This window comes from Chamaea fasciata, unplaced genomic scaffold (genome assembly GCF_029207755.1).
Source record: "Chamaea fasciata isolate MVZ Bird 193981 ecotype frontalis unplaced genomic scaffold, bChaFas1.0.hap1 SCAF_3, whole genome shotgun sequence".
Lineage (NCBI taxonomy): Eukaryota > Metazoa > Chordata > Aves > Passeriformes > Sylviidae > Chamaea > Chamaea fasciata.
This window is the reverse complement of record NW_027094088.1, coordinates 90,044,305-90,116,393: the sequence shown is the minus strand read 5'-3', so window position 1 is coordinate 90,116,393 and position 72,089 is coordinate 90,044,305. Positions and strand designations below refer to the sequence as shown.

General features: G+C 38.2%; 1 protein-coding gene across 2 annotated transcripts; it reads left to right on the top strand.

Moving 5' to 3' along the window:
* The first annotated feature begins 25,547 nt into the window (after positions 1 to 25,547).
* Positions 25,548 to 70,518, top strand: FAM83B (family with sequence similarity 83 member B). Of its 2 annotated transcripts, XM_066179766.1 has the most exons (4): positions 25,548 to 25,991; positions 53,170 to 53,334; positions 62,392 to 62,516; positions 64,596 to 70,518. In XM_066179766.1, the coding sequence occupies exons 1-4, from the start codon at positions 25,548 to 25,550 to the stop codon at positions 66,940 to 66,942; spliced, it is 3,081 nt and encodes a 1,026-aa protein (XP_066035863.1). In that variant the 3' UTR covers positions 66,943 to 70,518. The 2 variants fall into 2 exon arrangements, with proteins under 2 accessions (XP_066035863.1, XP_066035864.1); XM_066179767.1 differs by lacking the exons at positions 25,548 to 25,991; positions 53,170 to 53,334 and adding an exon at positions 56,993 to 57,479.
* Positions 70,519 to 72,089: the final 1,571 nt, after the last annotated feature.

Below are 72,089 nucleotides of genomic sequence, written 5' to 3'. Positions count from 1 at the left end.
GCCCATGGAGAGAGGAGCTCACACTGGAGCAGCCTGTCCTTGGGGGACTGCACCCTGTGGGAGTGACTCATGCTGAAGGAGTTTGAGAGGGACCATGGCACGTGGCATGGACTCAGGTTGGAGAGTCTATCACCTGTGGGAGGGACCCCACACTCGAGTGGGGGAAGGACTCCGCTCCGTGAGCAGGAGCAGACACCTGTGATGGACTGACCATAACTCCCATCCCCTGTATCTCTGTGCTCTGGTGGAGGAGGCAGAGCTGGGAAGAAGGAAGAGGTGGGGGAAGGTGTTTTTCAGGTCTTATTTTAATTCTCATTATCCTGTTCTGATTTTGTTAGTAATAAATTCATTTATTATCTCTAATTTGAGCCTGTTTTGCCCACAAATAGTATTTGGTGAGTGATGTCTCCTTATCTCAAATCATAAGCCCGCAATTACATTTTCTTTCCCCTGTCCAGTTGCACAGGGGAGTGACAGAGAGGCTTTGGTGTCCAGCCAGGGTCAACCCATACATTTCCTCATGAGGGGAAACAGAAGGGCAGGCACTGAGCTCTTCTCTCTAGTGACCAGTGACAGGACCCAGTTTTGGGCAAAGTCAGCTGTTAGAAGAAGCAGCCTTCAGCATGAATTCACAATTCTGGCTGCATGGACGTGCAGTAAAATCTGAAAAGGGACTTTAAAGGTTATATAAATAAGTGTGGTGAATGTTAACAAAAGCACACGTTCATGTAGGTGTACAGTCATCTAAGCAGAGAGACATACATGTAGATATAATGGTTGAAAGGCGGAGTGATAGCTACAAATTAGCACCTACACATTTTAATCCTAGAAGCATTTAATCAGATGCTTACAGCTCTAAGACCTCCATTTGTACCAACAGTGCATGTATTGTTTGCAGCAGGGTGATCTCACATTGCAAAAATTTTTCCTGATCTACTGTGTCCGTGCAATCTAACAAAGAATGAGATCACACGGAAAGGTAATATCTCTCCCAAAAGATTCCTGCCTCATTTAAAATACCTCTTTTGTGGCTCCCAGAATAAGGAAAATAAAGTGTTAATAGAGATAGCTTCTCACACTTTGACATATTTCATGGGTCTTGATCAACATGTACAGTGTATAATTAATCTAATAAATCTTGTCACACTTGACCTGGACTTGCACTTCTCTCCAAGACATACACATAAAGCAGTATCTTCAATGCCACTGTCCTGCTGACTCACTATCAAATAAAATTATCCTGCTGGATGAGTCTGCACAGGTGAGGTAAGGGTAGATGGTTAGTTGTTGCCTTATGGACCTTTGGCTCATTTCCAGACTTTTTGCCACAGGGAGGGCTTAAAATGTGGTCAGTCTAGTTTGTGTCTTTCATGCACTGAAAAAAAAGCACATTAAAGGTGTCAGTGCTCCAAACTGTTGCTCTGTCTTCCCCAGCTCTAGAACTTTTCTAGCAATGGTATGGGGGTGTCTATCACACTGATTAAAAGCACAATCAAGCTGCTACTTCTCTTCATTATGTACATCCACTCAGTTACTACAACACCAGTGGCAAGGGAGATAACATGACGTCCTTGTTCTCTCTCCTATCCCAGGTTTTTACAAGCAGCCTGGAAGGGTTGGAAGTGATGGTGACTAAGTTCTGTTTAACTGGCCTGAATAAGAATTGTGGCAATAGGCATAGGGAGGCACTACTCCAGGAGGAAAAGAGCTCTCATATAACCAGTGTCATACACTGGTTCCATTGGACAGCCTCACTGCTTGTTTGGAAGGTTTGATTATGACCATAATATTTATTTGGAGATCAAGAAAAACTACGTGGCAGTAAACTCCACCTCCAAGCAAGTAGAAGATGCAGAACCATGAGGTGTCTGTTCCAGAAACTGCAAAATTGGTCTAATGACTGACCACTGCGAAGAGTTTTGTTCTAGAAGGTGTAAAGGGAGTGATTTCATTCTAACATTTCTAAAACTTGCCTTAATAAAAGTTCAGAAGTGTGTTAGGACAATTTCAAATTCAGACAGTTGCTCCTCTTTGAGGAAATAATTTCTTGAAGGCTTTGTGATGCCTTTTTAGTGAGTGGTTACAGTACTAAAAATGACAAATACATCTAAAAACCATTGGCACTGCAGCCTGCTCTGTCAGCCTGCATATTCAACAGTTTTCATGTACATGCCTGAGAACAGAGATTTATAGGTTTCTTTTAAGTAATGTTTTACCATCTCTCATTACCTATCTCTTCTCTATGCTCTGTCAGAAGATTTGACTAGCATTGCATCATCTTGCTCAAGTAGTATCATGTCATTGGGTTAGTATCTGGAACAACATGTGGATTAAAAGCTGCATAAAAGGCTAATAAATAAAATTATGCTGTCCGTAGTGAAACAATATTCACTTTAACATGCTGTTAAAATGTTCTTGTTTATGGGCCAACATCCTAAGATCTGTGATTTCAGTAGAAGTCACATACTGTTGGAACTCAGTATTTTTGACTTTTTTTATACCCTTGTTTTTGAACCAAAATTCAATTAGGCTTATTGGCATCACAGAATTTAGGTATTTTAGCTATGGTACAGTTCTGCAATTCTCAAGTTTATTTTTAGTTAAACTTAATGGCTTTTAGATTTTAAGGACAATTATGTGTATATTAAGGAGGCCTATATAATTCAATTGGAAGGGGAAGATTGTGAATACAAGGGATTTAAAATAAAAGAACCTGATAGATAACATTCGTTTACCTGGCATTTGCAATTTCTATTTAGCCCAGGTTCTATTTTAATAACATATGAGAATGTCATTTTTTCTCTTTCAAATACAGAACTGTTGTCATAAATGTAGATATTTGCCAATTTACTTTTAAAAAAACTACTAAAATAGGTGAAATTATATCTCTGTCAAAAGACTATAATTTCAATTCCATAATTTTCAGCTTATATCTATTATCAGTGTGTTTAACTTTGCTGCAAAATTTTGGTACTTTTTAAGATGAAGAATTCTGTGTTTTTGGATGCAGCAAGGTCTTCAACACATCAGTGAAAACATTTCAAATCTTTGTTACTATGTTTGACTATAAGGCTGCTCTAAAATGTTCTGTTTCTATGTAAGTCTAATTTCTTTTCCTGAGTGGAGTGACTTATACAATGTCTCATAAAAAGTGTAATACATCCTGGAAGCCCTTGTTCACAATTATGAAATTGTTAGTATTCAATTGATGTTACTAAAGTTAAAGCTCCTGTTGTTTGTCTATGAATTATTACCCTGTTGTCTACCTGGCATTAATGACTGCAGGATAGAATTTAGGTTAGGAATATATTTACACTGCTGGTTTTTCTGTGACTGCATATGGTGCAGACATACCTGAGCAAGGCTGTAAAATCCACCAGGAAAGCTGAACAAATAATTTAGAAGTCAACAAACACACTGCTTCACGCTGCTGCCCTGCACTGTGAGGAGCTGAGAGCCAATACCCATCTCATCCATTTAAAACTGGCTTAGCTAGGGCTTTTGAGTCTGCAGCCAGCCTTCAGAGGGTGCATGTCATGTCTACCCTTGGAGGAAGTACAAATGATTCAGGAACTAACTTGGCCATGAGCTTGGCAAAATGACAAATGATCCCAGTGCAACAGCGTCAGGTGCTCCTGAGACTTCTGCAGCTTCTCAAACAGCAGTTAAGCTTCACCAAAAAGAAGAAGCAGAGGAAGCATTGGGCCATTTCACAGGTGTTAGACTGAAATTGCAAATCCCTGCATACTGAAAACCAAACCAAACGGGTCATCTATATTATATGACCTAACTGCAGTGAGATTGATCTGACACTGATGCTCAGTTTAACAGTGCTCAATAGACCCCAGCTAGTATTTCAAATAATTTATTACCTTAGTTTCATCAGTGGATTAAATTACATAATTCCAAATAAGCATATTCCAGTTTACATTGCCAGTTCTTTGTAATCGTAGTTTTTAGAGACCTTATTACAGTCAGCTGTCTATCTCTGCGACTTTGATGAGCATCTACCTTCCTCCTTAATATTAAAAATTATGGATTTGTGGGGAATTATATTCTTTGTCTAAAAATATTTAATAGAGATTTTTCTTCTGACTTATTTCATACTACTGGAAGCACAAAACTTAGAAAGCATGGATGGTCATATCAGAGAACAAGGAAAATGGTAGCTAGTTGTTTTCTGATTTCAGAGAAAAACTATGCCAAGTGTTGTCTGTGCCAACTTTACATAATTCCATCAAACAGCAATGTCAACTGGGACACATTGCCTGCCAGAAGTATTCTTTCCCTGTTCTTTGCTTCGTGCAAATTTCACTTGCAAATTAAACCTATTTCTTAATGAATTAGCAACATCTAAACACAACTTCAGCCTAATACAAGCAGTGAAGGCCAAGGGCGTTACTGACAATTTAAAACTGAAACAGAAAGTCTTTTAGCTTCACACTTTCATTGAAGCATTCACTGATTTACCTTTGTAAATATATGAAATCTCACTCATTTATTACATCTAAAACAATATGTCTTTTCACATCCCATCAAAGTGTCAGCAAAGAGGGCTTCTTATCACTTTTATCACCATTTAAAAAAATGGTTCTAAACTCCCAAAGACATCTAACAGCCTTTGGACAATTTGTCCTTCAAATACTTTATGCTTTGATTAATATCCTTGAGTTTAAACAGGCTGCCAATTTAGAGATGTTTCTACCATCTTAAATTGAGGTTGGTTCTTGGTTCGCAATATTGGGCAAAATGGAATTTAAGGCTGCTCAGTATTTACACAAGAGAACACAAGCCAGGGAACAAGTGAGGCTTTGATTTCACCATTCCTACTACCAGCCATGCAGGACCACATCCCTGAACAAGACCGACTCGTCTTGGGTCACACAGGGGCGCACAGTCACACTGCAGAGGATGAATGGGCAAGCAGCCACAAGACATGGTGCACCGATTCGATGCCAGCTACAGGGAGACAGATGATAACTTAGGGTGAATTCAATTCCATACATCATGGGATTTGTTTATCAAACACTAGTGTCTTTGCATTTCTATGTCATCGTGGTCAACTAAAGCAAAGCTTCATAAATCTTCATAATCTTCATAATCTGCATTGACTTAATTTGAAGTTAATGAGAATGTTCACCTTGCTTAGGCAGATAATGTCTTTATATCTTTGTGACCTTGTAAGAACTGAGAAAACAAAAAAAAAATCTCAATTTTTTTTCTTTTCAAAATAACAAATAGCAGCACTAGAGCACTGCAAAATCATCACAAACAAATCTTTAAATAAATGTAAAACATATATGTAACATTTGAAGTTCCTTTTATTTGTGGCCCTCTTTCAGCTTTTACCAGTAATGGTGTAAATCAAAGTATCTGCCTTAAGTGGGATAAAATAGGAGTTTCTTTTTAATGCGCACAGATTTTGAAGCATTTTCCAAAACTCCTGAATTTCCAAAGCATTAATTTCACAATAGGGAAAGGCTACATGGATAATGGGTTGATTATAGCGTCATCTGGTTATCTGCTGACACTTACATACAGGATCAGAGTTTATCCATTGGTGGAGATTGTCAATTGCTCTTAATGAATTAAGTTATTAGAGGCAGCCAAGAAGAAATCTTGATACTGGTGCTGAACAACCAAACCTGCTGGCAATACAAAATGCTTCAACAAGCCTGTGCTTGGCAGTTGGTGAACTAAGCTTTCTGTCAACACATTAAGAATGTAATGGTATTGTACAGCTTTAGATCTGTACAGTCTTATTTTAACTACAAAATCCTGTGCCACAGTACATCTCAGAAACCAGACACGAGTGAAGAAATTAAAGCAGCTGACAAAGAAAGAGAAGCATTCACACCGAAATTAAATCTTTATCATTTTACTAGAGCCTTGTCAAAAGGCTTGGATTGTGATAACCAGCCCAGATCTCCAGGACTGAGAACAATCCACTGCACAGCAGTAGCTCCCGTGGCTCTAAGTATTTTTCCAAGTTCTATCTTGTTTACAAATTACTTTTCTTTGGCAAAATGACTAAGAATAGATCAATGTTAAGTTCCAACAGCCTAATATTCCAGAAATGAACTCCAAATTCCAGCATGTCCTATATGTCAAAAACCTGGACACAATTAGTGTTTCTGACCATGACAAGGCATCAAGGTAGCTCTGATGGCTGCAAAAGATTCAGCAGGGAACAGTCACCAAACACACCAAATTATTCTGGTATTTTAAACAAGATAAAGAAATAGATGTGATATTATGTGTCTAATATGTAGTATGACATTGCCTTTTATTAAGAAGACCACCCTTGAAAGAAGGCAGCAAAGTGCTTCATCCTGCTTTTCCTGAGGTGGTATGCTTCAATACAGCCCCTGTCCTGGTAAGATGTCAAAAGCACCATGTAGTCAAGGGTAATTGGAGAAGGAACAAACAAAAAACCCTAGGATTATTTTATGTAGGAACACAATGCTATGTCACAAAGATAGAAAGAAAAAAATATTGTAAGAAAGGTTTTAGTCATTGGTAGACATGCCACATATCTACAAAATTTAATGGAAAGTGTGAATGAAATAAAAATATGTAAAAAGGTCACAAAACACATGTTTATTCATCTGAAAGATCTTCAAAGATGTAAAATAAACATATGGAATGGCAAGATGTAAGAATGACAGACACAGATTTAATATGGCTACTAGTACAGAATTCTAAGAAAAAGAAAGGTAAGGGAATAAAGGAAAGTGAAACTGGTAATGCCTGAAAGTGAACCATTTTTTAAAGTACCACAGTAAGAAGATGCAGGGTTTCTTCCTGCTTATCTTGAAAGGAAATAAGGAAGCTAATAACTGAATAAAAATACTTTAACTTAAGCTTGCATTCAATTCCTGAATTCATGAGATAATTTCTTCTTGGTGTTTTCAGTTGCAAGAATATGTTGCTATCACTTTTCCTAGTAATAAAATAATTTATGTGAACCGATCTGCCATAGGGAAGACTGCTTCCAGGCGAATTGTAAAAGTTGCAAAAAGGTATCAGTGTCTTCTATAGCAGAAGGTGTTTACATCTGAAAATAATTGAGTCTGTTCATGTGCTAACATAATTAAGGATGTCTGTCTCAAGTTTAGACTAGTTGGACAATCGTTAACAACAGACCATCTTTTTTCAGATCAGTTATTTTGGTTTCCATTATAGGTCCCAAAACATTAAAAAATAGGCATAGTAATTGATTCAGAAAGGATTCTCCATTTACCTGCACATTTCCTTAGCAGGAATTTTCCAATATTCTGCTTCAATTAAAAAAAAAAAAAAAAGTTGGCTTTTCCCCCTTTCCATGAGTATCTTTCCCATTCTGTAGTGTGACTACACTTTACTACTGAGCACTTAAAACCTGCCAGCAAGCATCTACCTACAAATCCTAGATTTTGGGCAGACCTTAAGAAAGGAGATGAGATTATTAGATGAGATGGAGCCATACATAAGACATATATAAGGAGCTTGACCTGGGACGCATATTCACTAAAAAAATAAGAGTTGCAAGAAAATTGCTCTTCAAGAGTCAGTCATAAGGAATAAGAGGCCTTGTTTCTGATTCCTAGAAATAAATGGATTTTTAAATATCAGAAAATTACTTTGCAGAATGCCTGAGACCTTTTTTTGTCTATCCTATGCACAGGTTCTGGTCTCCGTACTCAACACCAAAAATAAAGGACCCAAGTCCTACAGAGAGAAGATAACCTTGACAGGACTCCGAGCAGCTGTAATGGTAGAAAGGGGCATGATCTCTGGGACTGATGGAAAACTGGGAGGCAGGAATACAGATTCTCTGTTGTGACAAAACAGGGGTAAACAGAGTGGCATCAGTCATGATTAGGGTAGAAGGCACATTTATTTCTGTGGGCAGCCTACCCTGTTTGCAGAGTGAGACAAGTGAGCTGGCTCCCAAACAAGGTAACTATTGCCATGAAGTTACCATGTGAGCTAATTCATCCCTCTGAAAATTGGGGCTTGTTAGTAGAGGTGTGTCACCATGCTGATATAAAGACACCACTTACCTGATAGCACAGGAACTGTGCTTGCATTTCCTAATATGTATAGCATCATGTGGACATGTATAGCTCAAGTGGTCCTCCTTTAGTATCTCTAAAATCCACTATACACAAATGTGTGCCCTAAAGTATCAGAGCACGATCCCTTCCAAAGCCGAGAACAGATGTGAAGCACCATTTTCCTCTTCTGGCAAGGCCTATTTGCAACACTCAGTGCACCCCACCTCTCACATACAGAGCTAATAAATCCATTTTCTAAACACCCAATCACAGTCTGTCCAGGCAGAGACACAGCAACAATACTGTTCTTGAAGTTGATCAACTTCAAGTTGATTAATGCTGTGCTTCAAAGACAAAAAGCATGATAAAAATACTTTCTGCTTTGAAAATGAAGCATGAAAAATCTCATGTTAAGCATCCAAAATTAGAGAATGTTTTTGACAATTCTGACCTTAATCTTTACGTGTCTCAATTTTTCACTTTTAAAATGAGGATAATAGTGGTGCTTAATTTTGTAGGGAACCATAGATTAAGTAATTTTATGAAGCACTTACATGCTATGGCAAGAGCACAGCACAATCATCCCTGAAGATATTAGATAATTTTGAATTTGATGAAAGATCTGCCTGCTGGATGTTGAGTAAGATCTGATATCAAATACTGGAGGAAGAAGAAATAAGGAATAACTACCCCTTTACTGAATAAAGCAGGATTTCCGAATATGAAGAAACAATACTGATACAATCATGCAATGAAAAGCTATCTGATAATGTGTATACATAAAAAGGGCAGATTGAAATTTGCACAGGAAGCCTTTTTTTAAACATCCCTCACATTAAAAGCACCTCACTTTCCAATCACTGTTTTGGTATGGTTTATCCCTATAGGCAAGTTTATTTTAATTATATGAAGAGTTTATTGCATAAAAGAGTTTAAAAGATTGAAAGTTCTGTTTTTCACATGATGTCAATAAAATTATTTTGATTATTCTTTTTATTTTCCATGTGTATTTCTGATTTCTTTGTAAGCATTTTTCTATCATTATAAAATAATTTATTACTTTCATTACTGCTGCTGAAATCTTATCAGGAAGTTTAGCAGTTCATTACATAAGGCATGAAGAAGGTAGAATCAATTAAACTGAAGGAAAAATAGAATTCTGACATTAGTGAAAGAACACCTTTCATTCAAAAAAGATCCAACTGGCATCAAAAAGTTGTAAATGTGATTCATTGTTCAATACAATGCTCTTACGAATTTAAGTGTACAACAGTTCAACTTTTTGGCTAAATAAAGTGAGTCTCCAAGAGAAAGATTTTTTTTGTAGGTCACTCCAGGAAGTGTAAAATTATTTTTGACAGAAAATAATAACCATTGCGTGTTTAGCAATTTGCATTTCAGATGCAATGCATGTCTCTTCAGTCTTAAATTTTCCTGTTAAGACATACCAGGTATTTGTTTGTTAGCTTTGTTTGCTTGTTTTTTAAATCTTCAACTCTTCCTACAGAATCCTACAAAAACAAGCAGTATAAAGTGTAAACAACTTTCCTTCTGGAGAAAAAGGAACTGTACCTGCTGTTTCATGAACCATTGGCAAGGCTTACCCTAAACTTTGTGGGGTGATGGAGGAAATGATGAAGAGTAAGATATTAGATCTGAATTGATTGGAACGTGCTTTTTATTTAAGAATGTTACATGCAGACTGTAGTACATATGAATTCAGACTTAAGTAAGTTTACCAGCACTAGAAGTCATTTAGCGTCAGACATTCAGACACAATCAGGGTACAATATCTGAAATATAAAGTTGTTCAATGTAATACACAATAAATGTCCAAATAAAGAAAAATACTGACCTTAATTAATGACAATCTTTCCTGCATTGTCTCTATTTCTAATCTTAACTTGAAGAAGAGCTATATTCCAAGTATGAGCACCAGCATATTCTGGACAAATGTATTTAGGTCTAGGCATAAATTACTTACTTTTTCTTATTAAATAAATCATCAGTTCCATCTAATTTTCCTTTTAATCCTTCATTTTCAATAAATACGCTACACACCTCATTTTTGTGTTACATTTGCTGTCTGGATACTTTAAGCTCCGTATGGAGTATTTGTATTTTCATCTGTATTTCCATTTTCTGTGATGCCAGAAATTTGTTGGACCAATCTGCTCAGTTCCACTGTGACAGCTCTCCTCAAAGTTGCCGGTCACTCACATGCCTCAGCATCCTGGTTAATAGATATCCAGAATGCACCATCAAAACAGTTTCCAGTTGCTGCTGTGAATAATAACACTGAACTAGAACTTTAATTTTACATTACACAGAATTATATATTTTACAAATCTCCATTTTCCCTATCTTCATATTTCTATTTTCAAAGCCAAGATCATCCGTACTGCCAGGCATTTACAGAAACCTCTCAAGGCTTCTTCTATGAATAGTGTGACTCCTGTGTGTCTACTGACAACATGATCTCCACTGTGCCATTTTATACCTGGCAATGGAGTGAGAACAATTCAGTCAAACTCATAGTCACTCAGGTACTTTTTGCCATAAATATTTTTGATTATTATACACTGTTTGTTGTATCTGGTTTTCTGTGATGCCCAATATGAAATCAAATCAAATCAAAACTTACAGACATTCTACAGAGCTACTTTTGCACTTTATTAGGCTATGGACTAACATTTTGCAATAGTAATGAACAAAGTTGCAGAATAAAGAAATTTTTTTCCAGGAATAGCAGGTTTTATTGGGAAACTGCAAGATGACAAGGAAAAGAGCAAAACTCTGACAGTGAAAAGTACATTGCTGAGAAGGTATATTAAAACAGTATGTATGTGCACATTCAATAAGGGGTGAGATGACAGAGGATGCCATTAAACTATATGCCTATGGACTAGCCCTTAGGAAATATTTCTATTCTTATCACATCTCAAGTACTTGTATTGGTATTCCTCACCAATCCTTTTGCCTCTCACTCTGTGTTACTACTGAAATGGGCAGTAGTTTCCCAAACCTAGACTATGATTCATTACAACCCTCCTTCACAAAGAACCTACTTCTACTATGAATAATACAGCAATTAAAAGCCTAATGTAACTGCCAATTTGGAGGTTATTGATCAAAATCTAAGTGCTGTTGTTTTCTTGTCTTCCAGCTCCACTGTTCTTTCATTGCTTCCTGCTACTAGGATATGCAGAATAACAACTGGACATGACCTTGCATTGTTGCTTTTCCTGTGGGTGTGGACAAGTTGCATTCTGGTTCATGCTTTAGAAGGTCACCAGCCCTTCACGTTCTTGAGGTCACCGGAAGCCTTCCTTACTCACTGCAGTCTGTGCACCAGTCTCTGGTGAGCTCTGCTCATGTCTCTGTTGAGATTGGTGCTGTTTGTTAAGAGCCTGAAGTACAGCTGACTGAAGCAAATAGAATCAGGAGCATTTTCTATGATTTCACTGCAAACCACAGTAAATAAAAACTAAAATGTCTGAAATGTAGTTGAGAGGATCAGAGCCAACAGAGAACCTAAGTACCTGAGTACCTGGGATGTGAGAGGAGGAATTCAAAGCTTCGAGAAGTTGATCACACTTAGGAGTTAGGTGTGAAAGTGCACATAAGGGCCAAGACCCTTGTATACACAAGCACAGAGCAACAGGCACACTAGAGTTTTAAAAAGGAAAAAAAAAGATTCTCTGGAGCAAGTTCAAATAGCAGTTGAGAAGAGCTTATTTGATGAGCCATTTTCAACACAGGAGTCTGAAATCTGTATTAGTCATCAAAGCCCCTTGTAATAGCTGAAATCATATTGGCTACTTCATTCAGGCTTTGATTAAAAAAATGAAAGGATAGTATTTACTTCATTTGGAGAAGATTTTTATGGTGGCTAATGTTTTTATGATAGTCTGCCTAATTCTAGCTTGCCATACATTTATAGTTAAACATGACTGAACTTAGGATATTTTCTATCTTATAAAAACTTTATTTTTTCTTAATAAATGATTCCATTTAAAAACATGTTCAACTCTTGGTGAGGGCAACTGTAAATTTCCATGTTCAAAATCCCACCTTTTTACTCAGTTATTCCTTAGTCTATTTTTTGCTCTTAGCTGAACAACCTTATTCATTTACTAACTCAGTACAAGTCAGATTAGGACTGCCACTTAAATGTTAATGTATTTGTTTGATCAAAATGAATTGTGAGCACATGACGTCTCATAATTGGTAAACACATGATGACAGCTCAAACCCACCTCTAGGCCTTCATCACACAGGTTTTCCATTTCAGGTAGCTGAAGGGAATGGAAAGAATCCACAAACATTTGAATTTATGAGTATATTTTGTCCAAGATACTGTTCAAGGACCTGGTAATTTCAGATTAACCACCACATATCATAGACAACCCAAAGCATTATTCTAAACACTGAAACACAATCTCCTGCAGCCATACCAATGTTATTGATAAAGTACAAAAACTTTTCATCTTGTTCATTTGTAAATATTTGACAAAGAGCTTCTCCCTGGTGTCAGGTATTTCACCAATTACCAGTAAAATCTGACAGTATTTGTTTTACTTGAAGTTTCATAAGTGATAGTCATGTATACTGCATACATAAGGAACACACATAGCATGACACAATTATGGTTCCAGACCTAAACTGCTATTTAGAAATATTATGTATTTATTGGTTTCAGGATTTCAAGATAGACCTTAGGGACATTAAAAGCTAGCTGAAGATTCCAGTGTTAGGAGTGACTAGTATCCCTTGCTCTTGGGATACTCCAAGGCCAATTTAAGTATTGGAGAAGTTAAGACATTCTGTTATTGATAAAATCTGTAAATACAATCAAATAATAACATTATTTCATAACCTCAAGTTGTTATTTCTCACTGTGTCTCAATTGATTCTCACATGAATTGGCAAAGCTCCTCAGTTTACTAGAGGTAACTTCTGCAGTGTTCTTAAGTGTTCTTAGAGTAAAACTGTTAAACTTATAAACTGAAAAATTTGGTTATTATCAGGTAATTTTAGTTAAAGACTGGGGATTATAATATAACACACAATAAAGATGCATAAATACATTTCAAAAAACTCCGGTAAGAATTTTACCATTCTCAAGAAGGTATAACCTCTGTCTGAATTACAGCTGTTACAGGAAGGAAAATTAGGACAGAATCAGTAACATAGAAAAAATTAGGCTGGAAAGAGTTTCTGGAAGTCATCTAGTTCAACCACCTGCTTCAAGTCAGTTTAACTGAAAAAAATAAATGAGGATGTCTAAGGATTTGTTCAGACATATTTTGAAAATCTCCACAGAGGTGGATCCCACAGGCTGTCCAGGAAGCACATCCCAGTGCTCAACCACCCCCACAGTGAAGAATCTTCCGGTGCCCAATTAGAATTTCTCTTGCTGCAACCTGTGATTCCATTACTATGTATCCCCTTCCTCCCACAACCTCACAGCAAGAAACATATATTGAAACAAGAGACCCTGTATTTTATCTACTTGGGAATTCAGGTATGTTTGGGTTTTCAGCACTTTGGGGATGACGATGATGGAGACCCATCATCCTCACATGCCTCTGAAAGAGTCAGAAGATGAAAATGGGAGAGCACAAACTCACCCAAATGCTTTCTTCTAACCAATTACTGTCAAAGACATGATGATGAATTAGATGGATCTAGTATAGCTACTCCTGTAATTGTATATTGTTTCTCTTCTGTAGTTGAAACATCTCCAGTTTAACCCAGAGCAGTTGTTCACAGTTTGTACTTGTATTTGAAGTTTGCTGTGTCTATTCCAGGTTTGGAGACGTGTCAGTGACCACAGGCTTGTCGGTTTTTCACAACAGCATTAGATGCTTTGATAAAATATTTTATCTGTTCTTAAAAATCTGAATCATAGATATTCTTCGTTTATCATGGTCACCACTACACTACTACATTAATTCTATTGACACCTTGATAAATGCAGAATAAATTGGATTTGTTTCATTATTTGTACATGTAAATTAACAATTTCACACTGACTATAAAGCACCAAATTAATGGGAAAACATTTACTGAGCTCATAGTGCTCAGAAGTGAACTCCAGCATTTGCCGTGTATTGTTCAGGCGATAAACATTCCTTAATCATAATCCATTTTTGTTTTCTGGACAGGTATGTGAACACTTAAGAAAACCTTGTATTTGAGGATGGAATACTTCTGGCACTTGTTTACCACTTATGCCATTGTTAACTTCCTTGTCTGTAACTTCACTGGCAGTTTGGGAATCTACCCAGGAAAGTATAAATCTGCCGTTTCTAGTAGCTCCATTCAGACTTATGATGTTGGTATTTTGGAGCATTAACATAACTTCCTTTGTTGTTGAGATTTCAAAGTAATTTTATTATTTGATATTGGCTGGTCTATTCCCTGGTTTATTTTTCCCTTCTGCTTCTGCCAGTATTACTTTTGATGGCCAGAGAACTCCCAAAGGCACTGTGAAACCTTTAATCCTCCCCAGGTTTTAGAATAAGAAAAGGTTTACAAGGAAGATGGGCTTGGGTGTATAAAGTTCATGAGCACCATAAGCATCCAAGCAAACACTAGGGTAATATTGAAGACTCCAAGTAACCAGCTCGAGGAAAACTAGCTTCAGGCACTTCTGGGATTGGAAGGAGACCAAGACCTTTCATCCTTTTGCCAACCTCTTTCCAAGCAGAAGGTAAATACTAGGCCAAAACTGGGTCCCTGTATGTGCCAACCCACTGTCACAGTGGTTACAGCTTTGAAAATAAACCATGTACATAAAAAGCAACGATTTGTTCTCTCTAGCCCTATCTCATTTTTCTCTTTCTATGAATTTATTTACAGGACTCTTCTTTCTTCTCAGTCCAAAGAAGCCTAGGAGCTGTGAATTCTCCCTTTGACTCAAAGATCCTTATCGCTATGTAGCAAGAATCCACATGAAGAAAGGAATGCCATCCATCCAGAGGGACCTTGAGAATCTTGAGACATGGGCCAATGCAAAGTCCATGAAGTTCAATCAAGAGAAAAGCAAGGTCCTACACCTGGGTCATGGCAATCCAAGGCACCACTAGAGGCTGAGTGGACAATGGATTGAGAGCAGCAGCCCTGTGGAGAAGGACTTGGGGGTGATGGTTGATGAAAACAACACAAACTGGCGGTGAGTGCTCACAGCCCAGAAAGCCAACTGTGCCCTGGGCTGCATTTCAAAGGAGCGTGGCCAGCAGGGAGAGGGACGCGATTCTACACCTGTACTCCTCTCTTGTGAGACCCATCTGAAATGCTGCATCCAGTCCTGTGTCCCCGGCATAAAAAGGACATGGAACTGTGGGAGCAAGTCCAGAAGAGGCTGTGAAATTGATGAAGACTGGAACACCTTCCCTATGAAGGCAGGTGGAGAAAGTTGGGGCTGTTCAGTCTGAAGAGAAGGTTTTGTGGAGACTGCACAGCAACCTTCCGGTATCTGAAGAGGCCTAAGGGAAGCCAGAGACAAACTCTGTCAGGAACCCTGCTAGGTCTGTGGACAGAACAAGGAGGTACAAATTGAAAGAGTGGAAATCTATGTTAGGTATCATGAAGAAATCTTTTACTGTGTAGTTGGCAAGACACAGAACAAGTTCCCCAGGGAGGTTGTGGGTGCCTCATCCCTGGCAGTATCCAAGGTCAGGCTGGACTAGGCTTTGAGCAACCTAGTCTAGTGGAAGGTATCCCTGCCCATGGCAGAGGGCTTTGGACTAGATCTTTAAGGCCCATTCCATGATTCTATGAACCCGCTGTACTTGTTTTGGGGTTTTGGTAATGGCCTAATGCAAGATCTGGATCTGCAGATCATTAAAATATTAAGATCAACAGCAGACAACTTGCCATTCCATGAGGGACTTACTCTCCCTTGCTACATGGGAAGGGACATTAATGAAATCTGTAATGAGGAGAAACAGCTTGAACAATTAGAGATACTTTCCTTTACTAATGGACAAACAGAAAACTGGACTTTAATGCACTCAAAATCTCAGACCAACTGAGATGGCTGTGTTTAATAGTTTGATTCTTATATACAATGTGAATTTGTAAATAGTAATTTCTATAATAATAAATGTATATACTTAAAAAATTACTGTAGGTTTACCTTTTACTAAATTAGTATAAGATTTTCATTTTCATATTACCCCAAAGTATGTCTGACTTGCAGACACAAGTTCATTCACCCCTAACCTCTAACCCCCGAATCTGGATCGCAAAATATATGGTTAAGATTTCAAACTCTGGCAGTGCACCAGCCCTTGGGAAGATCTGATTAGGAGAACAGGCTAAGAAAGATACCCCAGAAGCTTCACTGGTAAAGTGAGCAAGTGGAGAGCAAGATACAAGAAAGTGTTTCAATAAAATGAAAAATAAGATGCATTTAATTTTTTGCTTTATTTTTCTGTTAAAATTTGTATTACTGCCTGCTTGTAATGCAATAGTACAATGAGTACTATTTCCAAAGTAAGTCAAAGGATGTTAAAGTAAGGGCAAATGAGCAAAGAAAAAATAATTACAAGAATCATCCTGAAGTATGTAACTTGAAAGCTAAAACGTTTGCACCTGGGCACCTGAGCAGAAAAATTTTCAAGACACTTAAAATCTCAAAAGACATAAAATCTCAGAGAAACCTGCCCATTGTGCAGTCCTCTTTCCCAAGGGCAGGGGAGGAATCTAATCTAATGGCATGCACTGATATCTCAAGCCTGCAAGAAGACCAAGAGGAGCTACCTCTCCGATCCATAGAGAAGGAAGTTAATCCCAAGTAAGAAATCTGTGCTTCTACACATATTCTAAATTTCTTTTTATACATTTTCATATTCTACATTCATATTAATTTATATCATTTTCATATTCTACACATATCTAAATTTCTTTATACACTGGCCTTAGCATGCTCTGAAGGAATGTAAGAACAGCTGTATGAATTCAGAACAAAGGTCTGTATAGTCCCATATCTGCCCTTTCATGACATGCAGATAAGTAGCAAAGAGGAAAGTGAGAGGAATGAAGTATAGGAGCAGAGAATACTTTGCCAACCTCCATCAGTTTAGAACTTTTTGTCTTGGAACTGCCTGAGAGATACTGGCTTCATATTAAAGCTGACCTCAGAGGAGTTTCCTTCTCTGTATTCAGGCCTGTTGTACGTAGGAGCTGCACATCATGCAATGAACCACACCAGGAAGCCTCAATCACCAATTCCATTCCAGTTTGAGGAGTCCCAGACTCTGTGACTCTCCGTCAGATGGCAACTCTTCCCCTTCAATCACCCCTCTCACTCTGCTCTTTTACCCTCTCTCTCAGCTAGTTATGCTGTGGACAGAAAATAAAGACTGGTGAATTTCTATGTATTTACTTGTGTCTCAAAAATAATGTACTTTGCATAACTTTATTAATCTCTTGACATAAATTACTCAAAGGAAACACACAACTGTTTCTCTTCACACAACTGAACTTCTTGAAGTTATTTCAGAAGGAATTTTCACACAGGACCTGACCTATAATAAAAATCTACCATATAGTATAGTATATACCACATATACCCAGGCCCCAATATATGGGTTAGGAATCCTCTCAGTAAAAGACCTTGGCTTTAATACTTTGTATTTTGACTACTGGCCTTTCCCTGATAGAACCTGTGAAAGTAACCGGCAAACTAGCCAGCGATTGGACATTGCCAAGTATTTCCTAAATATTACAAGGACCAAATACATGTATTCTTGATTTAATAATATGATACCAGAGTACGTTATGATTACTTAATTTGAAAAAGATGTACTGAGAGGACACCTGCTTTTCCATATTAGTTTGTAGTTTTCTGTCTCATTTTTCTCTCTGCTACTTTATGAAAGGTGTGGATTTTGTATCTCTACCAATCAAGCTTCGTATAAATGCACTGCAGCTCCTTTTATATTCATATCTGTAAAAGCACATTTCCTCTAATTTTAAGATTAGTGTGTGAAGTCTCTGTGCTTATGCTTTAGATTAGATGGCCATTGATTTGTAAATAGTATGAATCTTCAAGACTGTATTCTTTCTTCACCTGTTTAAAATCTAATAAAAGCTCAACTCATAGGTATCATGAGTTGTATAAACCCCCACTGCTTCCAAATCAATGTTCCCTTTAGTAAATCTAAATGAAATCTTAGTAAGCATGCAGTAGGAATATAAATATAATTCATGTAAGTATTTATCCTTAATAATCATCCATATAAAAAACTTCTGGACTGGTGTCACTGCATATGTGCTAATAATCTTTTATTTTCTGCTTGCATTCAGCTAGACTTGTATAGGGCAAGACAATCTGTCAATACAAAAAAAAAGTCTCAGAACTGGAAACGGATCGGAGTAACAGGGATGATCATCCATCAGCACCATCATCACACCTGAGTACCCACATCACTTAAGACAATCATTCTAAAGATAGTGGCATCAAACATATTGAGTTGATCCTTTTATCCCATGGAGTTTATGAAAGAGCTATGTCTAAGAACTGTAGTTTTGAGGCTTTATGAATCAGTTGGATTACAGTAAAACAATTCCAAACAAGAGGATGCTTCAACTGATCCTACCCAATGCTACATTTTCAGTGGCAAAAGGAAAGGCTGCTTAGGCAAGTGAGGGCTCCCCCATACTGTGGCATTTCCAACAACTCTACGAGTAAGGATACTGAAGCACATACTCCTGCCTCATACTTTTACAATACAGTTTTATACCTATTGTTTTATATTGTATTTTATATCTATTGTTTATGAATTTGTCTTACTGCTTATTAAGCTTGCTCATACCATCTGCTTCCACTGATGCCTGTGGCCGCAGGACACAAAAGTTTGCCACCTGCTAGGTAAAAACATTTTTTATTTTGACAGCTAACAGTTTCCAAAATGCATTACCCGAGTTAGGTTTTATGAAGTGTCTGGTCTAGTATAGCTACCGGAGGGCTTCAATTGATAAATTGTAAGGGAGATGTAAGGGCACTGTAAGGGAGCAGAAATAATCCTTTTCTTTTACAGATACTAACAAGGCACAAAACCCTAGCTCCTTCTTGTAGATTTCCTTATTTAGAAAGCTATGATTGGTCTCATTACAGATTTTTGTTCATACTAAGCCTGTACTCAACCACTTAACTTCTCTAGAAGACACAAGTTTGTAAGTTATGTGTAATAAAAGTCCAAGCAATTCAGTCAAGGTCAAAACAAGTTTTGCGACCATTTATCTACCTTCCTGCCCTTTCATAAATAATTTTAGAAAATAGATCTGCTCTTTTAAAAATTTAGATAGCCTCACCTCCTTATGGATAAGTTTCTACAGAAACAGGTTCTCCTTCCGGACTATGTATTTTCCTGCGACAAAAAGTGCTGTGTCCTAACTATAAAGTTCTATGTACATTTTAAAATTTTGTTTTTAAAGTAGTTTTCACCCTTTTTTTCCATTAAAACCAGGGAAATTATTTTTTGAGTTTGGGAAGAGTCGAATAATTTAATCCAAATGCTCCTTTGTAAAGGATGGCACATGAGTATACTAACACCAACTACTTCCTCTTGTGCATTCCACTACCTGAATTAACTGCACAGGAAAAAATACTCCCTGATGACCAGACTTATACACATATAAATATACAAATATTGCTATGCAGATATTGCATATTTTTACTATTTTCTTCTCAAAAACCGTCATCAAAATGTCACAGTATAGGATACGTCCCACACTTACTATTAGGCAGTAAAATTTAAGAAAATGAGTTTGTCCTTAACGCCAGACTGGATGAGTTATTGCTAATAAAGCCTACCAGTCAGGGTTACACTGCATTGTCTTAAACGCTTCAAAAAAGAACTAACTGCCTGCAGTTAGGACAAAGTCTACAAAAAGTCTAAAATTACAAAACCTCCTCAGCGTGCTCGTTATGCACACGGCATGTGCAAGATGCTGCTGAAGAGATGATCGTGTTTTCAAAGAGCCTTTCAGAAAGGGTTCCCCAAGGTCCCAACACGTGGATTGCCATGCGGTGTGCCCAGGCTGCTGTTGCAGGGAATGAAGCAGGAAGGCCCAGGTGCATTGCTGCCAGGACGGGGGGCTCTACCTTCAGGTCCGTTTCTCTCACCCGAGACATCAAGAGCAAAGGAAAGAGCCTTTTCAAAGCAACTGAGCTATGGACAAGGGGCTTGTCCATATATCCGACTCTGAAGGTCTCAAACGGGTCTCACTCCCTTGCCGCGACTTGCTCCACCGGAGTTAACCTGGAAACCATGACTCGAGGCTGACGGGTTTATTTTTTCTTGAAGCCAACGTTTACTTTGAGTTTAATCTCCCACGCACAGCCCGCTCCTGGGCCCGCCGCGGGACTGCCGCTGCCTTGGCTCAGGCGGCCCCTGCGCCGCGGGCTCCCGCGGCTGCCGGCCGGGCAAGGCTGGGCCGGGCAGGGCAGGGCAGGGCAGGGCAGGGCAGCGCACGATGGGCCGGCCTAGGCTGGGGCGGGGGGCCCGGCGCGGCCCGGGGAAGGCGCTGCCCTTCGCTCCGCGGGAGAGGGCCGGGCTTCCCCAGTTCAGACAAGTCCTCGCCCCGTTCCCAAGGCGGCTGGTTTGGTGCGACACCGTCCTGACATGTTGCAACTGGTTTCCACACCCACCGCGCCTGAGAGCGACGGGAAGTACCTGCGATGAGCGCTGCGCCGCCGTGACTCGCCGCCGCCGCGCTCGCAGCAGCCGGGCTGAGCCGCCCTGTCGCTCCGGAGGCGAGACCCCACGCGGGGCACCGGCGCAGTAAGTGAGACTCCCTTCAGTCTCCCCCGGGACGGGCAGAGGCAGGACAGGGCACGACGGCAGGGCAGTCCCTCGTCCCGACAGCATCCCGCTCGGCGCCGCGGGGCGTTTGAAATGGGGGCCCGCGGGTGGCGGAGCGCAGGCGGCGGGGGCGCTCCGGCCGCGGGGCAGCGGCGGCGGGCGGGGGCCGGGCGCGGTGGGCGGCCCGCGGGCGCGGCTCCCCCGGCTCCCACGCCGCGCTCCCGCCCGGGGCCGCCCAGCGCAAGCGGCGCCCGCCCGCCGGGCCGGGGACGCTACACGTGCGGGGTCGCTCAGCGGAGCGCCCGCTGCCCTTGCTTTGCCTGGAAAGTTAACTTGCTGGTTGAACAAACAAAGCCACTCGGCCCCCCCCCCCCCCCAAAAAAAAACCAACAACAACCAACCCCCCCCCCCCCCCGAAAAAAACCAACACCCAAACCCGCCGCAAAACAAGCAGACAAACAAACAGAAAGAGAAAAGAAAGAAAGCAGCAGGACCGCTTGCGGTGTTGTTTTTCACTTGGATTTGATGCCCTTTGTATTCACAGAAAATGTAATTTCTTTAATAATCAAATAATTGCCTGTCACTGCTTAATGTGAGGTAATTATTATTTATTGTTGATACAATTCTTTAATAGAAAGGTTGGTGGAAGGCAGGTGTCATAAAACGCCTGTTTGTTCTGTTAAAGGTTGGTCATGCCAGGCCCTTAAGCCGTGGGGAGGCTCCTTGGCTGAGCCGTGGGCCAGAGGTGCTCAGGTGGATGCCGCAAAAACCGTACCTGAGAGTGTGCCACAGCTTGCAACAAGCTGTTCCCGAGGTTTAAATTTCCTGGCAAGGTTGACGCTTTATGCAGAAACTGTCAAAGTAATCACATTTCCATTGGAAAAGAGATAGGGAATCCTGAGGAGAGCACCATGGCCAGGCCCTTGCCAAGGACTGGCTCTACGAGCCTGAGGTTAGAGCTGCTCCCTAAAGTTGCTGAATAGGAATTTTTACAAATTCTGTGAATATTAGCATGGCGAGGAAGTTCCTTGTCTGGAACCCCTGTAGAATGTTGCATGATTTTCTTTAGTGGACATTTGTCATCTGTTGCATTTGTGAAGTCTGGGATACTCTCCAAATCTTTCTGTATAAAGTCACAGCTACTTCTTTCTCATAGAAAAAAGGTCTTTTCTTGCTGGGTTCCTGAAAATGGCATTAGAAAGCTCTGAGCATGTTGTTAATAGAAGGACAAGACAATCACATCAGTGTAGGATTCAGAATTTGAGTTCTTCAGCAGAAAATCCAGTTTTCGCAGCTTCATTGGAGTTTAAATTCAATTTAAGGTCATTAATGGCACTTACTATAAAAGTTTTAAGTGACTGATTGCTGTGTTCAAGCAGAGAAGATGGCTGATATGCTGGCCTGGGATTAACAGACAAGGTTATTTCTCAGAGGATGAGCTACAACTTTCTTGGTTCTGGTAAAATTTGTGATGATGTACGTAAAGTGTGATAAAGATCTATAAGCCTCCAGAGATGGCCCTCATTCTGCACAACTTGCTAATGTAATTGTTGTCCTGAGGAGGACCTTTGAAGAATCTAGTTTATTATGCAGAAATCACAATACATGGTTGAAGAAGACACCAAAAAGTTTATTAAGCATTTTGTCCAAACCTCTACTTCTTTATCCAGAATTATATGGCTCCATAAGTTCAGTTTCTGCACAGTAGCTCTTGCCTTCTAAAGAAAAAAATACCTGTGTGAAGACATCTAGAGCTTTTGTGAAGTATACCTGAAAGCCATTGTTTTAATTTAGGAGTTCTCTTTTGTTTCATATGAATGTATCTCATGCTGATGTCTTTAATTTCAAAAAGCAGCATTAAAATTTTTTCATTTGTCTCAAGTGTTCTGTGATTTATTTCCATGCTGGCAAATTTTGCATTTACTTTCTTAAATTAATGTGCACTGCTTTAAGCTTCTTTTGTAAACAGCACTTGTTAATCAAACATCAGCTTCAAAGATGTTCACTGTAAAATGACTGTTCTTGTTTGGAATATGCTGCACCAGAAGTCTCACCTTTACACAGTAACTTACATGTATACCCTGCTTTCAGCATAAGTCTGAGCCTAAGTTGCTGTATTTGACCTATGCCACAATTAATTAATTCATTATGTTCAATGAAAAGTCAAGCAATATACTATGCTATTGTGAAAAACAAATGAAAGAACCAAACCAAATAAAAGAAATGCATGTGAGGCAGAACACACATGTAATCATTTTTTTCTTTTTGTTTGTTCATAACATTCAATATTTGATATTGCACAATGTTACATATTAAGTGTAGTCCTATTCCCTTAAGTTATTTTCAAAGGAGAGAATGAGAAGAAAAAAAACAATTCAGACAGGCTTTTGAAATAAACACATCTTTCTCAACTATATATATGCAGTCAGTGGAAAAATTTCTTTTTTAAAGTATATCCATTCCAAAGTAGTAAGAATTTTAGAAATATCTTTCACTTGCCTTTGTAAAATCGTATTTATTTCACATGCCATAATAAGACTGACTTTTAAGACTGACTGTGTTACTACAGTAACTAGAGAATGACTTGTCCTGGGGGGCCCTGAAAGAAGGGTGTATTGGAATCTGAATGAAGTCACCTCTATTACTGTTCAGACTCTTGAGAACAACTCAGCTGAGTAGCTGCATTTTGTACTCTTGGTTGTTCTTCATTCTGTATCTAAAATGTCTTGAAAACCTGGTCCAGATGATTGGGCCAGTCCTGATGTGACTCTTAATTTTACAGTATGTTAAGAGCTTAATCTTTGAATCTGTCTGTCTTGCCTGTACTATGTGCTTAGTTCTCCGTCACCTTCTGCCACAGGCTGTATCTGTATCTGTGAGAAGGGAAATGGTATCACTCCTAATTTATAACATTTAATTTCTTCTTGTGAGAGCAGCGTAGAATGAAGCCCTGAGTAGCTGTCAGAGGAATACGTGTAGTTCTTAGTTGGGGGGAGAGCAGTCAGATCCTTTTCGTGTTCTGCTTTCCAGTTCACCACAAAGAGCTACTCTTGAAGCAGCCAGGAACACTCCTTTCCCCCAGGCTCGAAAGCAGTCCTATCTGGGAAGATCTGCCCTGCTACTTGGCTGAGACACAGGATTCAAATGGAAATATTCCATATGACATGCTGATGCCAGCTTCAGATCTGGATTTTTATTTCTTGGTTGTTTTTTAACCTCAGACTTCCCAAGTTCCTTATAAATCTTGGTTTAATTGAACATTTAATTGGTTTTTGAAGTATCAGTAGTTATGGAGATTTTTATTTTCATTCCTTTAGGTTAATACAGCTAATTTACATTTCCTTACGGGAAGATTTAAACTGTTCCCAACAGACAGTGGAAATCTGTTTGCAGAAATATCTGGAAGGTCTTGATGGGAAGAGGGAATTAAGTTACATTTATATGCCAGTAAATGAAATCAGAACTCCATATGACTGTTTGCTCTTATACTGCTATACTATTGATTAGGCTTGTAGGGAAACCCAGCGTTAACTTTCAAGCTATCAAGTTTTTTCTATCTTTTCTGCCTTCGTAGGATGTGCTTCCTACTTCTGCAGTCTTTCTCTTAAGCTTCATGCCCTAGCCCTGGAAGATGTGCTGCCAGATTTGTATTTTATATGGCTATGCTGATGTTGCTGCCATAGAACACCTTCCCCCACATTTTTTTGGTGATTTACTGGGGGTTGCAGAAATGTGATGGAAGAAACACTGGGTGTTTGTTCTCCCTCTTTCTTAAATCTCCAGTATGAAGCACAAAGCAACCCTCTCAGACCTTGTTAAATGAAATAAAAAGGTATAAGAATGAATTTATAAAACATCAGCAGTACACAACTTTGTTATTAATGTTAAAAAAAAAAAAAAAAAAAGATTAAAGCAGCCGCTCCTTTTGGCAGAAGGAATGAGCTGGTTGGAAACTAGACATCAAATTGCTGATTCAGAGTTTGATCCTAGATGTGGGAGGATAAATCTTTCTTGAGTTCCTCATAACTCTCTGAAATGAGGTAGGCTGGTCCTGCTTGGGAGCAACAAATGGATTAGGTCAGCATGGGAAAACAGATAGATAAGGAGAAGTACCTGAATGACTGTGGTTTCAAAGAAGGCAAAGAAAAGAGATGCATTGCAGTGACAGTAATGTATCAAAAAGTAGGAAATTTAATTGGTTTCTGAAGTGCTTCTTTGGACAGTATTCAGTCAGTTGTTGAAAAGGGGGTTTTGAAACACAACCTGTGATCGTGTATTGGAGCATGCATTGGGTATGTGTTAGTGTTACTGGTGTGGATTTTTTGTGTGCCATGAGCTCTGACATAGCTTGTAATATCAGAAAGTCCTAAAATCACTGAATTATGTGTTTAGTTTACTTTATGTAAAAGCTCTTTATCTATCTCTTTAATATATTATCTATCAATTTAATATTTAATTTGTGGCAATATTAGTTCCTGAGCCTTTTCAAAATATTTTTAAATTCATGGAAGATGCTAGAAAAACTTAGAGCAACTTTACCAGAAAAGTATTTTAGTTAATAACTATGTGTGTGTGATATATACCTTGAAATATTCTTACTGTTTTCTTACTTATTTTCTCTTTGCAGATACATTTCATCGGCTCATGAATGGACGCTTAAAAGACTTCGTACACAATACATGTGAAAATGGAAACTTCATCTTTGCTCTCCTCCTTACATGATGAATGTAGATCAGACAACTATATTGAACCCCATTACAAGGAATGGTACCGAATAGCTATTGATGCTCTGATTGAAGGAGGTTTAGAAGCCTACAAAGAATTTCTTTCGAAAGAGAGATGCTCAGAGTTCCTAGCAGATGAGGAAATAGATTATATTTTGAACAATGTTCACAAACTTCCCCAAAACACAGTTTATTCCTCTAACCATGCCATTGATGATACGTCTTCCTCGGGGACCTACTGGCCTGTTGAATCAGATGTAGAAGCTCCAAATCTTGACTTAGGTTGGCCCTATCTGATGCCTGGAATTTCTGGTGGCACAAGTATTGATCTGCTTTTTCATCCACCACGGGCACAACCTTACACCATAAAGGAAACCGTTCGGAGGATGATACGAGATGCAAGAAAGGTAAACATGAAAAATAACATTGGAAAAAAAAAGTGGCAGTAATAATCTGGTTGGTGTTTTATTACAAGAGTTTTTTTTATATTTGTTTTTGTCCTGGCAGGAAAAAATTATATGGTTGCTCACAATTCAGCCGGAAAGGTTTTCCCAGACTGGGATCAGTCCTTTGGTGTCACATGCACCAGTGTTATTAACCTTGATTCAGAGGGATCAAAGGTTAATTGGAGGAATTAATTAATCCTACCATTATAATGAATAATCACCGTTTTACTGTAATGCTGACCGGTGCATGAGAAATTTGTAGATAATCAGCACACCTTTTCTTTGACCTCAGTTGAATATACAGTGAGTGATACAATTCTGTATAACTTTGGGATTTATACTAATGTTTCTCCTGCATCAGCGGGAACATGTGTAGGTTTGGCATGGCAGACAAGTCTAAGAAGACAACACCTCAATGTTCATCCAACTCAAGTACCTTGAGAGTCAGATTTTCTGATTTTCGCATGTCCTTGCAGAAATCAAACTCAGAATGAAAAGAACAAACTAGACTTAGGCAACAAGGAAATAGTTTTTGCTTGTGTATCTTGCCTTCATTTCTGATTAGTGACTAGAAAATTTGGACATTTTTCCAAATGTACTTGTCTCCACTTAGGATCACTTGTATCTCGAGTTTCCTACAGCACACCCAGCTTACACCTTAGTGACAGAATGGTGTATGTACAAACCACTTTTGCTCTTAGTGTTTCCGTTTAAAACTTTTAAGATGTAAATTTTTAAAACAATGTCAGTTAAAAAAAAATCAAAAAGCTCTTAGCATGCAGATCTGTTTGACATAGGGTCATAATACCTCTTTTAAAAGCATGACAAAGTTTCAGAAGTATTTCTGGCAAGTATGACACAGTCTCAGATTTTCCCTGTGAAATACAATTGTGTTTTGCATGACCTTTAAATTGGTAGAATGGGCTCTATCTCACATACATCTGTAAACACTAGAGTGGCAGAAATATTCATGTAAATGTGTGCAGTAGAAAGGGTCTGAACAAGGCGGGGCAGGGAAGGACTGCATCTTTTTACAATGTCTCTGCTGTATTTAGATAAAGCATATAATTTGTTGCCATAACAGAGTTATCACTAGGCCTTTTATCCCACAGTTTATGATTTAGAATGACTGTGTGCTCAAGGAAGAGTTAATTAATTCTCTCTGTCTTTATCCCTTTCTGAGTGAGATTTGGTATTTTCTGTTTTGGTATGTTGTGAGACTTGACTGTGAATTGCCCAAAGTACTCTGTCAACTGCAACTCCTGACCTACCAGTGTATCCACTGTAAGGAAAATAACTAAAACACTGTTAACTCTGTTGAGAAGACTAGTTCAGTTTTTCTTCAGGGTCTTGAAATGCTGTGAGGTTAGGCCATTCCCCCTTAGTTGCTCCTTGAATGCAGCTGTAGAAAAAAATTAGGTGTGATTCTTGCTTTGCTATGGAAGAAGGTTGAATGCATAGTATGTTGGCTCCCTGATGTGCTTGTGTTGCTTCCACTTTATAAAGAGGATGTTTCATGTGTGTCACTGGCAAATCTGACAGCTGCAAGTTTTGTTTAGTTGATCAGCACAATCTTAATGTCAACAACCATAACACTTTTGATACAGTGATATAGATTGGTTGCTTCAGGGACCAGCAATTAAATCTAAGAGACATAGTGTTGTTCAGCTTCTTTTGTCTGCAGATGCATAGAGAAATTGAAAGTATTTCTAAGTGAGGTAAAGTATTTAAATCATGCTTATAGTAAGTAAGCCCTTTGTAAATAGCCTGGTGCACTTCTCCTAAGCCACTTAAAAAATGTAATTGTATTAAACAAGGTTCTTTGTTATGCAGTAGTGGAGTTGTGTAGTCTTGAGAATTCAAAGGCAGTAGGATAATACTACGCATGAAAAACAGAAGCCTGTAAAGAATAAATCAGCAAATCATGTTCAGCCAACACAGCCCTAAGCAAAATCCATGGGAATTTCAGCAAACTTCTGTGTGAAAATAAACAGGCTGTTGGGGGTGGGCATATTCATACCACTTAAATTTAAGCACCAAGCCTGAGTGTCTTGAGTTCAGGCATTGATTTCACTGGGCTACCTGAGAACTTGGTGTAGGAGGAAGCCAGCTCCTGCAAGGGCATGGCAGAGAATGTTTCTGCGCTGATTCACTCCATGAAGGAACCCATTTGGTTTGTATTTATATGTATAAACTGTCCCAAAAAATTATGAGAAAAACTGAACCACTTGAAACCTAGGTGCTTTTGAATATTGGGATATATATATAAGGATAAGATGACACTATTAGTGGACTTATTCTTGACCTCTTTCATGCTTGGTGCATCACAGTGTCACTCCTTAAAATGATTATTATGTATGTTAATTTTGACCTTAAGAAGATGTTGTAAACAACATTAAGCAACTTTCTAGCTGACTGATTTTTTTCCTGACTAGAGGAAAATTATTTGTAAGGCCATGCTACACTAGATTAAAACCAGTGACTATAGAAAAATGTTGTAATAAAATCTTGTCACATATTTCTGGAGTACACAAGCTGCATGAAAATTATAGACATCACCTTCATTGTAAAGTACAGGTGATATAATAATGGAATTCTTACAGAAAAGGATCAATACTGTTAAATCCTAGAAAAATGAGCTAACCATTCTAAAGAGATGAATCCATGCTTGTGATATGTTTTTGAAGTTTTGTTAGAGCAGGGAAACTGCTGAACAGAACACAGCATTACATTGTCACCTATATACTACAGCACTTCTGTGGGATAGATATGATGTTAGCTGAGTGCCTTAGGTCAAACCAAGACGTCAAAAAGATGGGGCTTACAGCTGGTGTAACTAGACCTCATCTCTAAATGATACAGCTTGCTAACCACCCTCCTCTGTCAACATGACCTGTGTTCACACAAGGAGGCTGTTTGATGTGACTCTGTCAACTGGGGAGACACCAGTCTTTTTCATATGTTGGTATAACCATGTGAGAAAGAAGCACTGCAAGGTCTGTCTGACCTTAATGATGGAGACTTCTGTAAACAAGCTGGTAGCCTTATTTCTCTTAAGTTTTGGAGGCTTCTACCTTTAATCATTGGCAGGTTTCCGGCTTCTCTGAGGCTTGAGGTGTTCCTACAGCCTGACTCATCACGGCTGGGCTGTCTGAAGAGCAACTGATAATGTTTGGCAGTTTTTACTGAGAAGATTATTCATCTGGGAAATGATATCAAGATTATTATTCATCTGTGTCAGGTTGTAGTGGGTTGACACTGGTTAACATGAAACTTCCTTCTTTTAGTACACTGTAACACAGAGACTTCATTAATGAAGTGTTCTCTCCCTCTGTGAGTTCATAAGAGTTGCCTCAAAACCATCAGTTTTGAGGCTTGTCTTGTGTGCAAGAGACCTCTTGTACTATTTTCTCAGGTGTAATTGACAGGGTGAGGCAGCAGGGAAAGGACAGGACAGAGCACCGAAGGGGCCTTTAGCAGCGTGTTTTTCTCTTTTACAGTAGCAAGATTCCTCTGACGACCATGGAGATGTTCCTACACAGTTTTAGAGAGAAGGCACAGTTCAGACTAATATCCAAATAAGGATCTGCTCTTCCTGGAGAGGATTAAAATCTGTTTTTTAAAGAACCATGTTGTTTAGACAACTCAAGGGTTACTGGTTTGTAGCACATGCCAGAAAACACTTAAAGACTTTCCTGACATACTTCTGGGATTTATGGTGGTATGTATGAGGTAGCACATTATTCAGAAAATATGCAATACTTTTCACTGACTTTATTTTATTCAAATAGACTAGCAGTCGTAAGCCTGGGTTCATGAAGTCGGTGATACTTGTAAGAATTTTTTAAAAACCTAATTGCTTAGAAGTTTAAATAAAAATTTGAATTGTTAGTGTACTATAATTGTGGAAAATAGAAAAGGCAGTTGTTTCTGCTCAAATACTCATGATTGGGGTTTTTAATGAGAAAAGTTGCAAAACTTGGACCCTTGGGAAAGAATTTCGTTATACACCATGAATCAATGTAACTTGTTATTAGTCTTGCTGGACACACTGTAGGTAAGCACTTAGTCAAAAAGGTCTTCCTTTTGAATTCTTGTGAGAGAGAGTTATGTAGAAAATGTAATGCCTACGTTGTTTTCTAGAGCAGTGGACCTGGTCAGACAAAAACAGTTGACTCATTTTACAAATACATAAAAAGGAAAATACTTTCTTTTACTTTTGTGTTTTTTGTTTTATTTTGTTGTGTATTGTTTAGTCAAAAGTTTGTATTACAGAAAAAAAATTCACTAATAATTAATTATTATTTGCTATTAATTATGATTCATTGTTCATTATTAATTCACTATTATTTACTGTTAATCTCATTTGGTCATGTGTATAATAAAATAATAATAGCCTAGTAATGGCTGCAGTCTAGTGTGAAAGAAAATCAAATTCTTACATGCTTATATGAACAGTAATGTTTCTATACAGAAAAAAACCTTGTAGCATATGGATGTGTTGAGCAATCTTTTATTTCTCTTTCACCTATACTCTTTGCTAACTCTTTTAAATATAATTTGAACACAGACTGGAACAATGATAACGAATCGTGCTTGTGGCACTGCTTGTCTTAGCTCACTAATCGCGTTGGTTCAAGCAGATGAGAGAGAGGCTGCACCTTTCTGTATAAAAGAACCAGAGCAATCTGCTGAATTCAGGGAGAACGAATAGATTAATGCAATAGTTGTCCCACTCAGACATTTTCTGTATTATCTCTAAAGTGTTAGATAATCAGTGGATATAATTTTTTAAGATGAGACTCACACTTAGAAATACTCAGTTTCTGGCTGACAGCATATAGGCAGCATTTTCCCTGCCAAGATATTCTGCCCCACAAGGATTTCAGCAGATGCCTTTTGGTTCAGTTGCTCTGTTCGAGGGGTGAATTCATCATTAACTTCCTCTCAACTTCTGTTAAAAGACTTCCTGATGGTTGAAAACCAGCATGGCAGTCATGTGTATGGTTTCCAGGTGAAACATAGTTTTTAGTCTGTGATAGATTTATTTCAGACTGTGAGATCATTTCCCATTTTTTCTAATTGCGCAGAGTACATGCTGTGTATTGAAAGAGGACTGGTCTTGCTCTTGTTGCTACTGTGTGACCCAGTATCAATTTTTTATCATTACAGAGTAGTGCTGCTCACAAGTAATTATTTCAGGCATTTTCTCTGCTTGGATTTGCCTTTGGAATCTTCTAATTATTTTACTTGCCTGTCCCCTTCTCTCCCTGCTGTCCTGCTCCCCCCGTGTAAGGGTGGTCCCAGAGCAGTCGAAGCAGTGCCTCACAGTGCAGGCAGAGAGGACTGCCATCGATGGGACACATCCGCAAGCAATTTTATAAACTGGAAAACCTGGGACTTTTGTGAAATCCAGTTCTTACGTGCTCTAAACATGAAACCCACAATTTTTCCTGGTAGCACTCCTGTTAAGTGGGCAGGATCCAAAAACTGAAGAGCAAGCAGAGTTCAGAGCCTGGGGAGTGGGAATCTTTGAAAACGAAATTTCTAATTGTGGTAGTTTTCTATTCACAGGTTGCTATCTTTGCAAGACTTTTGACATCTTCAAGACTCGTATTAAAAGATGTAATTAAATAATTTTTAGGTATTTTAGGTATTGCCATTTTTATGTCAGAACTGTGCTAATGTGTTATCAAAATACCACACCTCCGTGATAAATTTAAAAATGGAATAGGGAAGATTAAAGGCCAGATATTGCAGGCAGCTCTGTTTCTTCATTAATGTCTGTCTCATTCACATACATATGAGAAGTAAGCATAAACATATGCTTTGTAGCAATTCCTTTCATTAAAGTATTTTCTCTCATTGACATAAATCTCTGTCAGTCAAAACAAAAGTGCCATTAAGAAGTCATTTATGCTTTTTGCACATTCAGTAGATTAAAGTGTTCTTTATCTTATTCAACAATAACTTTGTACTACATTATGCTGAAGTAATTAAAGATCAAAATATGCTATAAATACAAAACCGTTGATTTAAAATAATTTTTTCCCAGGCAAAATGCTTCTTTCAGTGCCCAGACTAATGTATTTGGGTTTTGTCCTTCTCCTTTTTTTGGTTGTCAAAAAAATACTGATAATATTGAAGTGCCATTTTTGTTCATCTGAATTCCTTTCCTGGAGAGATCTCCATTTTTCTGGTGGTTCTTTTTTTTTTTTTTTTTTTTTTTTTTTTTTTTTTTTTTTTTTTTCCAGCCAGGAAACCATCTTGTCTGAAGAACTATAGCCTTAAGCACTTCACATTCATAAATCTGTAAGCCTTTTTCTCATCTTTTGCAGTTTTAGCATTGCTTTTGAACTTATGATAGCTTTCCAGCACAGTCAGTGATGCTTTGAGGGGGACACGTTTAGGGTCATTTTAAACTTTGAATTTGTTATATATCAGAATTTGGAAACTAAAATATTATATTATCTGTGATAGAATTTTAAATGAACATAGCTTGGTGTGCTGATACTGAAGTAGTATTTGTGTAACAGTGTGGTAGAATCTACATAGAAAGTGGAGAAGTGCTGACAAAATAGAAGAAATTCAAAATTCCCCATTCTTCTGTTTGGAAGGAGTGGAATTGCGTGCCAGTGAGTTACATGTGTTAAGTTTCCTCATATATCAGATCTGAATACAAGTATCTACTTCACTTGTAATTATTTCAGAGCGACTTGCTACATCATTTTCTTTGAGGAGTACTGCAAGTATGCCAGTACACGATAGAAGAGTCAAAGTACACTTTATTTAATTTACATCTCTAAAAGAAGTGCAGACCTTGCTATAGATAGCTGTGTAGTCATGCCTTCCATTTCAGCCTGCTGATAAAGTATGTCTATAACCATTTTCTAATAAAGATACAATAAAATTGCAAGAGAAGTTAAAGTCCACATTTTCAGAAATGCTGTCAGCATGCCTGAGACCTCAGAGGGCTTTTGCTCTGTAAAACCCTCCTGTAATTTACCTTTGGAAGGAAGGAAGCATTGGCCATCACAACCATAACAGGGTGTAACTGGCGCTGAGCTTGCTACTTTACTGTCGGATCTGCAGACATCCATAAAATGACTCACCTCAACAGAGCTGTTCAAAATAAATAACTGCAAGATCTGGACCATGGCTTGCTTGATCAACAGTTAATAATTTTTCAGTATATAGTCTGCTGATCAGTAAGCCAGCTGAATTTATAGTAGTGTTATTTGCATTATAAATACAGAATTATAAGCTACCAAACTCTCTGTGCATTCCTTGCCCTTGTTTGTCATCTTTCCCATATCTTAGGTGTCTGTTTTCTGAAGTAGTAAACTTACTAAGTTTCGCTGCTTGTCTGTATATGGTTCACATTACTGGTGTCTTACTCTTCGTACTCTTTGTGATTGGTACCAGCCAGTACAGACATACCACTGCTTCAGTGTAAACAGAAGATTCAGAATTTGTATGCTTTCCTTTATCCTAACCAGCAAAGAACATAACCAAAGGGTGTGTTGTTTTGTAAATGAGACTGCTGGGATACACTGAGCATTAAATGAATATAAATCACTTTTTTTTTTAAAGATACAGTTATAAACCAAAAGTGTGAGAATATTATACGTTAGCAAACAGTACTCAGAGCAAGTAGGGACCATTTTTTATTTTCTTGCATCTGTGGTTTTAGTTGTTGATAAAAATGGCTGTACTGCATTTGTAATTATATAAATGCAGATATATAAAATTTTTGATAAAAATTACTGTTGTGCATTTGTAATATGCAGACTAATTTCTGATGAACAGCAGTACTTCCTTGATAAAAGCTGCAAACCGTAGCTGTGTAATGCTTACTTTTCAAATATATTTGTTAAAGCATGAAGCATTTCTTAGCTTCAGATAAGGAGGGTGTGACGTGTACAAGGTGTTCTCATACCTTATCTAGCAGCAGTTTATCTTAACCAGTTCTGTCTCTTGTTCTGGAGTGCTCGTGCTGACTGCCCAGATGTACGGTGTGAGGGAACAGAAGAGATTCCTCAAAAACAGGGTCCATGGTGACCCCTGCTTTCTCCAGCAGTGAGTGTGGGGATGTAGCTGCCTTCAGAAAGCTGCTTGGTGTATCTTTTATGCAGGGGTTTTTGCTAACTGCAGCACCAGATCTCCTCAGGCCTTTTCACTTCTGCCAGTGCTGCTGCTGTCAGAGACAAAGCTGGGTGATAGGATAATATGAGAAGTTATGTGCCATATCTCTTAGAGATGAAAAGAAAATTTTGAGATCTGCATCATCCACTGGCAATCAGGCTAGAACAGTAGCACTGGATTGTATGTTCAGGTGGCCAAATAGGTGTGCCTTCAGTTCAAACAGCAGATGTAACATCTCAGCCTTATTTTCATGCTGTTTCCTGGAGCTGCAGGTACGCTTTGCCAAGAAGGTTGCACTTCAGCTCAATAAATTCCCTTTATGGCTTAAGCACTAGGTAACGCACTAAGACATCATCTTTGAATTCGAGGGAATCTGAGTGGTATCAGCCCACAGGAGGCATTGTAGTTAGTGTTTTTCTTTAGACTTTTGCTTGATAAGGAAGAAATAATGTTGAGGATGAGGTGAAATAACCAGCACAGAAGGAAATTATGATTCCCAGTGGGACCCTTCTCAAGAAATGCCCACTAAGGAACTAAGCTCTTCTTAAGCTGTACAGACAGAACTCTCTGCCAGTGAGCTGTGCCTTCTGATTAGAGACATCAGAGGGAGCAAACAGAAGTTAGTGTCAAGCCAGCAAAACTGATTTGCTTCAAACGCCAGGGAGATGCTGCTTGTCAAAGCAACTAGGTCTCCATCCAGCATGACAGAGCACAGAAATATCTGAAGCTGTCTGCTGTTCTGATAATTTCCTGTCACTGACTAATGGTGGATTAGCACAGGCATGCAATAATTGCCTGAAAAGTCACTCTTAAGGGTGTGGGTTTTTTAAATAATAGGCAGGCCTCTGTGGCTGCACAGAATGTATTTGATAGAGATCAGTAACCTCGCTTTGCTGAGCATGGACCTGAAAATACAGCCATCTACAGGTCTAACTTTTACAGCAGTATGTACTATTCTAACAAGCCTACAGAAAGTTGCTTTAAAATGTAACAAAAACTGTGTTATTTTGCTCAAAGGATTTACTTTTGAAATGGGAAGACTAAACATCGAGATTAAACGGGGAACTATGACTGATTCTTCTATTTATTTATTTGCTATCACCCTATTTAATGTTTTTAGCATAACATGAGGACTAGTAATATCACTGTATTTTCTAATGGATTTTATGATGCACAAAATGATTGCAGTAATATCATCATCTATTCTGTTAATGAATTTTGGATTACTGAATATCAGTAAGCCACTTGTGCCAGAAATCTCATTAGTCAGATGATTTGATTTCTTACGCCTAAGTTTAATGATGAAAGTTAGTCCAGATCTGAAGTGCCAAAATAGGATATTGCAATCACCCCTTACATGATTCCTGTCCCAAGTAAAGGCTCTGTCCTTCATCTTGACATTAGAGGAGTCAAACAGTTTCTTTGCAATGAGTTCTTGAGAGCTCAGGAAGCTCTTCTGTGTATATGCCAGGGCCTTTCAAAGTCAGAGCTCCAGGTGCTTTTTGGAGGAAGGAGAGCAAAGGAAGGAAAAGATGTGCTGTTCTTGGGTGCTGAGAAAGAGGCAAGTCAGAGGAGCAGGGATCCTGCCAGTCCTTTTAGTTGATTTTTATGAGAAACCAGTGCAGCAACTAAACACTGTTTGGCCTTTCAGAGGGACCATAACACTCTGGAGCCTGCACCCAGGGTGAAAATGCTGGCAGCTTGAGGTTACTGGAGTCTTAGAACATCATACAGCTGAAGACATACAGAGATCTTTGAATCAGCTGGGCTCTACTCCGTGGTGGTGAGCATTGATCAGAAGTAACTCCCTGAGAGTCTATCAAAGGGGTGGGAGTAAGGCATGAAAACTGTGCATACTGAAGTGACCATACTCACAGTATGATAGGAAACCATCATGCATACATTTTTGGTTATAGTTCCTCTTTCTCTCCCTCTTTGCCCTCCTCTCCAGCTCTATCCTTTGAACAGCCCCATCTCCTCTGTCCTTCCTCCTTTCACTGTGCACCTCAGACAGAGCTGAACATTTGCTGCCTGCTGTAGACACTTCTGGCATCTTTCTGGAAAGCAGTTCCAGGTGTGACATCTGGGAATATTGTCTCCCTCTTAGGTCAATAAAAAAAATGGCTGCCTGGAGGATGCCAGTCAACAGACCTGAAAACAGTGCTTGCAGTACAGTGTGTCTTTTTCCCTCCTCTGTCACTCCCAGTAAGAACTTGTAAAACACCAACGTGATGTTAGAAACACAGCAATGCTTTTGAATTGCTAGTCAAATCAATTTTATTGCCAGGTCTCTGATTTTTATTATAAATTGCATATCTTACATTAAATATTGGGAAGGTATATTTTCTGAACAGGACTGATGTTTTTAGCAAAAATTATAAAGTTTGGGGATCTAGCAGTTGTGTATCAGAAATTACAATGGGCTATTTAATTACAACCGTGACTTGTGTACACAATTGCTTTTCATCTCATTTTATCAAACAGTACATCTAGTAAAACTTGACAAGAAATTTTGGGGGAAATATTTAGTAAAGGACAGAGAGACAAAAATATAATATCTGCTCAATGAAGACACTTTTTTTTTCCTTCAAGCAAAATTAGATCCGTAATTCTGGGAGGATTTAAATGCTGTAATTTGTATACATGAGAGGTTCTATTAACTTAACATGCATATGTTTGCAGGATTGATGCCTAAGGATATGGCCATATATCATTAAGGGTCTGATTTTGAATGTTTAATTAATCTCTTTCTCTTAAATCATGCCACAGTACATTTGTAGTCCAAAATGAGCCGCATCTTCAGGTGATTGCATCCACTGTGAGCACCTAAAAAAATGTGTCCAAGCAGACTGCTGTAATTATTTTATTGTAAATTAAAACTGTGTTGAATAACTGTATATCTGAAAGCCAAGCAAAGCCATGAAACCAATGGAATGTTTTCCTTTCCCCAGATGCTATTCAATCCCTTTACTGGTCCCTGCGTTCAGGCCCAGATCCTGGAGAAGTGTGATGGATGCACATATAAGTGTTAGAGAAGATAGGCTGGTCCCTTCAAAAGAAGTACAAGAGCGAGACTTATTTATCATGTTGATACATAAAGAGCAAGAACAGATTTTGCCAATATAGACTGTCATCAAAAAGCATTTTATTTTGTAGTTTCCTGTAAATAGCTGCAATAATCCAAAATTATTAAGTCCTCTGCTAGCAAACCGTAACAGTTTATATGGGGGATACAGGCTTTATTGTATTCTGCCACATTACACATTTACTGAGCTTATGTTCACTGCAAGGAAAATTCCATGGAAAAGTTTCTCAATTTGTACTCTTAAGGCTTTAAAAATGATTGCAAAATGTATTGCAAAAAGCACATATGCACTTTTTCATGCACGCTGGCATGCAAGTAAGAAAAACAATAGAAAAATCAGTAAGAAGTGAACGTCTGGAATTTAGTTATTGTGCTAGAACTGTCCATATTTTATGGATTTTGTTTTTTAAATGCTCCATATTCTTAAATTGAAACAAAACAGTTACCTCGAGAAATGGACAGTTATGACATGTTGATACAAAATGGTGTGTACATAGGTAGGTTTACCTATTTTGAATTTTCTCAGTGGTGTTTCAAAAAAATTCTAAGGATCAGAATTTCATAGTCTGCCAAATTCTGTGCAGAGACATTGCTCATATTGTCTGAGGAGGTTATTTGCTAAATTTAATTATACAAAGTAGTCCTTTGAGATATAAAGTAAAAGAAAAAAAAATTTCAGTTTAATGTGTTACTGTCTAGTTCATAACCCTGTTATCTATTTTTAAGGTAGTAGACTGCACATAACAAAAACACTAATAATTTGAAAAGGGAAAATACCTAATTTCTGGAATATGTAATAACAGTATTTTAATGCAGGCACTGAAATTACAAAACCGAGTACTCTATCTGAAAGCCTCATTAGAAGATAATCCTTGTCATAAAATGTAATCAGTTTGAAAATACCACAAAAAGTGGTGTTTAAAGATTTGGGGGGATTTCCAGCTAAGTCGATTTGTTGAAACGTTGTAGGACCGCAGTTATGGTTACCTGTTGTGGAAATATACTGAATGAGAAACAAAGCTCTGGCATTTTAATTCCAAATACAGAAATCTTTCTGACTTGTTTTAAAGAAGTAACAGTGGCATTGTTGGCTGCCTTTCCTTTCACGCTGATGTTCACACAGACTTTCTAGTTTTACAAACTCAAGTGGAACTTTGTCAGAGCTGCCTATTGTCATACAGTGTGTGTGTGGATTCACCATATGTATAGTGCATGCAAGAAGAAAAAAACATGGCTTTTAGCATAATTTCTCCTTACGCAGGAAATCTAAATCTGGGCGGTCTCTTTGATCAGTCTTTGCTGGATCTGCATAAAGACTCTAAAATTTTCCCTAAAGAGAAGAAACCCCTGATACGGTACAAAAAAGCTTCTTGTCGATACCAGCTGGAGGCATTGCTGTCCCAACAGTTTCTGGAAATTATGCTAAATATACTCCAGTTTGGAGATTATGAAAGAAATCACTTTGACTAGAATTTAAGCTACTTCTCTAGTGAAGAGAAATTTGGAAATATAGAAAGCATTGTAACATAAAAGTTAAAAATAATCCAGTACTTTATTTTTTTTTCTAATTCTAGTGACTTCCACTGACTGTCCTAAGTTACGGTAAAAATATACTGATTTGTATTTTCTTCTTTTTCAACAGCTATGAATAAAGCAATTACAGTGTAAGTAATAAGGACTGAACTATTCTGGTTTTGTTTTTAAATTGCTGATCTGTAACTCTAAATTGGATTTTGGCCTGAAATGGCAAAAATGCAAAGCATCCCCTTTGGATCAATTTTATGATTATAAAATATATAAACTAAATAAGAGAAATAATTTTACCTGTTGGGAAAAAAAAAGTAAAAACTGAGGTTAAATATTTTTAAACAATCTGTATTATCAGGTTACAAAATATTTATATAAATTAATACACACAGGGTGGAATTTCATTGAAAAGCTTGCTGTCAGCAGCTGCCACAGGCTGAAATACAGAACACCTGTGAATATGATGTATGCCAAAATTCTTTCATTGTAATTATGAACATAGTTAACTAAGTTAATGCATTATGAAAATTTAAAATGGTATTTTACGTAGGACAGTTTAATTAATTTCAAAGTCATGGTTGGCTCTTGAAGGTCAGCAGGTTGTCCAGGAAGGATTTTAATGGAAATAAACTGTACATTCCTTTTTCCTTCCATTCTCAAATTTGTTCAAAACCACAAAACCAAGAAAATCTCAATTTAAATGTTTCATTTGTTTTTTAGTTGTAAATATTCTTCAGTGTTTCACAGAATCTGTAGGTTTTGCTTCCTTTTAGGTTTTTTTAGGCATGCTTTGGGGTTCTCTGTGCCTGGGAGTGTGAATGGCTCTTTGCACTGTATCTAATGAGAATTCCTATGCTCCAGGTTCATTCCCCTCAAAATGCCAGTGGCAGGGCTGTAGTTTTGAACTCATTCATAGAGACATGATCTCCCCCCAAGACTAGCAGTTATTCTGGTATTTTAATGAATGCTATTTTTTTTTTTTTTTTGTATAAAGCAGTCTTCTGTACTTCTTGATTATATGCCACTGCTTGTTCGTGTGTCCTATTGATGAGTCTTGTCATTGCTTTTCTTCTCAGATATGATTTTCTAATTGATTCTACTGGAAGTTGTTTTGGGAGAGAGCTGGGTAACCATGAGCCTGTGATCAGTGTTTGTAGCCTTTAAAAACTCTGAACTTGTTTGGCCTCTCCCTCTTCATCTTTTTAGCTGTTTCTGGACTGCAAAATCAGCAGAGGCTGATAAAACTGAGAGATTCACAGCTTTTGGTGTCGGGAGGGACTGTAATGATAACGACATTTGAGTCCCTGCACAACACAGGCCTGACAGTGTTGCATCTTCAAAGAGCTGATACTAAAAATAAATCTGACCTTAAAACAGGTGGGTGCTAGTCTTACCATCAACACTTCTGGGTAACTAATTCATTATTGCCCAGGAGATAAGGAGTTTTTTTTGGACAATCGCTTTTCTCTAAATGATGGAATTTGCTTCAGGAAACCCAGGTTGCAAGCCCAGACCAAGCCTGCTTGAGCTTTCTGCTTTTGTATCTCATCACTCAAGATGACAGTCAGCCAAAAGAGAAGGTGCAGAGAATACTAAATGTGGGACTGGAGGGTGAGGTGAGGCACAGGCTGATTTTTAGCTGTAGGGGTTGCTTTCATAGGGACCTTGGGATGCTCAGCCCCTCCACAATGCCTGGCTGTTGGCCTCTGAGAGCCTGCTCACACTGCAGGGATCATCAGTGCACAAGGACACTTGCGAAGAGCAGGGTGTCTTCCCTCCTCGGAGCATCACCTTAGCGTGACCAGACTGTTTGCAGTGGCAAAGCTCATTAGCAATGGGCTGACTCAGGTGTCCCTGCACGGGGCAGCAGTGTTACACACACACACACACACACACACACACACACACACACACACACACACACACACACACACACACACACACACACACACACCCCGGTATGTTTTCAGTTCCCAGATAAAAATAAATGCAAAATGTTATTGCTGTATTTATGGAATGGTTTGCGCTTTACAGAGGAAAAGCTTTCTGCGTGCATTTAAGTGTTTATTTAAGAGGAATTAACAAAAATGCTTATTTTTCCTGGTAGTTCTTCCAGAGTCTTTTATGACAGAGAAGTAGTAGAAGCAGATTTCAGTAAGTTTCTGGGTTTTCAGTTGCTCCAGGGGTGATTCGGGAGGTTGTAAATAACGTTACTCTATTAAAATATATATTTCTATGCTAATATCTTCTAGAACTGGATAAAATGGGAGTGATTTACATGTTTTTCTAGCTCCCTACATTTGTCTCCATGGTCTTTTACATCCTTTAAAAAATACGGGGATTTTTGTATGTTTTTGTTTTTTGCTGAATATAAAAACATTCTGATTAAATACATTGTCTAGCACTTGGAAGACTTTCATGAAAATTCCTTGTAGAACACAGACTCTTCACCTATAAATGTGAATATAATCTCAGAGTAAAGACATATAGATAATTTGGGGTACTTGTGCTAGGGGTAGGGAACAGTTTCAAGAGCTTATGCTGAAATCTACCTTTTCTAGGTGCTTCCAGTGATTTAAAAGTTTATATTTTGCATCAACCTTTTGTGTATTTGTTTTGTCCATGAGATTGTTTGCTTTAGAGCATTCAAGCAGAAATATTTCAGTAATATCCAAACATGAAACAGTTGTTTCCTTCCCCATTATTTGCCCATCTTCTGATGTTACTTTTTTTCCTCACAGTGTTCCTCAATGCATCAATGAGAAACATAATTTTTTTGTTGTTCACTTGAAATAGTGTTTCTAGCTTAGGCTTAGGCTGCATTTCAGCAAATGCTCAGTCCCCCACAGAAGCGTCATGAAAGTCTTACCTTGGCATACCTGACTCTTGTTTCATTGCAAAAATTGTTCCTGTGTCAATGAAAATAATGTATATTGGATTTCTAAGATTGAAAGGAGACTGGAATACCTTTTAATTGTCAACTACTGGTCACAGTAAACCAAAAGACTCTCTGAAAAATTGCTTCCTGACAGCTGTACTTCAAATCTTGAGTGAGTACACACTGCACCAACATCTGAATGCAGATTCAGAATTACAGGGAAAGACTCTGAAGAGCAGAAAAAGATGTATACCTTTTTAAGTGAGCAAGAAAAAAGGATAAAAACTGTCCTATTACTACATCTGAAATGATTGCTCTTTTTTTTCTTTTGTTGATGCAGTGCTGGTTTGAAACATTTTATCTAAAGGAAAGAGGCAAATAATAAAATGTGGGTTTTTTTCCATCAGTGTGTGTGCACTTATGCAATCCTCTTCATGCATATGTGCACACTGTGCTACAGAAGATGTGGATTCCATGCAATGTGCACAATACACTGGGAGCATAGCAGTCTGGTATGGGGAGAGGCTTTCTGGCATGAATCTGGAGAGGGCAGGTTACTCAAGGGAAGATGTTCCCGAGACCTGAGAGGTACTTTGTAAGAACAAATACTTATTTGAAAGGCACTATTTTGCATCAAAAAGCAACACTTTACAAAGTGTTCTTGGAATAAAATGTTTACCTCTCCTCCACAGATGTATATTGCATGTTCTCATCTCCAACCTTATTTCAAACAACTAAAGTTTTCTAGTATATTTAGCTATTAGCATGCTTGGCACATTTTCCAGCACAGCCAATTTGCCAACAGAACATGGCTTAATGTAAATCCATGGGTGGTTTGGTCAGTGGTGTTTCTGCTTTCTCGCCTTATTATTAGAAGGTTCTGCTTTGGATGGCAAAAGAAGTGAATTTTCCTCTCTGCCCCTCATGTTTCCTAGCATGTATACCCTTCAGGTACACATATTCAATGCAGGAATGTTTTGTGGCTGCAGGGGTTTCACTGGCACAAATAGGCAGTGAATCTTGCAAAGAAAGGTACTGAAGAGCTGCAGTATGGTTGCCCCTGAGACTGATTTTCTTCTTCCTCCATTCTGTATCTACTGTGATGCTTTAGAGGATACCAGCTTGCTCTAGCAGGAGTTTTGCATGTCTTGCAGATGTTCAGCAGGCTTCCTGATGAGATCTCTGATTATCGTTACCCAAATGGAGGTTAGGGGTGTGTGTGTGTGAACCGGCGTGCAATGCACATTAGGAGGAATATTTTGTAGAAAGGGGAATGCTCTCACATACATGAGGCTGTGCAGTGGAAGACTTGTTGTAGTATGTTTCTCTTCTGCCCCTTAAACCAATTAACTTGCTGTGAACTTGGTCACTAGCTCAGTTGAGTATAAAGGGTTCAGTTACTTGCACAGTGATAACTCGTTTATTTGAGTAATTGTTCATTTTAATGATTCTTGAATGAGTGCTTCATTATGCATCCTGTCCTTGTGAGAATGAGAAAAATGAGAGGAGCAGACCATCGTGCCCATCTGTGGCTGAGGCAGATGGAATGTGGATCATGGAAGGAAGTCTTGCAGCCTAGCTGTGTGTCTGCTCCTCCCCAGATGTGTCCTGGAAGTGGCCTAGGGCTCTGATTTAAGAAAACATTATGAATACGCTTAATGAACTTGTAACCTTTAAAAAGAAATTTTCACTTTTAAATGGAAAGAGTAGTAGATAACAAAGATGTAGTATTATAAACACCCGATCAGACTTTATCGCAAGAATCAAATAATCTTTTGTCTGATTTTGCATAATTGCAGTATCAAATTGCAAGTGATGAATTAATACTTGTGTGGTGTTGTGGAAGAGCTGTATGCAGATCAGTGCAAACTGATGCTGCATTTACAAAATAATAGTGTCAACATGATAATTCTAACGATGGATTGCTTCTTGCTTGACGGAGATGGTTGTTCAAAAGTCAACTCACGTAGAGGCTAAAGATCAGTTGAGCAAAAACCTGGCAGAAACAAGTAAGAAAGAGATGTTTCTTTAAATTTTTTTCACTTGTATCTTTGAATTCCGTCGCCTATCCCTTGACTTGCAACTCCCTCAAATACCTCACTATCTGTGCAAGATTCACACTTGAACAAGAATTGTCGGATTTCACTTAATAAACTTTTAAAGGATTTAAAAATTGAAATAATTTTTATAAATACAATATTTTTAAAGCATAGCATTGGTACTGAAATTATAACTCTTTAATAATAATTTTACTTGTAATTTTTTTTTAATGCTGCATTTGATTCAGGAATTAAATTCTATTAAGTACTTTGTTTAGTTCCAATTCACTATTCACTCCACTGGGGCTTCAAGAATTGCAGCATTACTTATCTTCTTCATTTCAGTTTGCTTCATGGGAGGCTTGAGCAGGGTTTTTGTAATTGCTTCCCTACTATTTCAGACATCTTGCTCCATATGTTATTATGCATAAAAATTTGAATCTGTTTTCTTCCTGAAAAGCTGCACATAATTACTTATTAACAAGTTTAATCTTATCTTTAGAACGTTCTGCTGATGCTTTCAGACTAGTCTGCAGGGTTTTTTTCCTTTTTCATTTAATCTATAATAAATAATCTAGTAAACCAGGGTGATGGATTTCACCTGAGGACCTGAACATGATTTGCAGACAACAATTAATTAATTAGTTTCAAAACCTGTCTTTAAAATAGGTGAAATTGAAATGCAGCCTGCCAGCGCAGAGTCATTAGCAATATGTTGCACAAGTAGCTGTGACTGCTCTGTGAGCAGGTGGTGTAATCTGCATCTCATGTGTATCAGGGAAGGTTCCTGCTCAATGGGCAGCATGTTTAAAAAAGTAAATAGTGTAAGTTATCTGATTGGGTTGTTTACTGGCATTCAGATATAACTATATGCCATATGGACTTATGCAGGCATACGTAATGTCTGTAATATTTGTTTCAGAATACTGATCTGACATCATTGCTGTTGCTTTTTCTGCAACATAAATGTTACTACAGGTGTTGTCCAGGCATGCTATTTTTACTTTTAAATGCATTTTACTATGTCATGTAGCTGAACTGGAAAAATTTTAAGGGTGAACAGAGAATCTGACAGAGCTAAACCCTGCAGAAACTTTCCATTATTCATCCACTCTTATTTATACCAGAGGATCACTGGCTTTCCCTTGTACTGACCCATGACTGACCTATGACCAGGATTTTTAAACAGCCTGCATTCTGTATTTTTCTGGTTTGCTCTAACCGTATTACTGCTTGAGTTGACCTCCTTAAACATATTTAGGCACACCTATAGAATTTGAAATTAGTGGCATTGAGGCAAATAGTAGATGTAGCAGGAATCAAAAGTTTTACTGTGAATATCAAGAGTATAGTCATAAAATGTGGAATAAAAAGGGGAGTATTTTTAAGCTTGTATAAAATGCGTAGGAACCCATCTTAAGCCCACATTCAGTATCCAATATCAGGTTTTAAATGATTTTGGAGTTCCTCCAAAAATTTAAGTGAGTTTGGAATTCCTCTCTTGAAAGAGGGAAGAAAGGACAGGAAGGGAAAAAGAAAGAATTAAGGGCATGGAGTGGTAGGGGGGAAGGAGATGAAAGAGGGAAGTAAGGCAAAGGCAGTCACAGAAGGAAGGGAAGTGGGAACAGAAATAGGCCATAATAATCTGTAAATTGTAATGGGTTTGCTTCCCCTTTTGTGACAGCATTATTGAGCCTTACAGGTTGCTAGAAATACATGCAATCAAAATGTTTTCATTTTGATTTCAAAACTGCTTTAAACATCTGGCCAATAACCAGTCCTTAAGTGTGTATACCTCATGTATCTATTACTGACTCTCAGTCACATGTGTGAAGCTGAATACAAAAGCTGTATTTCGAAAAAGGATGAAATAGGCAATATTTGAAAAGATGTTTTCCCATTTACCCTTCCCTAAATAAGTGATTCGCCTTCATTTCTGTATTAATTGATTCTTGTGTTGGTTTTCCTTTCAGAAGTCAGGCTGAGCAACCAGCTTGGGTCATCAAACTGTTTTTTGAATTGTGGCCATAAGCATCATTTCCCTGATACTCAAAAGTTTAATTAAAAATGACCAACAGCAAAATAATTTTGCTGTCTTGCATGTGAGCCATCCAGGTCTGCTAATTGCAGCTGCGACAAGTATTACTCTATTGCAGTACACTGTAATGTTCCTTCTTAACCTTCTTAACCTAAAGACAAATAAATTATGCCACTACTTTCCAAAGACTAACAGGAGCCTCTGTTGAAGTTTCCATTCTTCACTTTGGCATTACCTTCTCTAGACCATCAACTATAGGAGGTTTTTAACTAGACTTGGTTCTAGTCTCAGTTGGGGTTCTATGGACACATAACAATGTCTTCTGCAAGGTCTCCCAATTTTTTATTCCTCGTTTTCTTCTACACTTATCTCTGAAGCACTTTCTCTACTAGTGTTCCTTATGCAGACTACCTTTTGGAAAAAGTTTTGAGTGTCTATAGAGGACTAACCTTCAACAAGTAATGATATAATTAGGACTTGTTGCTCAGTATTAAGGTCATTAAGTCAGTCATATAATCAGGTCAGGCTCTTTGGTCTGCAGCTTTTCACTGATTTGAAATCTGGTTAACCTTTCTTTATTATTTTTTTATTTGGGCACTGCCTACAAAAATAGTTTTGTTTTCTCTTGAATGTCTTCCATGTTAGAAGATACTAGTCTTTGCATGAATTTGTGTTTACTTGATGCAAGGTCACCCTGGTATAAGACTCATGGTTGTAACAGTACACAGCTTACAAGTCTTCCACAGCTGTATGCTTTTATTTTCCCACTTGCTAAAAATGTCAATAGGCCATTCATGTGGACTGTGCTTAACGTACTGCATATAGGCATTCCAAAGTCTATCTTCCCAAATCATAAGCCACCCTGAAACACATCAGGTTTGTCTGCTGACTTGGACACACCAAAATTTTCATGTGCATAGAAATGCAAAAATCAGTGTTTCCTGCTTTTGAGACACTTATTTTCTTCTAATTCCATTTTTTTCCAGCATCTACTATGGAGTCAGTCAGCACTGTTTCCACCCCTGTGTTATATACCTGCCGTTCTTTTTGGATTCTCTTCTCTGCGAGTTGTACCTGTTGTACCTACTTACTCCTGTAAGCAAGAGCAAGAGTTTTCAGGCAGTATTATACAATTGAACTATGTAGTTACGTTTTTCTGGATTTTTTTTTGTCTGATATATATGCACACTAGCAGAAGCATTATAACCCATGCAGGATATTTTAAATATGTAACTTATTTATCAAATATAAATATTAGATATTCAGCTCTTCCCATTTCATTTAGTTTCAGAAATGAGTTTACTATTAAGGTCTCAAAGATGACAAATTGTACACAGCTCTTGCATAAGCAAAGTTAAAAGCAAAATTATCCTTTCTGGTCTAGAAAAGTTGGTCTGAATCATGTCTTCTTCCTAGAAATCTGCCTTTGATGAAGAGAATCTTTCATGGTTTTCAAGTGACTTATTAACAAATGCCAACAAAATTCTATACTTTAAGAAATGCCTTTTTTATAGATTAAAGTTTGCAGCCTGTAAATGTTCATTCATATTGTGGGGTTTTATACATTGTGTAGCATTTTTCAATATATAAACTCTCAGGAAGAGGGGTTTAGTGTTGAAAATTTATGCAGGACTCTTGAGGAAACCGAGTGAATCAGTCGGAAGGCAGACTGACTTAGAACATCAGTCCATTCCCAGTCTAAGAAACCCCACCTTAATGTAATGTTAAAGGTGCCAAGCCCCCAAAATATTCTCTAGAATTGTTATCTAGATTAGCTGAAATCTCGTATATTTGCTTTGACTCTTTCATAAGCAGTCAATTATTTTAATATTTCTTGAAAGAAATCACAGGAAGAGCCCTTAGAGGTATCAATGTTCATTCTAGTTTACTGTGGCATGAGGAGCATTTTTAAGCAGGGGTAATTTGAAAGGACAATGTTAATACATTTTAAAAGATGTTTTTGTCCATTTGCTTTCCCCCTATCCCACATGCATTTGCGGCATCCCTTTCCCTTGTTCTCAGGTGTGGATATTCATTTCAGGTATTGAAAGAGTTTTTAACCTTGCAGTGGTCAACTCATACTACGGGGGCTTTTAAACAAAATAATTCAGGCTTATCACACTGTTGTGCATTATTTGTTTTTGTACAGTCACTAAATGCTACACGTGTGAATGAGTAAGTGCTTCTACTTATAAACAAATTTAAAATAAAAAGTATCGTGTTATAATGTTAATTCAAGTAGCCTAAATATTTGCGAAATATTAAGAGAACCCATGAGAACCCTCATATTGAAGCTCTTAATACTCTTTTAAATAGAAAAAAACTATTTCTGAAGCAGCAAGTCTTTGAAATTCATCATAGAGAAAGCCAGAGGCTGGAAAAGTATCTTTCATTTTTTCATGAATTTCCATTGTGGTAAAGCAGAATCATAGGCTGTCAGAAATCCTGGCATTTCCTTTCTGTTTGCTTTCCTCAGAAAAAGCTTGGCAGCTTCTCAACGTAACAACTGAATATGAACATTCTGAAGAGCTAAGTACAAATATTATAATCTTGCTACCCAGCCAGCTGCAGCCCACATGGCACTGGGAATACAGCAGCAATATCAATGGCAAGAGAAGAAAGGGCAGAGTAAGGTCCCTAATGCGTTCCCTCCGTCTTGCTAAGGATTTTCTGTGCTGCCTTATGTCCTTTTCTTTAGGACCTCTGCCTGCTTCTGTCCTCAGTTACAGGACACAACTTGCTTGCTAAATATCAAAAGCGTTTTAGTTGTCAATGGGAGCATTGCAAGCATGAAGAAAAGTGTTAAAACTGAGCATTGTGAATGCTTGTTGTTTTAATCATGCATGACATATTTCTGCAGATTTAGGTAAATGTTTTCTTGTCTATGGTGTGCCAGCAGTGAATAGCAGCTGTCTCTTTGCAGATCCTTCATCCCAAGGATTAGGTTTATAAATGCTCTGTGGCAAGTCCCCATGAAGAATCCCTGGTATATTCCCTTCCATCTTCTTGTTTGCCATGACTTGCTGACACTCAGTTCTGCACGTGTGGAAGTAAAGCTTCAGAGGAATTACTGCCTCTGCTGCTGGCTGGAGTGAGGTGGTGTCTTCTGTAGTTTGGTCAGCTCACGTTTTCCTGATCATTCAGCTGGAATAACAACTACCAAACCCATAGATAAATATCATCTTTTTGAATTAGCTCTCTCCCATAAGTTTTGCAGGATAAAATTCCCAGCTGTGTGAATTTCAAGAGGTAACAGAGAAGGCATCACTTTAAGGTGGTGTATGTATGACTTGCTAGCTTGGCCTGCAATAACTTTCTCAAAGGTTAGAATGCAGAAGCCTTCTATACATTCTCTTCTCAGAGAAAATGGTCTTACTTACCTTTCAGAGATCTTTTGTTTTGGTTTTAGTTTCACCTGTTGAAGAGCTAATGCTGGTCTTCTGATCTGCTTTTTTTAGACATATTAAGCTATACAAAAGCTGCCAAATTACGCAAAAGGCAGAATTCTCATGTAGTTTTGAGAAGATTGTTCATTGTAAAAAATTGGTCTTCCCAGTGTTTTTCAAAGTTAAATTGCATCCTTCCTCAGAGCTCCTGTTTTTACTGTCATATTATTCTTCGCTGACAGAATCAGAACATTTCCCCCTGTTATTGATAGGTAGAAAGTTCCTCTACTGCACATCTTTTGTGTGTATTTCTTGGACAGATCAGGTAAATCTTTGCCATGTGGACTACACAGGTAAACACAATTAAAACTATTTGTATAGTTGCATTATGTGGTTACCTGCCTTCATAATTTTCTAATAGCTTGCATTTGTTTTTCTTGTTATATTGCAGCTAAAATTTAGTTTGTATTTTCTGGACAGTGAACTTATTTATATGATTTTTTTGTTGGTGTTGAACTTTTCTGACATCCTGTTGCAGGGAGAAGCTCTTGAGGTTATTGAAGACTGCTGATGTACATGTTGGAAGTTAATTCTTATTCCATATAAACTTAGTTTTTACTTTAAAATTCTTAGGTTTTCTAGGTGATAATGTGACATGATAAAAGGAGGCTTGGTGATCAGAACAGAAAGTGTACTCAGTTCTGAGAACCTGTGTTTTTCTATCCTCAGAATAAATGGTGGAAATATTTCAGATCAGGAGGAGGAAAAGAGAATAGTGAGGGTTAGGAGAGCTGATTCTGTGGTGGCGTAGCTGCCTGTAATGAAGTGCTAGACTTCACCCTGTAGTTAATTAAATAGTGTTTAAAAAATGCAATAATGGAAGAACATTTCCAAGTACAGTCCATAGTTATTGTGCATCGCTCTGTGTCTCTAGAGCCAAATTAAATATATTAAATAAGATCTCAGGGGGTCAATTATGATGATAATACAAGTAGTGACAATGCAACAAGTAGTGACATTAATTTCATGAATGTTGCATAAGTATAAATCATCTCAGTATTTGTTCCATTATATTGCCACAGAAATTGTATGAGAATGGATAATACTCAAATGGTTGATTACTATTTATATTATTATATTAGGCTGTATTTACAGGGCAAGGCTCCCTCATTATATTACACTTTGGCACTTTATTGCAAAACTTCTCATCTGTTACTGTGTTGTGAGACCTCAGCAATTCATCCAGCCCAAATGGTTTCAAAGTACACATTGCAGTGAAAGGTTATGTTGTGCAAAGCATTTCAGGGCTGTCTTCAATTTTGCAAATTAATACCAAATTAATGAACTTCTGTCTTAGAAACACTCTGGTGTGAGCAACAGTGCCAGAAAGTAAGGATAGCAGATAATTTATTAGGGAGCTGTTAATATGAATTGCAGAAAACATAAACTGGATCTAAACCTTCAACCATAAAAACCAATATAATACAATCAAAAAAAAAACCACCCACAATAATTTGTGGGACATATTATATATCTTACTAGATAGAAGGTTGTCTGCATTGATCACCAAATTTGTTTCTCATGATGCCAAAATATCACCTATTAATTTGCTGTCTGCCTCCTGTTCCTAAGGTGCACAGCACTGTATCCTCCTTCTGCACTGTTGCAATTGCCTGCTCTGTGAGAAGGGCCAGACTCAGAGAGCACCGAGCCTGTGCCACAAGGCGATTCTCCCCTAAACAGAGTTCTGCAATAAGAGGACCATAGTAACAGAGAAAAGGTCAATGAAAATAGAATTAATAATTCTGTCAGAGATGTGGTTCTTTGTTCTTGGGGTGAGAAAGGGTGGTGTAGTTTAAAAGCACTGCATAACCATATGGATTTTTGTCATATAATACCCAAAGTAAGCCACATGTAATGAAACAGACTATTTGAGAACAGATTATTTTTTGGTCTTTTTAACTAGTATACTTGATCTGTCTTGGCAGTTTTCTTCTCAGGCACAAGTGAAACAACACAGATGAATAAATAAGGTTGCCTTGTTCAGTTAACACTGTATCTCAGTATCTCAGAAACAAGACCAAGCAAAAGGTGCAGTCTGTAAGTGATGAGATACAAGATAAACATTTGTGTTTTCAGTCCTTAGATAAAGAAATATATTCTGTACTGAAGAAAAACATGTTTAGGTTTTACTTTCAAAAAGTAAATAAAGAAAATGAGGTAGTGCATTGGCATATTACCTAAGATTTTTGAAAGAAGGGAATTCTTTGACGCTATTCAGTTCCTCTCTGACTGGTGGATTTGTAAAGACTGTTTATTGCCAGGTGACATGTAATGAAGAGGCCAAATTCTTTCCCTTTCTCTTACTCAAGAGTTGTATACTTTTTCTAATTGTTTTCACTGTTATTTTGCTTTTATTTTATGTAAATCATCTCTCATTTATATTTCTAGTGATTTAAATACATGTTTGGCATAAATGAAACTTCTAGTTCTAAGCAGGTGGGATTCAAAAAGGGTATTTTGTACAACTGACTGGAGACATAACTTTTGCCTGGTTGTATGCAACAACATTTACCTGAGTGAGGTAAATATTTCAGTTCCAGAATAAGATGAGTGCTTGCAACTTGACAATTACACCTTTAAAGTTGATGTACAGGTAGTTTAAAGATTAGTGAAAATGGTAAAATCTGTTGTGATACCTGTGAAAGCTCTTATTTGGTTTGGATTTGCACCTGAGACATCTCATTGGAACTTTTAAAGAAAACTCTAGTGGGTATAAACACGACCTTTAGAAGTTACACAGACACTGGTTCTTCCTCTCAGTTCCTTTCACGTTTCAACAGTTCTTCCCAAATTACTAATGATATGTCAGCAGTACAACATAGATATGTATCTCCAAAATACCACTAGAGGGACATTGCTTTTCCAAATCAGAAAATCAAACATACTTTATCCCTGTGGATTGAAGGGTCTTGGTAGATGGTGTTCAGCATGCTGATCTTCTTGAGCTAAGCTCGCAAAAGCTGAGGAGGTTTTGTCCCAGTAAGAGTCCCTCCAGCTCTTCAGTGTCTGCTTATTAGCTACTTAAAGTTCTTGAGCCGTTAGCTTTAGAGAAAATGATGAAAGATTGAGAAGCCCTGTGTACAAAAATTTTATCTGATTGTTTAAATGCATACTGCAATTTTATTTTGAAGGTTTTTCCAGATCGTTTGTATTGCTGTTTTTCCCTCCCTTTCTCTTTTACAGGGTTTCCTTTTCCTTATAAAACCAGTCACTACACACACCTATGTCATGGTTTAAACCCAGCCAGCAACAAAGTTCCACACACCCACTTGCTCTTTCACCCCCTTAGCGGGATGGAGGAGAGAATTGGCAAGATGTAAACCCTTGTGGGTTGAGATTAGAACAGTTTAATAATTGAAGCAAAGTAAAATATAAGGATACTATTGGTAGTTATAATAATAATAATTCTAAGTAAAAGGAGAGGAAGGGAGGGAGGGAGGGAGAGAGAGAGAGAGAGAGAGAGAGAGAGATGCTTGTTACAGTTGCTCACCGCTCACTGACTGATGCCCATCCCATCCCTGAGCAGCAATTGGCCCCTCCCAGCCAACTCCACTCAGTTTATACACTGACCATGACAATCTGCAGTATGGAACATCCCTTTGGCCAGTCAGCCATCCTAACTGTGCTTCCTCCCGGCTTCTTGTGCACCTGCTCACTGGCAGAGTATGGAACGCTGGAAAGTCCTTCACTTGGGGTAACCACTAAGCGACAACCACATCAGTTTCTCATCAATATTATTCTTGTACTAAACTCCAACCACAGCATGGCACTATCTGTTAGGAACAAAATCAACTTGATTCCAGACAAAACCAAGACAACCCACAACACAGCGTTTTGCTGGACTTTGGTACTTGTGACAAATGTCACACATTAATGTTTAAAAAATATTAGTGTATTAGCTCAGCACAGGATTCAGTGAAGAATTCTATATATGAGTTTATACAATACAATAATTTTTGTTTTTCCTGTTTGATTCAGGTCATTGCCATTGTTATGGATATGTTTACAGATGTGGATATTTTTAGAGAAATCGTGGAGGCATCTGCTAGAGGGATTGCAGTTTATATCCTGCTTGATGAATCAAACTTCAGTCACTTTCTGAAGATGACAGAGAAACAAGGCTGTCAAGTTCAGAGGCTCAGGGTAAGACATCCTGTCATCCTTTGCATGACCATTCACTGCTTTCTCCTCCACAGCCCACTGAAAAGTGACTATTATTGAAAAAGTGATTATTGAATACTGATTTTTCAATGAGCAACCAGGTGTAAATAGGTAAGGTCTAAGCAAAAGTTTCTCTAGAGATGTATTTCTTTTAAAAACATATTTTTCAAGCGGCAAAACAATAAATTTTGTAGAATGAAACAATTTTTATATATAATTTATAAAAGAATTTTCTATTATTTTGTATTAGGAATGCTGCATGTTTGAAAAAACAAGCTTTTTTTTCCTTTCTCTTGTAGTTGCCTGCAAATAAAGTTATAAAACTTAGATAAATTAGTAAGTTGTGTACTTCATTTTATGGTTTCTTCTTTAAGGTTATGGATTAAAATATTTTAGGAGGCCTGAGATTCTATTTTGTTAGTGTTTTCCTGAAAATCCTTATTTTCATGTCTGTGCTTCATCCTATTGCTTTTACACATTAAATATGTATGTAATTTTATCCTGTAAAAGAGATAACAAGATGGTGCTTACATTTTCACAAGATGTTCTGCACTGCTCAAATGTTTATCAGGGGTTAGGATATAAACCATGAGCTGCACTGAACTGACATAAGTGCTTCATAAATACCTCTAGATTTACTCTGCTGTTAACAGTACTAAAGAAGTTCCAATGATGTTGTAAGAGTCTCCTTGCAGAATTCTGAGCACTGCCTTAGCTCACAGTCCCATTTGAAATTCCTTGCCTCTGTAACTAGTTCAGCTGTGTTCATGCCAGCAAAAAGTATTATAAAAGTTCTTTTAAGCAGCACCCATTTTAAGAACCCAGTCCAGGAATCGGATTCAGATATGGTATATTTGTGAGGATAAAGAGGACTTTTTGGTAGATATTTGGAGCAAATTCTTTTTTGTATCCATTTTTACCCTGGAGTGGTGACTTACATCCTCAGAAGTATTCCCACTCTATTTTCTATGCTTGTTTCTTGCTTATGAGTGTGGGATTCCTCTCTGGTGTCCTAATGCACAGAGCTGTGGGAACTTTTAGAAAAAACCACCGAAACCATGGTGTTTTACAGACACTGGTAGTGATTGCCTTCATGAAATCAGTATTTGGCAATATTTCCATACTCTGGAACTTTAGATACCACCATCTGCTGATTGCTTGGGTTAATTATGCCATAGGCGTTGCCAGAAATGGTCTGTGTCTGTATATGGAATGAGTTTTGTCCTTCCAAAATAAAAAAAAATTAGGACGGTGCCTCAAGTGATGTCTCAAAAATTCAATATGCATTTTCAAATTAGTTCCATCCAATGTATATCCACCGCTGTTTCAAAAGCTTACCTTCTTTGGATTCAAGGTTATCTTTTTAAGGCAGTTTTATAGACTTTCAGATATTTATACTGTGGTTGAAAGAATTAATATACATAGATTAGGGTGGATTTTGTATGGATTAGTGTGGATTGGAGAGGTTTGTATGTAGACTTTTCAGTGACATGGTGTTTTATACATTTCTGGTTTTTGGTGTGAGAAATAAAATACATCTTTACTCTGCAAGGTTAACTTAAAATAATTTGAGTTTTATCCGAAAATAAAAGAATACGTGCCAAAGAGCTAAGCAGCAATCCTGTTGTGTGCTGAGTTTCCAGTTTAGCTTGTTCAGATTAATGGTCTTCTCATCCATGGGCTACTCCCAGTGACTGTTGCTCTGAGAATAAGTTTACCACTTGGCATTAACTCCTGTGCCTTTCTAGAGGATGGAAGGGAAATGCAGGTGACTATGAAAGAACAGCCAATATTCTGAAGATGTTTTCCCCCTTTCCCTTTTTCACATCACTCAAGGTTCAGAAAATAAATAAGCATCTTCAGCTTATTGTACTTTTGGCTTCTGGTCTTGCCCTTCTGTTCAGTGAAGGCAAGAGAACAGAGTTGCATGGGTCAATTTCTTTTTCTGAAGGTGTAGCACCAGCAGCATTGGTCTTGTTATTGCCTGTTATTGCATGATTTGGTTCAGTCTTGCTGGAGTGTGGATGATAGTTCTTAGTCCATATACTCATGATGAGTTTTCTGCAAAGCTTTTCAGCCTCAACACCTCTCTCTCTTTTTCTCTCCCTCTGAATCAGTAAAAAATCCGAGACACAGTGATGAACAAAACTGTATTTTTTAATTCAGATTTACAACTAAATAGTCTTCTGTTTGGAAAAGAAAGAGGATTTTGTTCATAAATCTTCATTAAATGTCTGTGTAGACAGTTTTTCTTATCTGTGGTCCGACTCCAAATTCAGGGCATGTTTCCTTTCTTTATTGAAACATATAACTGAAAAAGTGGATGGACCATATATTCTGTAGTTATTTTGTGAATTCCATATAGGAAACTATGAAATCATAGGGTTACTAGGATTATTTTTAGTCTTTCCTGAAGCATCTTTCTTTTCATGTAGGTTGTTTTTAGTTAATATTCATCTTGACATTATATCCATCAGTGGAACTCATATAATTTATTTCCTGTACTTTCCCATTTCTCTTTTCCAGTTTTATTAGTTTTCTGACTGTACTACATTTGTCCTCAGTAATTAATGTGTTTCTTTTTTTTCTGTCTACCTAAGCTTCTTTGATTGACTTTGTCACTGGTCTGACTTACTTGGTCAGCAATTCCTTTGCATAGAAAGATTAAGAGTTGCTACAGATTCAAACTTTTTTCCAGGTGATTTTTGAGAAAATAAGGTAAATTTTTTGACTTTTTTTTTTTCTGCTACTGCCAGGTATTTTATTTGACATGAGGTGAGACATGGTGGAGATTCTTTTCTCTAGAGAAACCTCTTTTTTACTCTCCTGCTAATAATGAAGAATCATTTTGCGACAGGAGGATATTGAAAGCAATTTGGCTGGACCTGTTTATTACCTGATAATCCTCTCAGTTGTTTTAATGAATTGCAGGAAAGGGAATATAAAACCACTAATTGATTTTATTTTCCTTCTGTGAAGTCTACTCCCAGATATGCGTGTTTAAATACACAGTAGGATGCTCCTGAGACCTGCTTGCAGCCTTCTTTTTCTCACCAGTGTTACCAAAATCATCAAAAATTTTCCAGTACTTCCAAATCTAAGGCAAATTTTGTTACTGAATAGCCACGCACAGGATGGTGTTGTATCTGTGAGCAAACTTCTGTGATAAGGACCAGACTCCAGTCAAGTCTTGAGTGGTCATTGAGTTATATTCAAAGTCAGAGTAGAAGCGAGCATGAAAACTACTTGGCATTTGTACAGCACATATATGGTCAATAGCTACTTTTTAAACTGACAATCTGTCACAAGTGGAGTCATCCAAGTGGGGATCAGTTGTGGGGCCAGTGGTGTTTAATATCCTCATAAGTGATCTGGATGAAAAGATCAAGTGCACCCTGACAAAGTTTACTGGTGATATCAGATGGAGTGAATAAGTGGGCACTTTGGAAAGGGAGAGCCACCCTGTGGGAGGACCTGGGTTAGCTGTAAGAGTGGGCAAACAAGCCCACAACTGAGGAAGTTCACTGAGGACAAGTGTGAAGTCTTGCACCTGGGAAAGCACAATCCAGGAATGCAGCACAGGCTGGGATATAACCAGCTGGAGTTCTGCCAATAACAAGATCAATGTGAGCAAACAGTGTGCTGCTTCTGCAAGGAAAGCCAACAGCGTGCTGGGCTGCATCAGCAAGGGCATCACCAGCAGGGATAAACAAGTCATTGTCCCACTCTACTCAGCCATGCTTCGAACAGTGTGTTCAGTTTTCATCCCCACTACGTAAAGATGTAAACAGTGTGGAGAAGGTCCAGAGAAGGGCCACAAAGATGATCCAAGGACTGGGAAGCTGCTGTATGAGGAAAGGCTGAGATAATTGAGTTTTTTCAACTTTGAGAAGAGAAAGGGAGACCTTATCACAGTGTTCTAGCATGGAAAGAGAGGCTACTAAGAGGATGGAGACTCTTTTTTTACAAGGAGTCACATGGAAAGGATGAAGGGTCTTGGGAACAAATTACTCCTGGAGAGATTCCAAGAGGAAACTCTGTCACAATGAGAACAATCAGCCATTGAAATAGTTTAACCAGAGTAATGGTGGATTTCTCAACACTGGATACTTTTAAGACTCAAGTGGGTAGGTGCTGGGCCATTTTGACCAGACTGTGCTTTTGCAAAGCATAGTAGGGTCAGATGATCCTTGTGGTTCCTTCCAATCTGGTATTCTGTTTCTGTCATTCTGTGACCTATTTTGTCTTACTAGAGAAGAGAGGTACAGGATAATAAACAATTTTAGGAATGAGGAACAGTATGAGAAATGTGACTATTTTTCCTGTTAGGCTAAATATTAGGTAGACATCCATTTTCTTCTTTGTGCATATTCTTGACAGCAAGTACAGGGCAAGTAATGGAGCACTGATAAAAGCAGTGCTTACAAATAAAATGTGCTGAAATGAAATATTTGAGATCGGTATACTCACTCTATGTAGCTATCATATTGGAGAGATTTTACTAGAGAAAATAAATGTGTAGTAGTGAATAATACTTCAAAATTTTAAATCATGGTGATATGTGGCACTCTCTCGTATGAAAATTTACAGAAAATGTACATAAAAAGAGGTTAGAACTTGTTTCTTGTTCAGCGTTGGGTGTCATTTAACTGGATAGTACTGATAGCTATCCTTAAATTGCAGCCACTGGATGTTTTAAATGTTCCTGAGTGTCCTATAAACTCTTGGACAAGAGAGAAGATCCTCTGGCTTCAAAACTTTCCATTCATAAAGGAGTGATTGCTTTACCCACAGTGATGCTATGATGTGTGGCACACTGCTGTTAGGAGAGTCCTATTATAGCCTGAGAATGAAACCAGGCAGGAGGGTGAAGCCCAGCATTTCATACCAGATGAGGCTTGTAATTCAGTATGTGTATGTTTACTGCTTCTAATCCCAAGTGGAATGCATGTTGCTATATATCCTCAAATATGATTTGGGTGATTTGGGATTTTGGGGGATTATTAAAAGTGTGCATTCCTGGGACCTTGATTAGAGGGTTTGAAGCTGATGAAGAATGCTGGATGAACTTTGCAGGAAAATGAAGTGTTATGTGAGAAAGGTGAGCATGATCTCACTTGTCATGTTTCCATCTTGTAATGGATGACCTACCAAGGGAGGAAAAGAGTTCAGAATCAGGGAGTAGAGATGGAAAACTACAGGAGGAAAAATGCTCAAGAGAAGGTAAACAAAACGGAGAGCAGGGTGACTACAGTGACTGCAATTTTTTTTTTACACCCTGAGGAATTTATTGTAAATAATTTTATTCTTCTTTTACATATGCCTACTTAAAGTTATATTTCAACTTATGTGTACCTAAGGCAAAGTTTTTTTGTTTTTTTTTTAATGGTAATTTGCAAACCATTAGACTTGGTTATGCCTCCAGCATTGATTACCAAATGATACTCCGTCCAATACTGATCAGACCTTATCTAAGTAGGATTTAATGTGTTCAGCTGCTATGTCTTTAGGCCAACATTACTTGTTATGGATACTTGAAAATGTATAAGCTGCTCTCAAGTTACCTTTTTCAAATTATAATGACATAAATATAATTAAATATAAGTCTGAAATACACATATAATTATGTGGTATATAGAACTGGGTAAAACAGTCATCAAAGTAAATGAAAATTTCATTACTAATTCACAAGATTTTATTGAAATAAGGGGTTACTATTATAGTTATCTTTAGAAAGAGTAAATTTCAGTATTTTCTTCTTTTTCAGGAATTACTATTTGCATAGTGTTTATCTTTCAAATAAAAGCTTTTAATGTGATTAGTTAAAGCTTGAATAGCTGCTGGTGAAAAAATTATTTTCTTCAGTGGACTTGTTCAAAGTTCAACAAAATCACTTTGAAAAAGCACAAAAATTTACTTTCATCAATAAGAAAACTTGTAATTGGAATGCAGAAAACTTAAAGACAGAACGTTAGGTTGGCAAAGGTAATTAGCAGCTAGTGATGCAAATTTATGTTAACCTGGCATTCAGTAATGCAAATTGGGTTGTTATTAATTCTTTTGTAGCTGTTTCTGAAAATAGACCTAAGTATCCACCTGTATTTTTGCTTTTAAAATTTTTACCTTTTAAAATTTTACAGCGCTTCTAGATAATACTTCTTTTATTTATCTAATTAAGAGATAAACTTTGTTTTATTTTTGCCAGACATATTTTATATTTGCTAGACATATAGCTCACAAACAAAAGTTCTTAAATGCTCTTTGTAAATTTTAACTGAGTTGAATTTGTGTTAAAAGCTAGACAAAATGCAAAGCAAAAATAATCTAATGGTGAAAGAAGTTTAAAGAACTTTGATAGCTTGTGTTAAACCCTAATTTTCCAATTCAGCAGCTTTTAAGTATAACTCTTGCTTCTGTGGTCTGATTTTCCATTTGATAAAAGAAACCAACACTGAAATATACACTGATTTAGAAAGCATGTGTTATTTGGAAATGTGCTTTCATATAATGGATATTTTCTCCTAATTTTTTGAATTTCCTGTTTGGAAAAATCAAGTTCATTGGATTGTGATAGATATTATCCTTAAAACTCCTACAAACTCTATCTACTAGAACTTCATATGTTTTAGGCAAATGTAGAAGTGCTCCCATAGATAATGAAGGCTTATGTCACTGTATTGCAACCTCAGTCATACTTTCCTGACTGGAATTTTAAATGAATTTGTAAGTTTGAACATCTCTACAGCTTCCTGAGGATGGGAATTGAAGAAGGACATGCTGGTCTCTTCCCCCTTGTATCCAGTGACAGGATCCATGAGAATGGTTCAACCCATCACAGGAGGTTTAGACTGGACATCAGGAAGCATTTCTTTACTGAGGGAGTTGTTAAACACTGGAACAGGCTTCCTAGGGAAGTGATCAATGCGCCAAACCTGTCAGTGCTTGAAAGGCATTTGGACAACACCCTTAATAATTTGCTTTAACTTTTGGTTAGTCCTGAATTTGTCCGGTAATTTGACTAGATGATCATTGCACATCCTTTCCATCTGAAAAAATCCTCTCCTCTCCTCTCCTCTCCTCTCCTCTCCTCTCCTCTCCTCTCCTCTCCTCTCCTCTCCTCTCCTCTCCTCTCCTCTCCTCTCCTCTCCTCTCCTCTCCTCTCCTCTCCTCTCCTCTCCTCTCCTCTCCTCTCCTCTCCTCGCCTCGCCTCGCCTCGCCTCGCCTCGCCTCTCCTCGCCTCGCCTCGCCTCGCCTCGCCTCGCCTCGCCTCGCCTCGCCTCGCCTCGCCTCGCCTCGCCTCGCCTCGCCTCGCCTCGCCTCGCCTCGCCTCGCCTCGCCTCGCCTCGCCTCGCCTCGCCTCGCCTCGCCTCGCCTCTCCTCTCCTCTCCTCTCCTCTCCTCTCCTCTCCTCTCCTCTCCTCTCCTCTCCTCTCCTCTCCTCTCCTCTCCTCTCCTCTCCTCTCCTCTCCTCTCCTCTCCTCTCCTCTCCTCTCCTCTCCTCTCCTCTCCTCTCCTCTCCTCTCCTCTCCTCTCCTCTCCTCTCCTCTCCTCCCCTCCCCTCCCCTCCCCTCCCCTCCCCTCCCCTCCCCTCCCCTCCCCTCCCCTCCCCTCCCCTCCCCTCCCCTCCCCTCCCCTCCCCTCCCCTCCCCTCCCCTCCCCTCCCCTTGTTTCCTATTTATTTAATCCTTCTGATTTTGCTGGATTTACCACGTACACCATCTTTTCCATTTGCTTCATGAACAGCCCTTCCACCTATAGCTGACCTTTACAGAGCACATCTGCTGTGATCTGCAGTCTGCCCTTATAGCAGTCCTGTAAGGCATGACATTCCTGTCTATCCACAGGTCTTACATTCCACCATTTCCGTATGTACAGAGTATGCAATAATTGTGTAGATTCTTATTTTTTACTGTCAATGCAAAATACGGATATTACTCCCACTAGAAAACTTAAGGTTGCTAGAAAAACTATTCCAAGGCTAGAAACTACAGTAAATATTGTGATCATTCATAGTTATATTCCAAGCTGCTTTTGCTGCTTTTATGTCTTGTGAAATTGTCATAGTTACATGTAACTTGTAACTTCTCATACTTACATGAGGTAGATGCTTGTAGGTTGGTTTGCATTGAATATAAATTTTAGTTTTTCTATAAATAAGCACCTTTTGTATAATAATTTCTGTTAAATGCGCCTTTTCTTCTACATCCCCATAAGAACTTCTTGAAAATCATTATTAGTACAGTCCATATGGTATAGTACCAACTTTTTTCAAATTTTCTATTTCTGTGAGCATAAAAAAAGAAGTGACAGTAGAGAGAGAAAAATTACAAGATGCTGACTTAGTTGAATCTGTTTCATCAGTAGTCCGGGATAAAAATTGACCACATTTTTGAGATTCGGTGTGGAAAATCTCTCAAGGGCCATTTACTGAGTTTGCATGAATAAAACATAAAGCTTAATAGAATTCAAAATTAACTGCTGCATTGAGTTTTTGCTACCTATGCATGTTGTGTTATTGTCTCTGAATTTAAAAATGTGGTTGATCTCATGGTCCAAAGCTGATAGATAAATTTTATAGGTGGTGAAACTGCAAGGGATTCTGGCGCCAAGTGGTATTATCCAGTGCACCATCTCAGAGTAGGGTGTATGTATTTGTAGACACAACAGCATTGTTCAATTAAAATAAAAGTGATCCTGGCTCCTTTAAGTGTTCTCTATGGTTAGCTGAGATAATTGGAAATCATATAAACGTGTGCATCAGCTGATGGAATGAATTTTTTTTTTTGCAGTAAAAAACTTCTTTCTCTTGTTGAAGATGTCTTCTGCCAGAGCCTCTTTTCTGAAGTGGTGGCTATGGAAAACTGGAATTTCGTTTTCTGTGGCCTCAACAACAAGTTTGATCAGAAATTTATTCCCTGCAGAATTTATTAATATGCAATAATGTAACTTTTCTCCTGCTGTTCCTCTGAATTTTACCCCCCTGGATGCTAAACATGGACTATAGTAGACAAAGTAAAGTGTTTTGATTGTTTTTTTTCAGAATATGAGGGTGCGGACAGTGAAAGGACAAGATTACTATTCTAAAACAGGAGCAAAATTCTATGGAAAAATGGAACAAAAATTTATTCTTGTTGACTGTAAGAAAGTCATATATGGTTCTTACAGGTAAGATCAATCACTGAAGTGTCTGTAGCAAGCCTGTCATCTCAGTACTGCTGCTATAGCAGATTTGGGGGTTTTGCATTTGTGAAAGTTCTTCTAGGGAATCACATGGGTAAATTTAAGTATGTTTTCTGTAATTTAGGAAGTTTTCATACATACTTACTCCTAACTAGCCTAAGAGGTCCTCTGTTCATATTTCACAAATAAGAAATAAAGCATATAGGTTTTGCTACAGCTGGAGGTTTGCCAAGAAGAAGAAAATCCTGATTTGTCTTATAGTGTCTGAATTATTCTTGTTTGGAGTGAATGTTTAGCATTCATTCCAGAGAAGCATCAAAATTATTTCATAAGCTATCTTGGATAGTTCCTCCATGTAATAACCTTCTAAAGCTAACACTAGAGATTGATTCTGTGGCTCTCTAATATAGGATGGTCACATTCAAAATTGCCCATGTGTCTCTCTACGTTTGGCTAAGTTTCTGTATTCTGTTTTCTTTTTTATTTCCTCTGTGTGTGTGTGCAAAACAGGCTGGAAGAACTTACAGCCTTGCAGAGCTGAAAAAAACCTAAGTTAAAGCAGAGACAGTCTTAACTCACACATTATTAAATATTTTCCTTCTTTTCATGCTACACTTTTCTCCTTTGCCCAAATGAGTTAGTTTCTGCCAGCATAGTGCCTGGGTGCCAGATCACAGCCACTGACTTTCATAGATTTCCACCACTGTAAGCTTTTGAAAATCTGACCTTTTATTTCCTCCAAGACTCAGCCGGCCCTAAATTCAGACTGACGTGTATAAATGGTAGTGAGGTAAGTGACAAGTTCATAAATGACTCAGGGTAAGAGACTGCAGGGAGAGCCTGCATGCTTTTACATCTACACACATTGTCATAGTTTGTGAGAGTAGGATGGGTTTTCTCTTTCCAATTTGAAAAACAGCACTGCTTGAACACCTTGCACCACAGGAGCTGGAATCATCAATTTCTGTAGAAATGAGGCCTCCTTTGTAAAAGAATCTAGTGATTTGTAACAGGAAAAACAAGTCTTTTTGAACTCTGTCACTGAACTCAATTTAAAGTTCAGGGTTTTTTTAAAATATTATATATTATTCTTAATTGTGACAATTAATAGGAAAAAAACTTACGCAGCACAATTTGATTTAATCTTGGTACACTATAAATACACTGAAAAATACAAAAGCAGCTAAAAAAACCCTTTAATCAGTAAGCTATTTTTGTGAACAAAACTAACCTATTTTCTAACATCTAGAAGAAAAATGCAAATAAATTCATTTTTTTTTACTTTTTTCATGAAAATGGGATTTCAAAACAAATTTTTTCTTTGTTATAATCTACAAATTGTATGTTTTTCACTCCATGATATTAGTCTTGTTGCAGCATCCTTAATGTACATGTTAATATATTTTATCTCGTTTTGTCACTGTAAATTAATTGCCGCTACTTAGCCTGGAGCATGTGTTCTGTTTTACAGCAGAAAAGAGAAAAAGCATTATCAAAGCAGTATCATTGCCATTAATAGAAATTTTCTTATCCAGTGCAGTGTGCGTATTAGAAAATGTAAACTTGTTTCAAATTCTGAGATGCATCTTTCTGAAAATGTTTAGAATGAAGTACACTCAGAATTGCTGACGCAGTCCTGCATGTTACTTCAAATGTATTTTCTTCACGACATAATCACACAGTAACATTCTCTTACTGAGGAGTTAATACAGTGGGTATAGATTAGTCCTGCCATAGACATTGTAGAAGTGATTTTTTTCCATTAAGTGTTTGTACTTTACTGTTCTACGTTTGTGAATCCTTTTTGAGAATACTTTTATTAGGGCAATTATATAGACTCATTCCTGGTCTCACTGTAATCAGTGAAAAACCTCCATCTGAATTTAACTGGTGTTAGATTCGACCTTCTGAGTCCAAATTACATGAATCATGTCCTAGACTTACTTATTTAGAAGATATTTTTGCAAATCCAAGGTTTGTGTAAAAGCTTTCTTACCAAGAAAGACTAGTATAATACTTTAGCTCAAAAGGACTGTGTCTAATGGTCATTTGTTCTTCTTTCAGCTTTATGTGGTCATTTGAAAAAACCAACCTCAGTATGGTTCAAGTTATCACAGGACAGCTTGTTGAATCCTTTGATGAAGAGTTCAGGACACTGTATGCCCGTTCTTCTGTTCCTAGCTCATTTGCCCCAGAATTAGTGCGGGTAAACAGTCGCAAGACGCTGTGGGATAATGATACATACCAGCATTCAGTGTCTTCCTTGGCTTCAGTTTCTAGCCAAAGAAACCTTTTTGGTAGGCAAGACAATGTTCTCAAGATAGATCCTGTTTGGAAATCTCGTGGAAGATATGCAGTAAATGAAATAGATAAATATGGCTTGAGAAATCAAGTCTATAATAAGCAACCATTTAATCCAGGTTTTAATGTTCAAAATCCAATCCAGCACTATCAACCTAGTGAAAAAAATGAGCACTGGAAGAGACATAGTTATGCTGGGGAAAAGCCAGAAAGGACACCTTACCTATTGCTCAACAGAGCTGTTAACAGAGCAAACAATCTACCAAATACTTGGAAAATGCCATCTGATAGCCTTAGTATTGTGTCATCATTACGAGGAGGATATGCAAGTAACTACAATATTCCCCAGCAAAGTTTTGCTGATCAGTTCTCACGACCAAAGGTAAACCTTGCGGAGAGAAATTCAATAGTACGGAGGTCTTTTAATGGCACAGATAATCATATCCGCCACCTGCAGCAGAGGATGCCAACCCTTGAGCACACAACAAAATCATTCCTGCGTAACTGGCGAATAAAGTCGTATTTGAATGATCAGTCAGATTATCCCGTAGAGTCAAATGGGTCAGCCTTGGGTGACAGATATGACAGCTATGACACAGCTGAAAATATTAAAACTCATGCACTGTACTCTCATTCTCGCTTGCGATCATCACTGGTGTTTCAGCCAACTTTACCGGAACAGCAGGAAGTAAGCAGCTGTGCAAGTTCTTCAAATTCAACTATAATTGGGTCAGAGGGAAGTGCAACACCTAAAGGGACATCTAACCATGCTCCAAGTGTGGAAAATGGAACGGGTAATATTTCAGAGGAGCTTAGCACAAACTTCCCTCTCAAATCAGATGCACCAAAAGCCCAAAGAATTCAGATTGCAGATGACACAAAACCTAATGTAAATTCAAATGCAGGTGGTGACTCATCACTGTATTTGTACACAACACTGTGTACAGACAAACATGCAGAAAATTTGAAGAACCTTCACAATGAAAATGTGCTCAAAAGGAGAAGTTTTCCCATGTTTAATTCCAAGTCCATATTGGATCCTGGTACCAACAAAAATGCATCCAATTATGTTTACAGCACATTGACTAGGCATAGACTTAAACAGCCAGTTAGTCCAAAACTTCCAGAAGACACACTGAAGAGTGCTAAAAGTTTGCATAGTGTGACCAACCACTCGCCACAGGAGGAAAAGGACCTGAAAGGAGAGCTAAAGAGCCCGACTGCTAGCAAGGCAATCTCCATGGCAGCTCTCACTGAAGCTAGCAGAGAGGAGTCCAGTAAGGATTGCACATCAAAAAAAGAAAGTAAGAGTTCCCCAAGTTTTCTGAAGAAAGGATCCCAGAAACTGCGGTCACTTCTTAATCTCACACCAGACAAGAAGGAAAACTTATCAAAAAATAAAGGTCCTGCCTTTTACAGGATGTGTAGTAGTTCTGACACATTGGTTTCTGAAGATGAGAATCAAAAACCAAAGATTTCTGAAAATAAGACAGATTCTTCCCCAAGGAGAAAAAGAAATTCATCATCAAATTCTCAAGGTAGTTTGAACAAAAGTAAAGAGGATGTCACCGGGAGTCCAACAAAGTCTCCAAAGTCACCAAAATCTCCAAAACCTCCATCTGATGAGAGCAATAAAAAGTGTCCTCTCTTGTGTCCCCTTGAAAGTAAGTTCATAGAAACTGCAGGAGATCCATCTACTCCAAGATTTAATACAGAACAGATTCAGTATCAAGATGCAAAGGAAATCTCCACAAATGCTGCTTCGGAAAGTCCTCCTGTTTCTGCTCTCCAAAGAGCAAGATCAATGACACCACAGCTGGCAAGCTCAAAGCACCAGGAGGAGCTGAGATCTCGTTTGAGTGAAAGGCGTGTTTATAGTCGCTTTGAGCCATTCTGTAAGATGGAAAATGCCAGCCAGCCTGCAGGAAATGCAGCCAACAGCAGTTCACATCTATCAGATATCAAAAGCAAGACCTTAGGGAATAATTACGGCAGGAGTAATCACATGGTCACCTACAACTCAACTGCTTACCATCCATTGCAGCCTAATGAAAACAAGCTGAGAGGATTTATGCAAAAGTTTGGGAACTTACTACACAAAAACAAGTAATGTTGTAATTTTGTTGATTATATTGAAATACAGCAAGACTGGCAAAGCTGGGCATAGTCTTAACTGGACAAAGACTCGTGGCTAACTTCTGTAGAGTTTACTTGGATTTCTTCTTGTGTCTAGGACATTGGAATGAATGTACATATTTTTAAAAATAATTATTCTAGAATGTTATACTTAAATCTTTACAGAAATTCTGTGTCCAGAAGATGTCTCAAGGAACTTGTTTATAGTGTTGATATTGTAAGATGAATTTTATACATTTTCCTTCTGAAGAAAATACATTCTAGCATATTGTAAGATTAATAAACATGGGGTAAAAAAGATGGGGGATGTTTTTAAACTTCAGATAATACTGTTTTCAAAGATTTGCCTTTCAAAAATAGGATAGCACTAGGAATAGTAAATCGTATTTTTTCAGCATTTATGTACACTTTCAAATTATAAACACAAATGTTAATGCATTGCATGTTACTTATCTTTAATTTTTGGAAACCTCTTTTAGGTTAATAATTTACCCCATAGCATATATTGAACTGTTTGGGCAGCAGATGGATCTGTCTTACTTTATTGAATTTTCTCTGTAATATGGTATTTTTCCGAAGTATTTGGCATACAGATTTGAAAGTGACCTTAGTCTGAGTTCTCACGGACTTGTTTACATGGTTAAACTAGTGTGAATGTAGAGTGAACATTAAAAAAACTATTTCTAAAAAAGGTGCCTTGAACATAACGGACAACTAGTTTAAATTTCAGTGGGTTAATTACAATTTTACAGCATGCCAGTATTCTGTAATATCTTCGTTAAAAAAGCTTTTTCATTACATGTTTCTATTTGGTGTTTAAAAAAAAAAGAAATCTGTGGACTTCCATTTCTCAGGTAAGTTTTTGAGTTTCACATGCAACAGTCTGTTTTAAATGTTGCCAGATATTTTTGCAACTATGGCTTTAATGGCCTTATGTCAGGATGACCATTAGAAGCCCGCAAGGAATTAGGCAGCTAAAAGTGAGATCTGTAAAAATCCCCACATCAGATGATTACGCACCTTTCCTAAGACAAAGAAAGTATCAGTAAATGGTGATAGTAGAAAGTGTTAAACTTCAGTGAAGGGATTGAGGCGCCTAACTGTAGTCTGAGGGACATGCTTGGTTTGTCTGAGCCTCTGTATCATAACAAATTCCTCAATAATAGGAGATTACAGGTTAGTGCTTACAAAAACATCACAGGAGTGATGATGTGTTTGGGCAGCAGCATGGCATCCACTTCTCATCTGCAATGTGCAGCCTGAACATTCAACTGGCTCATCCTGTCCTGGGTGTGAAGTTTGAGTCTTAGGACTTCTTGGTGAGCACTTTGTTCATTCCTTGATGAAATGCCATACTCAGTATTTTTTCCCAAACAAACATTTATATTTAAATATTCTGTCCCAACAGAGACAACATGTTCAGATCCAAGATAAGGAGTGTCTCAGTTCTCAAGGCATGTTTTTAACATAAGCGCAATGTACTTCCACAACTATGCAGATGATAGCAATGCCATACTGTTCTTTTTAAAACACTTAATAATTTGTAGCCAATTGGACATTTGTTCAGGATAGTACGTGAACTGAAGTGCAGTTGGTGCTAAAAATGGTGGGGCTAGTTTTAGGAAGATCTTTAGTTTTCCTTTGTATTCTAATGATCTCTGACATATGCTTGTAAGCAGAAGTATATTTGGGAAGGAAATGAGAGAGGGAGAACAAGGGTCTTGGGGCAGGTTTAGAAGTGACAGTGCGTTCCATATTGTAATAAGCTTTGGGAAATCTATACTCATGCAATTTGGAAATATTTTACTGTATTTTTCCAAGTAGATTGCTAATTAAAGAGTCCTGATAAGGCAAATATTTTAATTTACCATGTCATCTGTGTTTGTAGATGTATACTGCTGTTTTTCATCTGCACAGAAGATTAAAAGCCTTCAGTGGAGAGCCTGCTCATAGACTTGACAGTGCAAAAAAAAATCTCTGTAGGACTAGCTTTTTTTTAAAAAAATTTCAGATCTCTTCTCAGAGTTCCCACATAGGAATGGTCTGCACTAAGGCTTGATCTGAGGTTAATTGAAATGAATTCCACGGACCTCAGGGGAAGTAGGATCAGACACTTAATGTACTGACATCACTCTATTAGGAATGTTACAAGACCCAGTGCTGGCTGGGGAGGATAAGGTTCTGCTTGACACCATGGGAAGAGCAGCTTAATGCCCTGCCTGCAGCTACAGCTTTGAAGGTTGGGAAGCACATTGGGGAGGTCCATAGGTGCTGCAAGGACCAAGTGTTCATTAGTTCCCTCCAGGACCTGTGTTAGTGAAAAATGCTCACCCAGTGCTGTCTGATTTGCCTCATGTCTCCATGGGAACCCAGTTGTCTGTAAAATAGAAAGGAAAATATACGGGGCAATAAAGAAAAAAAAAAAATTCTTAGCAGAGAAAAAGGATGTGCATATTCCTGGGGGAAAAAGTTGGAGTTTCCATTTTTCAACTTCTTTTTCCCAAAGCTTGTCTTGATGTTTCTGGCTTTCCAAAGAGATGCACTTCATTCAGTGTGTCCTAAATGTGCATTGCACATTGCAGGTTTTACAACCCACACACGCCCAGTGCACTCCCAGTTCTGTAAGGCTGTAAAGTAATGGCTGTTGTCATGCATGATGGTCATTTGGCCACGTGGCTTGGAAGTTCTGAAATCTGTAAGAAATGCCACGTCATGCCCACATTAAATAAAACTCCACTAGCTCTGTCACATCTCTGAGGGCAGTTCTGTGGAAGCTGGTTAGAGTTAGGCAGTGCTGGGCGCGGCCCTCAGGAGCACTGTCAGGAGTAGAGGGCAGTACAGCTGGGTGATGCAGGCTCCTCAGACAGTGCTCATTCAATTTGTGTCATAAATAAACTGCCCCTACATACATTCATAACATCCAGTGAATAAACTGCTTCAATTCTTCAGCCTTGTAATAAACAACTTTTGCTGCCTCTCAGATTGCAAAGTTGTTGGTTGTTCTCTTACTAATTGGACTACCCTCTTTATTCATGCTAACAAACATGAACTAGATGTGAGGAAAGATTATAAATTGAGGAAAAGTGAGTTGTCAGCTATTTAATAAATGAGGATAGTAGTATTTGTGACAAACCTTGAGAAAAAAACAAAAAGCTTACCAGGCACTAGATGTTTGTGCATAGGTGAAAAATTACTATTCAAAGGCAACAACTGACAATTTTTCAGCTTTCTGAAATGTATTAAAAATGTGGTTTATAAGACATCATTAAAAAATACCAACATTCGTTGCAGGACAATGTAAAATAAAATTTAAATTGACTCTACTAATCTGTATGATAAATACCTATGGTTTTTTTCATTTGTAGCATTATGTGGGGTAAGCTGTACAATCAACAAGTAGCTTTGCAGCTGTGTAATGCAGAGAGATCAGTAAGGTTACCATGGTACTTAGTGTAACTTACTCCCCATATCAATCTTTTATTGCACAGTACAGTACATACAGGTTTTTTTAGTTTGTTTTCGCTTAAGTAGGAGAGTTAGAGCAACATAAAGCCGCAGTAGTTCATGGGTAATTGAAGCATGTTCCTCCAGTTTTGTGTTCACTTGCACAATTATGTATTCCATTAGCACCCCAGTGTCAAGAGAGGAGACTGCAATGCTCCAAGGACTGTCTTGCCATTTCATTCCTTATTTCAGAGAAGTACTTACAGATAGATATCTGAGTACCTTTATATAGGGTCTGAAATCTTTCATAATTTTCAGCTCTAAGAGTTACAGTTAGGTCTACAATTTTCACATTTCACATGATGCCAAATATGTTGCATGTTCTAAGAATGCTTTTCTGTACTTGGAAACAGGATGGAAGAAAACATTTGCTCTTGGAGAGCTCAGAACAGGGCTCTTTTGCTCTTAAGCAAAGCTGGTAGTTCCAAGTTTTGCCTTTGTGCTGTTGACTAATTAAGTCATAAAACCGGTGCTGCAGACCCTTCGTCGGCTCCATTGCCCTTCTCTGGACATTGTCCAGCAACTCAATGTCCTTGTAGTGAGGGGCCCAGTTCTGAGTGTGGCCTCACCAGTGCCAAGCACGGGGACAATCACTGTTCTGGTCCTGCTGGCTGCACTATTGCTGATCCAGCCTGTCCAGATCCCTCTGCAGAGCTCTCCTACCCTCCAGCAGGTCAACACTCCCAGTTAACTTGGTGTCGTCTGCAAACTGATTGAGGCTCCATGTGATGTCCTCATGCAGATCATCAATAAAGATACTAAGCAGGACTCGCCCCAACACTGAGCCCTTGGGAACACCATTGTGCTGACTGCCAATGGGAATTGATTCCATTCACCAGCAGACCATCCAGCTGTTTTTTTGCCCAGTGAACAGTGCACCCATCCAAGCCATGAGCATCCAGTTTCTCCAGGAGAATGCTGTAGGAAATGGTGTCCTTGGCACCCAGATCAGAGTGGACAGGCCTGCAGTTTCCTGCATCCTCTTCTGGTCGTTGTAGATTGACATCACATTTGCCAACTTCCAGTCACCTGGGATCTTCCCAGTTAAGCAGGGAAATGGAAAGAGCTCAGGGAGCACTTCTGCCAGCTCCCTCAGTACCCTTGGGTAGATGCAATGTGGCCCCATAGATGTGTGTGCTTAAGTGGTGCATCAGGTATCTCACGATTTCCCCTTGGATGATGGGGGTTTCATTCTGCTACTCATCCCTGTCCTCCAACTCGGGGCTGGTAGCTAGAAAACAATTGGTCTTACTAGTAAAGACTGAGGCAAAGAAGGCATTAAGTACTTCAGTGTTTTCTTCATCCTTTGTGACTATGTTTCCCCCCATATCCAAGAAAGTTCCTGTTGCTGATGTGTTGATAGAAGGCTTTTTTATTGTCTTTTCTGGCAGTGGACAGGCTAAATTCCAGATTGACTTTGGCCCTTCTAATTTTCTCCCTGCAAAGCATCACAATATCCTTGTGATTGTCCTGAGTTACCTGTCTTTTCTTCCAAAAGACATAAATACTTTTTTCATATGTATCTTCGTGGATTTTTTCAAAATATCTCTGTGTATTTCTGGAGGAGAATCTGGTTTGCTAAAAATTACTTGGCATCCCTTCAGAGGAAGCTTCTGT

What these genes read in the sequence shown, in the direction of transcription:
- FAM83B (XM_066179766.1), top strand. Translation starts at nt 25,548, where the DNA reads ATGGAAACTTCATCTTTGCTCTCCTCCTTACATGATGAATGTAGATCA. An exon ending in GTCAAGTTCAGAGGCTCAGG is followed by an intron (nt 53,335 to 62,391) that starts GTAAGACATCCT and finishes GTTTTTTTTCAG; the next exon opens with AATATGAGGGTGCGGACAGT. An exon ending in GTCATATATGGTTCTTACAG is followed by an intron (nt 62,517 to 64,595) that starts GTAAGATCAATC and finishes TTCTTCTTTCAG; the next exon opens with CTTTATGTGGTCATTTGAAA.